Source organism: Bos indicus x Bos taurus, chromosome 18, assembly GCF_003369695.1.
Source record: "Bos indicus x Bos taurus breed Angus x Brahman F1 hybrid chromosome 18, Bos_hybrid_MaternalHap_v2.0, whole genome shotgun sequence".
Taxonomy (NCBI): Eukaryota; Metazoa; Chordata; class Mammalia; order Artiodactyla; family Bovidae; genus Bos; species Bos indicus x Bos taurus.
In genome coordinates, this window is record NC_040093.1 from 8,482,272 (window position 1) to 8,554,360 (window position 72,089).

General features: G+C 43.4%; 1 protein-coding gene and 1 pseudogene across 2 annotated transcripts; one reads left to right on the forward strand and one right to left on the reverse strand.

The window, feature by feature from the left end:
* Window positions 1-12,173: 12,173 nt before the first annotated feature.
* Window positions 12,174-55,906, reverse strand: LOC113876121 (zinc finger protein 91-like). Its single transcript, XM_027514979.1, is given in 4 exon segments — window positions 12,174-13,024; window positions 13,274-14,184; window positions 54,896-55,374; window positions 55,377-55,906. Coding segments are annotated over 4 exon segments (1,902 nt in total). The 5' UTR covers window positions 55,858-55,906; the 3' UTR covers window positions 12,174-12,993.
* Window positions 26,579-27,672, forward strand: LOC113876122 (annotated as a pseudogene). Its single transcript, XR_003506424.1, has one exon. The product of XR_003506424.1 is annotated as a low molecular weight phosphotyrosine protein phosphatase pseudogene (transcript).
* Window positions 55,907-72,089: the final 16,183 nt, after the last annotated feature.

The following is a 72,089-nucleotide window of genomic DNA, read 5'->3' on the forward strand; positions in this document are numbered from 1 at the left end:
TGACAAAGGTCTGTATAGTCAAAGCTATGGTTTTTCCAGTATTCATATACAGATGTGAGAGTTAGACCATAAAGAAGGCTGAGCGCCAAGGAACTGATGCATTCAAACTGTGGTGCTAGAGAAGACTCTTGAGAGTCTCTGGACTGCAAGGAGATCAATCGGTCCTAAAGGAATCAACCCTGAATATTCATTGAAGAACTGATGTTGAAGCTGAAGCTCCAATATTTGGCTACTTGATGCAAAGAGCCGACTCATTGGAAAAGACCCTGATGCTGGGAAAGATTGAAGTCAGGAGGAGAAGGGATGACAGAGGATGAGATGGTTGGATGGCATCACTGATTCAATGGGCATGAGTTTGAGCAAACTCTGAGAGATAGTGAAAGACAAGGAAGGCTGGTGTGCTGCAGTCCATGGGGTTGCAAAGTGTCGGACATGACTGAGAGACTAAACAAGAAAGCACCTGTTTAAAACTTACTATTGGGAATACTTTTAGGGGGAGAAATTTATAATTTCCATCTTTCTGTGGACATTTTTCTATTTAGGCTTTCTGTAACTACCTGGGAATGGGTCCATATTGGTAAAACATATTTTTAGTGGAAAACATCTTTATCACCACCTAGACTTCCAAATTAGTTGGCACTGAGTTGGACAAATATATACAATAATTTTTAATATAAAAATTGCTATCATCATGGTCTTCCTTTTAGTTATAGGGCTTAGAAATCCTCAGGCAGTTTGGTTCTATTTCTCTGATCATACTTAAGTGATGCTGAAGCTCAGGGGTCAGGAAAGAACTCACTGTTGGGTAGAAAAATTTCTCAGAGGAACAGAGAAGTCAGCACAATACAAGAGTTTCATTGCCAGGCTCTCAGCTGTCAACTCAGCATTTCCTGCTCATTCCATATGAGAATCTATCTGCCTCCCCAGATTGTATAAAAGAAAAAGCCTCTCAGAGCACTGCAGTGGTCTCTTTGGGAATGACAAGTTGATTGTAGTTTTTTGGGGGGAGGGTAATTAACAGTTTTTAGAAAGTTAATTAAAAGTTTTACACAAGTATCCCCTTGTTCCATGAGCCTACCTTCTCATTGCAGCTAAAAGTGAAAAGATAATCGCAATTCTGAGGGAAAGGAGGTCGTGGAATCACAAATCCATATCTAGGGGTGTGACAGCCTCCATCTAACACAGGTGCTGATTTTCAAACAGCACACCTCCTCCCACAGTGTCCTGGCAACAGAAAGGAGTCAGATACCCATTTTCTATTTCAATCTGAGAAGAAGAGTCTGCAGACAAGGAGTATCAGGAACTGGGATAAGTGGTTATTTCAGATTAAAAAGAAATTTTTCTGGGTTCAAATCTAGTCCAGTGCCAAAGCCACACAGAAAGGATTCTGACTCTTGAGCTGGACCAGTAAAGAGAGGCCAGGACTAGAGATCCAACAGCAATCCACGACGGCTCTGAATTTATAGTGTATAATTTAGTGTAATCCACAATGACCTTGATTCCTGGCATTGAGTGTGAGTGACAATGCAGCTTGACTTTTAATTTTCTTAAGAACTGTAGGGTTTTTTTCTTTTGTTTATTTTTGGCTGCACTGAGTCTCCACTGGTGCATGGGCTTTCTCTAGTCGGGGTGAGCAGGGCCACTCCTTGTGGTGCCCAGGCTTCTCACTGCAGTGGCTCCTCCTGCTGCAGAGCACAGATTCTAGGCGCTCAGTCTTCAGTATTGAAGCATGTGGGCTCAGGAGTTGCAGTGTGCCGCTCTAGAGAGCAGGCTCTAAAGTGCCGGAGCACAGGCTTAGTTGCTCGAGGACATGTGGAATCTTCCTGGACGGACCAAGGATTGAACCTGTGTCCCCTGCACTGGGAGGTGGATTCTTATCCACTGTGCCACCAGGGGAGTCCGTAAGAACTGTAGTTTTGAACTCAGTCTGAAGTTCAGCCTCGTTTACTGAAATCAGAGATTAAATTTTCGGGGTTATTGCAGGTGTGCGTGACTATGACCTTCTGCATCTACTAACGAGTAAGATGAATCTACAGGTCACTTAGTCCTGTGCAGAAACGGTGAACCCAAATGTCAGTTCCTGGTATGAAACTGTTTGCTTTATCTCTGAGTATATGAAGTGCTTAATGGAGACAGTAATTGTTACCTCCTGAAAATGTCTTATGTCTGTTAAATTGATGAGACTGTTTTCCCTATTGAAGAAAAGGAATCAGCACATAAGAAAAATGTACATTTATAGTAATGAGTTTCAGATAGGCCCAGTCAGGCTCAAACATACCATGATACTTTCACTCATCTAAAAATATTCTACTATCAATTGTTGCTGTTGTTTAGTTGTAAGTTGTGTCTGACTCTTTGTGACCCCATGGACTATAGCCCACCAGCTTCCTCTGTCATTGGGATTTCCCAGGCAAGAGTACAGGGGTGGGTTGCCGTTTCTTTCTCCAGGGGATCTTCCTGACCTAGGGATTGAACCCATATCTCCTGCATTGGCAGGCAGTTTCTTTACCACTGAGCCACCAGGGAAGCCTGAAATATAATGACACATTACCAAAAGAGCTCAATATCTATTTAAACTTGGGAGAACAGAGCTACCTGGATTTGTCAGACATCACAGTGATTAAATGTGCTAGATTTGTTACGAGCCAAGTCAGGTTTCAGTCCTTTCTTGCCCATGCTGGTTTAGTTGCTAAGTCATGCCAGGCTTCCCTGTCCTTTACCATCTCCCTGAGTTTGCTCAGACTCATGTTCATTGAGTCAGTGATGCCATCCAACCATCTCATCCTCTGTCACCTCCTTCTCCTCCTGCCCTCAATCTTTCCCAACATCAGGTTCTTTTCCAGTTAGTTAGCTCATCACCTCAGGTGGCCAAAGTATTGGAGCTTCAGCTTCAGCATCAGTCCTTCCAATGAATATTCAGGGTTGATTTCCTTTAGGATTGACTGATTTGATCTCCTTGCTGCCCAAGGGACTCTTATGAGTCTTCTCCAGCACCACAGTTTGAAGGCATCGATTCTTTGACACTCAGCCTTTTTTATGGTCCAACTCTCACATCCATACATGATTACTGGAAAAACCATAGCTTTGACTATACAAACCTTTGTCAGTGCTATCTAGACCTTCATAGCAGTGATTCACTCATTTATAAGAGCTCTTTTTTCCAGATTTTTTCTGCTTTTATTTCACTATAGGGTGACTACCAGGATGGGCATTTTTGCCTAATTTGGGGTTAGGAAGTCTATTGTGATGATGGCAAGAGGTGGGGCCAGAGCTTTTGGCAGTGGTCACAAAGGGGTTTTCCAATACTCACATATGGATGTGAGGGTTAGACCGTAAAGAAGGCCGATTGCCAAAGAATTGATGCCTTCGACCTGTGGTGATAGACAAGACTCTTGAGAGTCCCTTTACAGCAAAGAAATCAAATCAGTCAAGCCTAAAGGAAGTCAACCCTGAATATTCATTGGAAAGACTGATGCTGAAGCTGAAGCTCCAATACTTTGGCCACCTGATGTGAATAGCCAGTTCACTGGAAAAGACCCTGATGCTGGAAAAGATTGAGGGCAGGAGCAGAAGGGGGCGACAGTGAATGAGATGGTTGGATGGTATCACCAACTCACTGGATATGAGTGGAGCAAAGTCTGGGAGATACTGAAGGACAGGGAAACCTGGCGTGCTGCAGTCCATGGAGTTGCAAAGAGCCAGACACACCTGAGTGACTGAACAACAACAAGGGGGCTCAGACAGTTCCGGAGATGACCTTGTTTCTGGGCTCCATGACTGTGGCCTTGGGGCAAGACTCCACAGAGCATGGTTGATTTATAATGTTGCAGTAGTTTCTGCAGTACAGCAAAGTGAATCAGTATACATATACATATGTTTAGTCTCTTTTAGATTCTTTTGCAGCATAGATCATTACAGAGTACTGAGTAGAGTCTCCTGTGCTGTGCAGGAGGTCCGTATCACTTGTCTATTTTACATATAGTAGTGTGTATCCGGGGCTTTCCTGGTTGCTCAGACGGTAAAGAATGGGTCGGGAAGATCCCCTGGAGAAGGAAATGTCTACTCACTCCAGTATTCTTGCCTGGAGAGTGCACTGTAGCCTGGCGGGCTACAGTCCATGGGTCACAAAGAGTCAGACACGACTGACAAGTAACACTTTCACTACTTCAGCGTATGTATATCTATCCCAATTTTCCAATTTATCCCTTCCCCACTTCCCCTCAGTAACTGTGTTTGTTTTCTGCATCTGTGATTCAATTTTTATTTCATATATAGGTTCATTTGTACAATTTTGTTTAGATTCCACATATAAGTGATATCATATGATATATATCAGATCAGATCAGATCAGTTGCTCAGTCATGTCCGACTCTTTGCGACCCTATGAATCGCAGCACGCCAGGCTTCCCTGTCCATCACCAACTCCCGGAGTTCACCCAGACTCACGTCCATCGAGTCAGTGATGCCATCCAGCCATCTCATCCTCTGTCGTCCCCTTCTCCTCTTGCCCCCAATCCCTCCCAGCATCAGAGTCTTTTCCAATGAGTCAACTCTTCACATGAGGTGGCCAAAGGACTGGAGTTTCACCTTTAGCATCATTCCTTCCAAAGAAATCCCAGGGCTGATCTCCTTCAGAATGGACTGGTTGGATCTCCTTGCAGTCAAGAGTCTTCTCCAACACCACAGTTCAAAAGCATCAATTCTTCGGCCCTCAGCCTTCTTCACAGTCCAACTCTCACATCCATACATGACCACAGGAAAAACCATAGCCTGGACTAGATGAACCTTTGTTGGTAAAGTGATGTCTCTGCTATTGAATATGCTATCTAGGTTGGTCATAACTTTCCTTCCAAGGAGTAAGCGTCTTTTAATTCATGGCTGCCGTCACCATCTGCAGTGATTTTGGAGCCAAAAAAAAATAAAGTCTGACACTGTTTCCACTGTTTCCCCATCATGGAAACCTCTTAGTAAAATAAAAACAAGAAGGTAATATATCTCTGTGGAAATGAATAAGTGGACAAGATTAAATTTCACTTGGTGTAACACATGTGGCCCATGCCTCATTTTTTTGTGCAGGAAACTCTAGCTCAGAAGGCAAATATCCTTCATAGAGAACTGGAAGGATGGCCACCAGAGATTTTGTAATAGAATTGATCTTCCTATCCCAGAATATATTTGGAATCCTGGGAAATTTCTCTCTTCTTTACCATTATCTCTTCCTTCACTTCACCGGATGCAGGCTAAGATCCACAGATCTGATCGTTGAGTATCTGCTTATAGCCAACTCCTTGGTCATGTTCTCTACAGGAACCCCAAGGACAATGGAAGTGTTTGGGTGGAAATATTTTCTCAATGATACTGAATGCAAAATTGTTTACTATATCCAAAGAGTGGCCAGGGGAGTGTCCATTGGTAGCATCTGCCTCTTGAGGGTCTGCCAGGCCATCACCATCAGTCCCAGGAACTCCAGGTGGGGACAGCTTAAAATGAAAGCTCCCAAGTACATTGGATCCACTATTTTCCTCTGCTGGGTTGGGCGCATGCTGATAAATATTCGATTTCCTAGGTATGTGAAAGATCAATGGAGTAACAGAAACATCACAAAGAAGAAAGATTTAGGATTGTGTTATGGTTTGATTCATAATAGAATCAAAGTCTTACTGAATGTAGGATGGTTTTTACTTCCTGCTGTTTCATGTCTGGTGTTCATGATCTGGTCCAGTGTCTCCATGGTTTTCATCTTGGACAGCCACAAGCAAAGTGTGCAATACATTCATAGGATCGGCATCTCTTCAAGATTCTCCCTCGAACCTAGAGCCACCCAGAGCATCCTTGTCCTGGTGAGCTCCTTTGTGTCTTTGTACAGTGTCTCCTCCATCTTTCACATTTGTTTGGCTCTTTTTAACAATCCCAGCTGGTGGCTGGTGACTCTGCTGCACCCATTACTGCATGCTTCCCAACTGTAAGCCCCTACATTCTCATGAGTCATGGTTGCAGAGTACCCAGGCTCTCCTTTTCTTGGATAAAGATGAAATAATCACCTAATCTTATGTTGTTCGGCCACTAAGTTGTGTCCGACACTTTGTGATCCCATGGACTGCAGCACACCAGGCTCCCCTGTCCTTTACTATCCCCATGAGTTTGCTCAAATTCATGTCTATTGAATTGGTGATGATATCTAACCATGTCATCCTCTGCCACCCCCTTCTCCTTTTGCATTCAGTCAATATGCATATCAAGTGGCCAAAGTATTGGAGCTTCAGCATCAGTCCTTCCAAAGAATATTCAGGGTTGATTTCCTTCATGGGACTGTTAAGAGTCCTCTCTAGCACCACAATTTGAAATCATCAGTTCTTTAGTGCTCAGCCTTCTTTATGGTCCAACTCTCACATCCATACCTGACTACTGGAAAAGCCATAGCTTTGACTAGATGGACCTTTGTTGGCAAAGTAATGTCTCTGCTTTTTAATATGCTGTCTAGGTTGGCCATAGCTTTTCTTCGAAAGAGGAAGTGTCTTTTAATTTTGTGGCTGCAGTTGCCATCCACAGTGGTTTTGGAGCCCAGGAAAGTAAAGTCTGTCTCTTGTTAGGGTTCACAAGGGGCTCAGAGTGTATAGTTTAAAAATGGCCCATTGTGGTGACCTGACAAACAGGGGATGAAGTCACAGTGACCAAATTGCCCTGGTGGCATCCTGTTTTTTCCTTAAGGTGATATCCTGTTTCCCCCTGCTGGTGCCAGTTTCTCAAGACTATGTGACCCCCCCAACTATGAGACCCCTTCAACTCCCTGATAACAAGACCCCAGCTGTGGGCTAAAGATACACTAAGGGCCCCTCCCTTTGGGGTGCAATTTCCCATCAATAAGATATAAGAAGGGTTGGCTGTAAAGAGAGAGCACTGGCTTCTCTCTAAGGCCAGCCACTTTCTCTCTTCCTATAATAAATCTTTCTCTGCCTGACTGCCCAGCTTGCTCTCTTTGTCTCTACGCTTGTCTTACATCACTGTTTCCTCTTTTCCCCCATCTATTTGCTGTGAAGTGATAGGAGTGTGTGTCATGATCTTAGTTTTTTGAATGTTGAGCTTTAAGTAAAAAAAAAAGAAACATATCATATATCAACACATACATATGGAATCTAGAAAAAGGGTATAGATTGATTCTATTTCAAACAGAAGCAGAGACAAAGACATAGAGAAGAAATGTATGGACACCAAGGGGGGAAAGGGGGTGAGGGAGATGAATCGGGAGATTGGGATTGACACGCATACACTATTGATGCTATGTATAAAATAGATAACTGATGAGAATGTACTCTATAGCACAAGGAAGTCTACTCAATGCTCTGTGGTGACCTTGGTCAGAAAGAAGCCCCAAAGGGAGCGGGTATATGTATATGTGTGACTGGTTCATTTGCTGTGCAGTAGAAACGAACCCAACTTTGGTAAAGCAAGTGTACTCTAGTAGGAATTAATTTTAAAATTTCAGTGTTATTCAAGGATTGGCAGAGGTGGGGCTATGAATATTCTGTGTCTAGAGGATTTTCTGGACAATGAAAACTATTTTGTGGGAACCTTTTATTTTTTTTACTGGTCAATTTTTAATTCAAAGAATTTGAATTCTTAAAGAATAGTCAATAACATGGGTACCAGATGTCTCAAGAAATATTTCAGTCCCTTGAACTCCATGTACCATTGAACTTGGAAGTATTGAAAAGTACATTGAGAAGGGTCTTTGGTTTTCATATTATTAAGTCTGACTACCATAAACCTCTTAGCGAAAAACATAGGCAGAACACTATTTGACATAAATCTCAACATATCTTTTTTGATCCATCTACTATAGTAATGGAAATAAAAGCAAAAGCAAACAAATTAGACCTGAATTTAACTCAAAAGCTTTTGCATAGCAAAGGAAACCACAAATAAAACAAAAAGCCTACAGAATGGGGAGAAAATATTTGTGAAGGATGTGACTGACAAGGAATTAGTCCTCCAAAATTTACAAATAGTTCATGTAACTGAGTATCCCAAAAACAAACAATCCAATCAAAAAATGGGCAGAAGACCCTAAACAGACATTTCTTCAAAGAAGACATACAGATGGCCAAGAGGCACATGAAAAGATGCTCAGCATCACTAATCATTAGAGAAATGCAAATCAAAACTGCAATGAAATATCACCTTACAACAGAATGCCCGTCATCAAAAAATCTACAAATAATAAGTGCTAAAGAGGGTCTGGAGAAAAGAGAAGCCTCCTTGGTGGGAACATCACTGTTAGAAAGAATGTAAACTGGTACAGCCAATGTGGAGAACAGTATGAAGTTTCCTTTAAAAAAAAAAAAACTAAACAAAAATAAATGGAAACCTTTATAATGGACACATGTCATTATATGTTTCTCCAATGTCACAAACTGTACAACCCTGAAAGTGAGCTATAAGGTAAAGTAATGGACCTAAATACTGATGTCACTATAGATTCATCAGTGGTAACAGAAGTACCCCTATGGTGGAAGATGATGATAAAGAAGGAGGTTACACATATGTGGGAATAAGAAGCATATGAAAATTTCTGCACCTTTCTCTGAATTTTTACTGTGAAACTAAACCTTCTCTAAAAAAATCTTTAAACTTAAAAAAATACATTGTTATTGGCGTATTCACACTTCATGGTTAAAAAGATTTAATGCTGTCAAATAATATTTAGAAAATGGGTATGTTTCCCTTGTTTTATTTTTACCTCAATTAATGCACTTTATAGATGTGATAAAATATCAGGTAAAGAGTAAAGAGAGAACAAACCATAGCCACATAATCCTTTTCTTTTTTAAAAAAAAAATCTATTTATTTGACTGAATCAGGTTCTAGTTGTGGGAGCATGGGCTTAGTTGCCCTGTGGCATGTGGGAGCCTAGTTCCCTGACCAGGGATCAAACCTGCATCCTCTGCATTGCAAGGCACATTCTGAACCATTGGCCCACCAGGGAAATCCCTCAAACGATTCTTAAAATGTAGAAACACACATACAATAGGGCAGCAACACCAAAAAAAAATTCTCATCTGCTAATTCAGTTACAGTGTACTTTTTACTTAATATTAATCACTACTTCCTTTGTGTATCATCAAATACACATTTATGGCATCATTTCCAAAGGCTTTCGTCCCTTCCCACAAACATTTTAATCCTCCATGACTGCCTTTGGTTCATTTTCAAAGAAAGCTGTGATGTAAATACCTTCGTGCCCCTGGTCTCTGAAGATGGAGGCCCCTCACCTGCGGGTAGATGGTCACAAGGCTAATCATTTTGTGAATGAATGTGGGCCCAGGGGGTCTCCCCAGGTGGCTCAGTGGTAAAGAACCCACCGGCGGATGTAGAAGATCCAGGAGACTGGGTTCCATCCCTGGGTCAGGAAAATGCCCTGGAGAAGGGAATGGCAACCCACTCCAGTATTCGTGCCTGGGAAATCCCAAGGGCAGAGGAGCCTGGAAGGCTATAGTCCACAGGGTTGCCAAAGACTGGGACACGGCTGAGCTACTGAGAAGGAAAATACGTGGCCCCAGGGAGGGGAGGGGGAGACAGGACCCAAGGACTCAGGGTAACTTTGGGAAGATCTCGGAGAGCAAGCCTCACCACACCGCCCCCCGACACACACCCCCCGCAAGGGCATCATGTGACTTTGTGCACCACTCGCCTCCCACCTCCCTTCCCCAAGCGCAGCTCGAGGCCACGGAGGGCCGCCCCCAGGAGGAGCCCCTCCCCGGGGCATCAGGCGGAGGGAGCCGGTGTTTTCAGAGGTTCCAGCCCCGCGCCCTCACCGGCTCAGGGCTCCCAGGTGTGCTGTGTGGGATGGCTCCAGCTCAGTGCCACGGAAGACAGGTGTTAAAGGAGCAGCGACAGCACCCACAGGGGGCTTGTTCAACGTGTCATTTCACGGGTTCCCCTCAAACTGGCTAATTCATAGCTTCTTAGACTGGGGAGGGTTTGTATCCACTTTAAAGCTAGAGAAAATCTTTAGGCAAGTGGTTTTCATCTGGGGTCCCAGGAGGATCCTCTTCGCAAACTCCGGCCCCTGGTCCTGGAGGAGCATCAGCGCTGCTTGTCTTCCTGCTCCAGGCGAGGCCCGGGCTGAACACGGGGCTTCGGGCGCGTCTGTGAGAGCTCAGAGCCAGCTTCAGGCCGGGGCGGGCGGCGGGGTCAGGAGGGGACGTCAGTGCCGCTCACCTCTCCCGTGTTGGCAGAATCCGGGGAGAGAACACGTGTGGACAGCAAAGGAAAACTTGACGTGCGTCTCCGGGAGGAGCTGATCGTCCTGAGTCTCTCCTGAGACGAAGGACAGCAGAGGTGGGCCCTCTCAGCTTTTCAAGCTCCTTCTGCCTGTGGGCGTGTTGCGAGCAGGCGAAGACGCTGTGCTGACGCCTTGGAAGGTGTTATCTCATGATGCTGAGGTGATCCTTCCCCATGACCTTGAGGAGAAAACGACCCAGGGCAGGAGGAAAAGAGGAGGAAATGGCAGCTTCTCGGGTAAATGTCTGTCCTGGGTCAGAGGCTATGTCTGCTTTTCCTCCTGAAATGCCCTGGATTAACAGTTTACAAACCTTTCATTCTTTACTTCTGATGTTGCCTATTGACATGGTTTTCAACTGCTAATTTTTTCCCCTTTTATTCTGATGATGTTTAAGATCAGAGCTTTAGAATGTTTCTCCCTCACGTCCCAGAGCCTTTTCTCAGGTGTCTGTCGGCATCAAGGCTGCCTGGAGAACTTGAAGCATTCTCACCAAAAAGTAATGACTTTCCTTGTGGCTAAGAATCCTCCTGCCAATGCAGGGGACACGGGTTCCATGCCCGGCCCGGGAAGATCCCACGGGCCACAAAGCAACTAAGCCCGTGCCCACAAGTACTGAGCCTGCGGTCTGGAGCCCGGGAGTCGCAACTACGGAAGTGTGTGCCCTGGAGCCCGCGTGGCACAACGAAAGAAGCCCCCGCAGTGAAAAGCCCATGCACCACAACTGGAGAAAAGCCCGCACAGCAACCAAGACCCAGCACAGCCAGAAATAAATGAGTGAGTAAAACAGAAGGGCCTGGGATTTAGGAAGACTGCTGGTGACCAGGGCTGCTGGGGAAGACCTATGAGGAATTTACATTTGCTTATGAACTTGCAGGCTGTTACCTAGCACGTGTGCTTATGAGAATAACTGGTGTCAAAGCAAGGCACCCATGGGCTTCTGGTCCATACACATGATGCCAAGGCAGCAATATCATGGAGCACTGTAGATAACTCTCAGCAATACTCCTAGGCAATCCATATTGTAACCATCATAATGTCCCAGTAGTTAAAAATGAGGAAAATGACACACTGTACCATTTATGGAAAATATGATCTCAAGTTATTTGAGGGTTATTGCCAGTAGAAAAAGGGAATTATTATGAGATGTCATTCTCTGTGCATCTTAAGTCACTTCAGACGTGTCTGACCCTTTGTGACCACATGGACTGTAGCCTGCCAGACTTCTCTGTCCATGGGATTCTCCAGGGAAGAATATTGGAATGGGTTGCCCTGCCCTCCTCCAGGGGATCTTCTGGACCCAGGGATCGAACCAGCGTCTCTTATGTCTCTTGCATTGGCAGACAAATTCTTTACCACTAGCACTACCTGGGAAGCCCCATGAGATGTCATCCTACTGTGTTACAGATACTCTCTAGTCACCATCAGTTAATGATGACTTAAAAAACCCCAGGGGGATGATAATGCTTGTGTTAATGTTAACACTGGTGGTGGAATACGTATGTGCATGCTCAGTTGTGTCTGACTCTTTGCAACCCCATGACTGGAGCCCACCAGCCTCCTCTGTCAATGGGATTTCCCATGGCAAAAATACTGGAGTGGGTTGCCATTTCCTTCTCCAGGGTATCTTCCCGACCCAGGGATCAAACCTACATCTCCTGTGTCTCCTGCATTGGCAGGCAGGTTCTTTACCACTGAACCACCTGGAAGCTTGTTACTGATGAGAACACTTCTTCAAATATACATCAAGTTTAATATATGAAAAGCCGTTCACTTTTATTGATTAACATATAGTAAATTCACACATAATCTAAATAAAACTTTCCAAAGTTTACTCTATAATCTTTGATCAAAATACAGATTACAAGCATTTGGAAACATTCTTGTTCTTGTGATACAGTGGTCAGAGAAATGTGATATTTATGGTTTACAAAACAGAGAGAGCAGTTATTTAGTAAACAAGGATGTACATTCATTACATCACCTTTCAGGAAAAGGTTACATGTATTTTTCTTGGGTATCTGTGAAGATTTCCTGATTGTTACCATGTCAACTAAAATTCATGACTTCTAGTTATTGCTGTTATAAAAATACATCAGGATTTCAGTGAGCTGCCATCTTTATATCCATAAAAAACCATTGGCACAACTATTTAAAATTTCGACTCTCTGTCTTACTTTAATACAAAGAATTATTCTCTGAACACTTACCTAGCGGTGACGTAGAGGGATGTTTTAAACAATGACAATCATCACCTCCATTTAGACTTCCACTGTACATTTCACATTAGAGGATCCTTAATAGTACATAAAAAAGTAGATAAAAATTATTTCCACCTATTATAGAAGGGTTTTAACTTTGAGGCAGCAAAGATCAAGAATATTAGTTTTAAAAAAGCATATTCACATACACACTAAAGGTATAGCACATAGTAATTTGAAAGTTGAGTTATATTAAATTTCACTTTCACATACTGTCAATATGAATAAGGATACAATGATAATAATTATGTTGTCCAACATCTCTTGCCTTGATCCTATGGTCCAAGTAACAAATAATTTTTCTAAGTGTTTTCACTTTGGATTATTTTCTATAATATCCTGATTTAAAGTAATACCAGAAAAGGGTTATTGAATGAATGCTATCTTTGATGAATTCTCTGATATTTATTTAGACCTGAGTTTTTAAATTCATTTTGTACATTTTTTACAGCATTAAGCATTCTTCCCAGTATGAACTCTCTGGCATTTTCTGATGTGTGTGCTTAGGACAAACCTCTTTCATCACTTACTACGTTTGTAGGGTCTCTCTCCAGCACACGCTCTCTGATGCTGAGTGAGGTGACGGCTCACTTCAAGGCTTTGTCCTATTATTTATATTTGTAAGACTACTTGGCAGTATGAATTATTTTATGGCAAGTAAGATTTGAGTGGCAATTAAAAGCTTTGCCTCATTCTTTACATTTGTATGGTTTCTCCCCAGTATGAATTCACCTGTCGACTAAGGTTTGAACTCTGATTAAAGGCTTTGCCACATTCTGTACATTTATAAGGCTTCTCTCCAGTATGAGTTCGCTGATGTTGAATAAGTGTTGAGTTTTGATTAAAGGCTTTGCCACATTCTGTACATTTATAAGGCTTCTCTCCAGTATGAATTCGCTGATGTTGAGTAAGTGTTGAGTTTCGATTAAAGGCTTTGCCACATTCTGTACATTTATAAGGCTTCTCTCCAGTATGAATTCGCTGATGTTGAGTAAGTGTTGAGTTTCGATTAAAGGCTTTGCCACATTCTGTACATTTATAAGGCTTCTCTCCTGTATGAATTCGCTGGTGTTGAGTAAGGGTTGAGTTTTGATTAAAGGCTTTGCCACATTCTGTACATTTGTATAGTTTCTTCCCAGCATGAATTCTCTGGTGACGGGTAAGGTTTGAGTGATGATTAAAGGCTTTGTTACATTCTGTACATTTATAAGGCTTCTCCCCAGTATGAATTCGCTGATGCACAGTGAGATGTGAGCAACTATTAAAGGCTTTCCCACATTCTCTGCATGTGTGAGGCTTCTCCCCAGTATGAATTCTCTGATGTTGATTAAGCTTTGAGCAACTGATAAAAGCTTTGCCACATTCTTTACACTTGTATGGTTTCTCCCCAGTATGGATTTGCTGATGTTGAATAAGTGTTATACTTTGGTTAAAGGCTTTCCCACAATTCTGACATTTATATGGTTTCTCCCTAGTATGGATTCGCCTATGTCGATTAAGGTTTGAGCTCTGATTAAAGGCTTTGCCACATTCTGGACATTTGTAAGTCTTCTCTGCAGTATGAACAGTGAGATGTTGAGTAAGGCTTGAGGGCTTGCTGAAGGTTTTGCCACATTCTGCACATTGGTTACGTTTCCCTCCGGTGTGGATTTTCCTGTGTCTATTTAGATTTGATAATTGAGGAAAGACTTTCCCACATTTATTCCACTTGCTGTGTTTCTCCTTAGCATGAATACTCAGATGTTGAGTAAGTTCTGATGACTGGTTAGAAACTTGACCACATTCACTAAATTTGTAATTATTCTCTTCAATATGTATATTCCCATCTGTAATAAGATTTGAGCTTTGATAAAAGACATTTCTACATTCATCACTATGGTTCTCTGAATATAGAGTTCTCTGATGATTCATGAGACCTGAGTCTTGGTCAAAGTGATTCCCAGGTTCAAGGCATGGGTAGATTCTGGCTCCATCATAAATACTGTTGTAATTATTGAAGGTGGAGCTCTGGCTTAAGGCCTCACTCATGGGATTACACATGGAAGGTTGTTCCGCATTATCTGTACTATGATACCCATTGAATGACGGCAGCTGGATAAAGACTGTCTCATTATTATTGACATTACAGATATTGGAATAGGGAGAAAATGTTTCTTGGTGGAAAAATAATGAGCCTTCACTAAAGGATCTCTCAAACTGATCATAGTGAGATTTTCTTCCTTCATTTTCAAATCTCTGGCTCTCAGACATGTATGACTGGCTGTTTAATTCAAACCTATATTCATACTGGTTTGAGTGATTATTTGTAGCATAGACTAGATGACTTTCCATGTTTTCAAAATTTCACACCAGAGAATATGTTTGTTTTTTTTTTTTTAAATCATGTGGGTTCTTGCTTACAAAAACATATTTTTCTGCAGAACTTATTGACTTCAAATGGAATTTTTCCCAATTTGATGCATATCCTCAATTTCTTTTGGCAATCATGTTTTCATCATGAATAATTGTCCCGATTTGGTTACATCTAAAACAACATCCTTTTGGCCCTTCACAGCCCCCCTTACTTTCCCAGTCTTTCATTAAGTACACATTTCCAAGCTGAGAGCTCTCAGAATTTCTGAGCACATTACACATGAATCTCCTATGCACGGCTTCTTTAGGAACAAACCCTGGGTGTCATGAGAAGACATCGCTGAAAGATAACAAATAACCAAGATCCCACTTAGTACCTTGAGTGAATATGCTTTACAGTTGTACACAATATTGACAAACCCTTAGCTATATTAATAAGAGATGGTATGCAAAGAAGATCAGAAGTAAAAATAATGGCACTGTACATGTTACATAGAACAAAAAGTAATTCTATCAGGTTATGATGACTGATACTATACCAAAAACTTGAATACCTCCAAGGAAGATTCAATTTTTAGAATCAGAGAACACCTTAGATGTTAGCATGAGTGAATTAAAAAATTATAACACATCTACAACTATTAATAGGAGTAAAAAAGTAATTTAAAAAAATCCCTGGAGTAGATGAGTTAACTGGAAAATTCCAACATTTCAAGAAAAATAAATATCAATTCTCCATAAGGGATCACCATGTACACACTGCTATATTTAAAATGGAGAGCCAACAAGGTCCTACTGTCCTGCACAGGGAGCTCTGCTCAACGTTACGTGGCTGCCTGGATGGGAGGGGAGTTTGGGGGAGAATGGATACATGTGTATGGACGGCTGAGGCCCTCTGCTACCCACCTGAAACTATCACAACATTGTTAACCGGTTATACCTCAATACAAAATAAAAGAACAGTAAAAAATATTTCTGTGAGTTAATAGATATATTAAATGGTTTTAGCACTGATGAGTTGGGGTAAATGCACTTAAAAATGTCTAAAATTTGTTTATAGAAGAAAAAATTGGGAGGTAGAAATTGGGGATTACCTTTTATGATTTCAGGGACTGAGAATGAACTTCAGAGAGCCATGTTTGAAGTTTCCATTGGAAATTAGAAAGCAGGAAGCATATATCTGTTCCCAGTATTTCTGGAATTTTGTCAACTAATCCCAGAGCTCCACAACTCTTTTCTGACTTGAGGCAGAGACGGAAATTTGGAAAGGCCTTAAGGCAGAGTTTGTCAGAACTGTTAGCAGCTTTTCCTAGGTCCCCCAAAGCAGCGAGAGTATGCAGGTCCTCATAGACCAGGAGGAAGGTTTTGGCTCTCAGTGAAACTGAGGGAAAACCCACTGGAGCTGAAGAAGATGGAGATGAAACAGCAGAAGAACGGGGCCGGTCATGTCCCTCTTTGGCAGACATAAACCCAGGCTTCTCATTCTAGTGAAGCAGGCCTCCCCAAACCATCTGCACACGTCTGGCTTCCTCTGTGGTCTTTGGACCTCTCACCTGTGTCATCCGCTTCATTCATTCACACCTAGCACCGGGATTCTTCCTTTCCTCCAAAGGGGACCTGCTCATTAGAAAAATGAACATAATTAGGACTTTGGGTTTAACATATACACTCTAGTATACACAAAATAACCAACAAGGATCTGCTGCATAGCACAGGGAACTATTCTCAATATTCCTAATAACCTATAAGCGAAAAGGGTCTGACTTGACTGATGGAAACCTCTCCTTACAAAACTCAGTATCTCTCCTGAACACTGTTGCGTGTTCATATTTCAAAGCCAACTAGCAGCAAAGAGACACTAGGAGGAAATGGAGTTTCCGCCTTAGCTGTGTTGGATTGTGCACCTCCCTCACCACATCTTGCCAGGATTTTCTTAAAGATAAAGAGACAAAAATGGAACTTGATGGTGTGGGAATCTAGCAGAAAACACCCGAATTGGTGACCATCAGGTGTTATGGGATAAACTGGTGTCACGTGCGAGAAACACTCAAGAAGACACGTGGTCACTGCTCAGGTACTTTCGGCAAAAATAAGGAAATGTCAATGTATCTTGAAAAAATTTCACTTTTCTGCATTTTTACTCCAAAAATACCTCCCCAGTTCTGCATCCCTAATAGCGCATTTAAATAATAGACCTTTCTTACCAATGTAGAGAATAGTCAGATTTTTGTCAAAAGTCTCTAAGGAACTCTAGACCATTAAGGTCATCCTGTTTCAGTTCAGTGCAGTCCCTCTGTCCTGTCTGACTCATTGCGACCCCACCCCATCCCAACAGAAATTCTGCACATCAATACCTTCCCTTGTCGGTCTTTCGAAAAGGGAATATTTTGAAAAACTGAAAGTTGTTCATTCACACTGGGAATGCTTCATGCCCTGTAGGGAGCCTGGAGGCAGACAAGGAGAAGAGGCTCGTGGAGAGAGAAGAGCCTGATTGTGACCCATAAAAATAAAAGAAAAAACAGTATTTAATAGTCAAAAACCACCTCACCAGGCAAGAATATCAGAAAAAGAGAATTAAAGAGTTGTATGTTTTCAATCCAGGGCATTTAAGGAGGAAAAAGCAGACACAGCCTCTAACCTGGATCAGGACATTCACCTGAGAAGCTGCCATTTCCTCCTCTTCTTCCTGCTGCCCTGGGTCGTTTTCGCATCAAGACTGTGGAGGAATCACCTCAGCGTCATGAGATTACACCTTCAGAGGTACCAGCACAGCTCCTTCGCCTGCTCCCAACACCCTCACAGGCAGAAGGACCTTGAAAAGCGGGAAACGCCAACCTCTCCTGTCCTTTGTCTCAGGAGAGATTCAGGACAATCAGCTCCTCCGTGGAGACCAATCTATCAATTTGTTGTTGTTGTCTACTCTTCTTTCTTCATATAAAGTCCCCCAAATTCTGCTAACATGGGGTGTGTGGGCTGCACTGACTTGCCCCTTTAAAGCTCATGCAGAGCAGAACTTGTTGCCTCTGCTTGGACTGAAGCCAGGCCTCAGCTCTCACAAATGGACCAGGAGCCACGTCCTTAACCCAGGCCTCCCCTTAGAATCCCCTGGAGCACTTCCTACACGCCACACTGATGCTCCCACAGGACGGAGAGAGAACTCTGTGGGAAGGGCACCGGGGAAGTTATCGCTCACCACTGGTCACGTGACCCTGATGGGAAACAGGTGGAAAACCACTTGGCCAAAGATTCTTTCTGAACCAGTTCAGTGTATACAATCCCATGAGGTCAGAGCCCCACTCTGAGAGGTTATGAATCTGCAGGTCTGAGGTGGGGCCATGAAATGAGTCTTCAGCAAGCTCCCTGTTTGTTCTGATGCTTCTTCCCCAAGACCTACACTCAGGAGCCCTGAGCTTCAGCCCTCACACTCAGCACAGCTGAGACCTCTCAGGAGGGAAGGGTTTAGGTCAGGAATTTCTTGGAGAGGTCAGGCTAGAACCAAGCAGAGAAAGCTCCAGTACTTGGGGTTCAGGCCTTTCTAAGGGACCCTGGGTGAAGTGCTGGGGGCTCCCCAGGCTGAGCGTGGATGGGTCCATTCAAACCAAGAGGAGCAGGATTCTGGTGAGCTCTGAGGGTGTCATTGAAGGGGGGCCTGTGCAGTAGACCCTGGGGTTCAGCAAGACTGCTGGTCTCAAGGAAGGGGGTCACCTAGTGGACGTGCTCACAGGACTGGCTGGTGTGAGTTCAAGGACCTGCAGGCTGCCTGGTCCCCAGGCAGACGCTGAGGCAGCAACAGCACGGAGCAGTCAGGGAGGCTCTCAACAGTACTCTGTATGGTCCTTCTTATTAGAACCGTCACAGGGTCCCTGCAGTTACAGAGAGGGGGCGGGGGAAGGTACATTGTAGAAATTTTGGAAAATATGTGACATTATTTGAGGATTAAGGCCAGTAAGGAAACTAACTGTTACAGATGCCATCCCTCTGTGCTACCTAATGGTTTATTGTCACAATCGCTCCCCCGTAGCCTTAAAGAAGGTGGGAGAGGTTAATGTTGGTGGTGCATTAACCATTCATTACACATCAACTTTATCACCAGAAACCATTCAATTTTATTAATTAACATATATGAATATCACACATAGAATAAAACCTGTTACAATCCACTGTGTGACCTTAATTAAAATACAGATTTACAAGCATAGACAACAATATTCATTTGTCTGCTACAATGATCCGAGAATTGTGACTTCTATGGTTACAAAATGGAGGCTAATCATTTAATAAACAAGATGTAACAAGCTACATGACTTTTCTGGGAAGGCTTTCGCATACTATGGTATCAGAGATGTCGTTATCCCAAGCATGTCAACTAATATTCATGACTTCAGTTGATACGATAAAGATACATTAAGATTCCAGTGAACTCTCATTATCTTATCCTTAATAAGCAAATGACATAACTATTGAAAATTTAGAATTTTGTCTTACTTTGATACATAGAATTAGTTCCTGAACACTTACATCATGGTGACCTATAGGGATGTTTCACATGAATGACAAACACCGCCATTTAGATGTTCAGTGTACACATTACATTGCAGTTAATCTTCTAATGGAGAATAAATATAAATGACTTCTCCCTAGGATAGAAGGGGTCCTTTTATCTTTGAGGCAGCAACCTTCACATACATTAGAAACAAAGCATAATTTGACAGTTGCATTACATTCATTTTGGTTTTCAAATAATCTCAAATCATGTTGATAGAACCAGAATACATTGCTAATAATTATACCTTTCTAAACACCAACCGTCTAGTCAAGGCTATGGTTTTTCCAGTGGTCATGCATGGATTGAGAGTTGTACTATAAAGAAAGCTGAGCGTAGAAGAATCAATGCTTTTGAACTGTGGTGTTGGAGAAGACTCTTTGAGAGTCCTTTGGACTGCAAGGAGATCCAACCAGTCCATCCTAAAGGAGATCAGTCTTGGGTGTTCATTGGAAGGACTGATGTTGAAGCTGAAACTCCAATACTTTGGCCACCTGATGCGGAGAGCTGACTTATTTGAAAAGACCCTGATGCTGGGAAAGATTGAGGGCAGGAGGAGAAGGGGACAACAGAGGATGAGATGGTTGGAAGGCATCACCAGCTCAATGGACATGGGTTTGGGTGGACTCGGGAGTTGGTTATGGACAGGGAGGCCTGGCGTGCTGCGGTTCATGGGGTTGGAAAGAGTTGGACATGACTGAGCGACTGAACTGAACTGAACTGAAACACCAACCTTTTGTCTGGTGATGCAGAGTAACATATCAATTTTCTATCTGTCTTAACTATGGATTACTATCTATAGTAATTCTCCTCCAGGAACTTCAGAAAAGAGGTATTGATGAAATGCTTTCTTATACATTCTTTGATATTTATTTAGATTTGATTAAATACTTCGTTACTTTTTGTTTTAACATCATTCACTTATCTTTCTTGTATAAACCCTTTCCTGTTTTCTAAACTAAATTTGGGATGAACCTCTTTCATCACTTATTACATTACTAGAGTTTCTCTCCAGTATGTACTCCGCATATACATTAAATAATCAGGGGGATGGTATACAGCCTTGACATACTCCTTTCCCAATTTGGAACCAGTCTGTTGTTCCATGTCCGGTTCTAACTGTTGCTTCTTGATCTGCATACAGGTTTCTCAGGGGGCAGCTAAGGTGGTCTGGTATTCTCATCTGTTTAAGAATTTTCCACAGTTTGTTGTGATCCACACAGTCAAAGGCTTTAGTGTACTCAATAAAGCAGAAGTGGATGTTTTTCTGGAATTCCCTTTTTCTATGATCCAATGAATGTTGGCAATTTAATCTCTGATTCCTCTGCATTTTCTACATCCAGCTTGTACATCTGGAAGTTCATGGTTCACGTACAGTTGAAGGCTGGCTTGAAGGATTTTGAGCATTACCTTGCTAGCATGTGAAATGAGCGCTGTTGTGCAGTAGTTTGAGCATTCTTTGGCATTGCCCTTCTTTGGGACTGGAATGAACACTGCCCTTTTCCAGTCCTGTGGCCACTGCTGAGTTTTCCAAATTTGCTGGCATATTGAGTGCAGCACTTTCACAGCAGTGTCTTTCAGGATTGAAAAATAGCTCAGCTGGAATTCCATCACCTCCACGAGCTTTGTTGGTAGTAATTCTTCCTAAGGCCCACTTGACTTCACACACCAGGATGTCTGGCTCTAGGTGAGTGACAACACCATTGTGGTCATCCAGGTCATTAAGACCTTTTTTGTACAGTTCTTCTGTGTATTCTGGCCATCTCTTCTTAATCTCTTCTGCTTCTGTTAGGTCCATGCCATTTCTGTCCTTTATTGAGCCCATCTTTGCATGAAATGTTCCCTTGGTATCTCTAAGTTTCTTGAAGAGATGTCTAGTCTTTCCCATTCTATTGTTTTCTTCTATTTCTTTGCATTGTTCACTTAAGAAGGCTCTCTTATCTCTGCTTGCTAGCTTTGGAACTCTGCATTCAGATGGGTATATCTCTCCTTTTCTCCTTTGCCTTTCGCCTCTCTTCTTTTCTCAGCTATTTGTAAGGCTTCCTCAGACAACCATTTTGCCTTTTTGCATTTCTTTTTCTTGGGGCTGGTTTTGGTCACTGCCTCCTGTACAATGTTGTAAACCTCTGTCCATAGTTCTTCAGGCACTCTGTCTATCAGATCTAGTCCCTTGAACCTACTTGTCACTTCCACTGTATAATCATGTTGTTGTTCAGTCGCTCAGCCGTGTCTGACTTTGCAACCCCATGGATTGTACCACTCCAGGCTTCCCTGTCCATCACCAACTCTGGAGCTTGCTCAAACATGTCCACTGACTTGGTGATGCTATCCACTATCTTATTCTCTTTTGTCTCCTTCTCCTCCTACCTTCAATCTTTCCCAGCATCAGGGTCTTTTCCAATGAGTCAGCTCTCCACATCAGGTGGCCAAAGTATTGGAGTTTCAGCTTCAGCATTAGTCTCTCCAGTGAATATTTGGGGCTGATTTCCTTCAGGAAGGACTGGTTGGATCTCCTTGCAGTCCAAGGGACTCTCAAGAGTCTTCTCCAACACCACAGTTCAAAAGCATCAATTCTTCGGTGCTCAGCTTTCGTTATAGTCCAACTCTCACATCCATACATGACTACTGGAAAAACCAAAGCTTTGGCTAGACAGACCTTTGTTGGCAAAGTAATGTCTCTGCTTTTTAATATGTTGTCTAGGATGGTCATAACTTTTCGTCCAAGGAGCAAGTGTCTTTTAATTTCATGGCTGCAGTCACCATCTGCAGTGATTCTGGAGCCCCAAAAATTAGTTTTGTTTTTATTTCGTTACTCTAAAAGGTGGATCCAAACAGAGTTGCTGTTTATATCAAAGCGTGTTTGGTCTGTCTGTCTGTCCTACCTATATTTCCCTCAAGAGGTTGAGATTATCAGCCCTGTTTTGAGCTCTTTCATCAATTTGGAGTTTCTCTTTCTGTCTGGGTTCAGGGAGTGTGGTAATTTCATTCTCTTTTCACTTGAGAGACCTCCGCACTGTCCTACAGTCTGGCTGTTAACAATTGACATTGCCAGTATCCAACATGTAGGAGGGATCCCTTCTCTCTACAACCCTCTCCAGCGTTTATTGGTTTTAGACTCTTGCCAATGTCCATTCTGACCTGTGTGAGTTGTGATTGGCATTTCTCTTCAGATTTTGCCATGTTGAAATATTTTCATATGATTTTTAAAAAAACAGTGTGAGTAAAACTGACCTCTCGAGGTTGTCCACTTGACCGACTGCCCTGTTTCAAATTCTTTTTTTAAGATCTCCCCAAGGACATTTGTTGAGAACAGATGTTTCTTCCTTACAGCCCCATGAAAGTGAAGTCGTTCAGTCGTGTCCAGCTATTCTATTTGGGACCCCATGGTCTGTAGCCTACTAGGCTCCTCTGTCCATGGGACTTTGCAGGCAGGAATACTGGAGTGGGTTGCCAACTCCTTCTCCAAGGGATCTTCCTGACCCAAGGATCAAACCCGGGTCTCTCGCATTGCAGGCAGACGCTTTACCGTCTGAGCTACAGAGCTCTAAGCCCCGCAAACATGGTGAATGTGAAGTGCCCATGAGCACAGGTTTTTCAGTCGTTACCAGAAGTGTCCACAAGGTGGCAGCATTTCTTCCTGCTCCACTGTTGAGTTTTTTGTTGTTTGTTTTTAGTGTCTATTTTCTGTTCGAGTAGAGTTGATTTCCGATGTGTTGTTTTAAGTCTACAGGAACTTGGTTTAGTTATGCATGAACGTATGTCTATTCTCTTTCGGGTTCTTTTCCTATATTGGTTCTCTCGGTGTGTTCAGTAGACTTCCCTGTGCTATTCCGTTATTTTGGATTATCTATCTGATAATAAGCAGTGAGTATGTTAATCCCAACCTCTTAATGTCTTCCTTCCCCTACCTTTAAAAAAAAATCATAAGTGAGTTTTCTGTGAGCCTGTTTCTGTTTATAAATTAGTTCATTTAATGAATTTATAGATTCCCCCTGTAAGTGATGTATCTCTCTCCTTCTCTAACTGACGTCACTCAGTATAATAAATCTCTCGGTCCATCCATGCTGCTGCCTGTGGCAGTTTTTCGTTCTGCTGATGGCTGAGAGTATTCGGTGTACAAATGAACCGTTTTCTCTTCATTTCTCTATTGATGGACATTTTGGTTGATGCTCTGTCTTGGGTATTGTCAGTAGTGCTGCCCTGAAGAGAGGGGTGCATGTATCATTTTAAATTAATGTTCTTTCCGGATCTAACCAAGGAGTGGGCTTGCCGGATCGTGTACTAAGTCTATGGTTAGTGTTTTAAGGAATGCCCATACTGTTGTCCTTCGTGGCCGCACCCGCCCATTTCCACTCCTGCCCACAGTGTAGGAGGATTCCCTGTTCCCCTCGCCCTCGGCAGCATTTAATCCTTGTAGATCTTTGGGGGGATGGCTGTTCTGAGGGGTGTGAGGTGATGCCGTGGCCCAGTTTTGATTTGCATTTCTCCAATCGTTAGTGATGCTGAGCATCTTTTCAGGTGCTTTATATGGCCACCTGGATGTCTTCTTTGGACAAATGCTCATTTAGATCTTTGGTCCATTTTTGCTAATGGGATGATTTTTTAAATATATATATATTGAGCTGCATGAGCTGTTTTCATATTTTGGAGATAAATTCCTTGTTTCTAAATTCAGTTCCAAACTTTTTTCCCCCATTCCAAGGGTTTCTTTTTTTAGTTTGGTTTTACAGTTTCCCTTCCAGTGCAAAAGTTTTTGAGGTTCGAGAAACTCAACTCAACAAAACCTCAAAAGCTTTTGAGGTTAGAGAAAATCAACTCTTTGGTTGAGTTTTAATTTTTCATTATTCTAAAAGTGGATCCAAAAGGGTTTGCTATGGTTTATGTCAAAGCTTGTTCTTCCTGTAATTTCCTCAAGAGGTTTAGAGTAATTGTCCCTGCATTAAGCTCTTTAATTGGTTTGAAGTTACTTTCTCTGTATGAGGATAGGGAATGTCACAATTTCATTCGCTGTTATCTTGTTGTTATCTTGTTACCCTCTCCTCTGTATGGACTCCTAACAATTTAACTTGGTAGCATCCGTGCAGCAGAAGTAATTCCCTTTTCTCCAAAACCTTCCAGCATTTATTGTTTGTAGACTTTTTGACAAAGGTCATTTTTGACCAGTGTGAGGCAATACCTCATAGTTTTGATTTGCATTTTGGTAAGATTGCAGGGTGTGGAGGCTTTTCATGGGATTAAAAAAAAAAAAAAAAAAACAGTGTGAGTAAAACTAATATATCGAGATTGGCCTCTTGACAGTCTGCCCTCTCTTTTGAATTCTTTTTCCAGGACCCACCCGAGGACATTTATTGAGGACAGGTGTTTTTTTCATTAAATCCCTGCTGCTGCTGCTGCTGCTGCTGCTGCTAAGTCGCTTCAGTCGTGTCCGACTCTGTGCGACCCCAGAGACGGCAGCCCACCAGGCTCCCCCGTCCCTGGGATTCTCCAGGCAAGAACACTGGAGTGGGTTGCTATTTCCTTCTCCAATGCATGAAAGTGAAAAGTGAAAGTGAAGTCGCTCAGTCGTGTCCGACTCTTCGCGACCCCGTGGACTGCAGCCTACCAGGCTCCTCCGTCCATGGGATTTTCCAGGCAAGAGTACTGGAGTCGGGTGCCATCGCCTTCTCCGTAAATCCCTGCAAGCCTGGTAAATAACCAAGTGCCCATCCGCCCAGGTTTTTCAGTTGCTGTTACCAGACGTGGCCACAAGGCGGCAGCATTTCTTCATGCTCCGCTTTTGGTTCGACTTTAGTGTTTATTTTCTGTTGGAATACAGTTGATACCTGTTGGGCTTGTTTTAGGTTTACAAGAACTTGATTCAGTTATACATAAATGTATGTCTATTCTCTTATTTGTAGGGGTCTTTTCCCATATAGGTTCTTTCAGTGTTTTCAGTACACTTTCCTGTGCTATTCAGTAGGTTTTTTTGGATTATCTGATAGTAAGCAGTATGTATGTTGATTCCAACTTCTTTTTTTTTTTTTTTTTTTTTATTCTTATTTTTTTTTTTTTCTTTTTTTGAAGAAAGGGAGAGCGCAAGGGCCACGCCGACGCCCGCGTGCCCTCCTCCTTCCCCCCACCGCCCGGGGCAGAGGGAAGGGGGACACGCGCGCGGACGCGTGCGGCAGCGGCGACAGGCGCGCGCCACCGGCCCCCCGGCCCCGCGCGTCCCCCCCGGGAAAGGGGGACGGCGTGGCCGCCCTGCGACGCCCCCGGACCCTCGCCCGCGCCACGCCTCTCCCCCGCCCCCCGTCCCGGCCCGCGGGCGAGGGCCCGCGGCGGGGAAGCGGAGGAGGGCGCGGCGCCCCGAGGCCGGGAGGCGCCGCCAGGGGCGCCCCCCCCTTCTCCCTCGCGAGCCTCCGCCCCGCCCCACGGAGGACGGCGGCGTCCCCTCGACCGCCCGAGGACCGGGGCCGGGGCCGAGGACACACCGCCGCCCGCCCACGTAGAGGCGGGGCCCGCGGAGGGAAAAGAGCCAGGGGGGCGGTGGCACGGACCACCACCGCCGCCGCCGCCCCGGGCCGGGCCCGTGCCGCCGGCCGGCCCGGAGCGACAAACCCTTGTGTCGAGGGCTGACTTTCAATAGATCGCAGCGAGGGAGCTGCTCTGCTACGTACGAAACCCCGACCCAGAAGCAGGTCGTCTACGAATGGTTTAGCACCAGGCGCCCCACGAACGTGCGGTGCGTGACGGGCGAGGGGGCGGCCGCCTTTCCGGTGATTCCAACTTCTTAATGTCTCCCTACCCTTCCCTTTTTTGAAATAATCATAGGTGAGTTTTATTAGTCTGAGTCTATTTCTGTTTATAAATCTGTTCACTTGAAAGAACTTACAGATTGCACCTGTAAGTGATGTAATATTTCTCTTTCCCTGACTTCTCTGAGTAGGATAAACCTCTTGGTCCATCTGTGCGGCAGTTAATGGCATTATTTTTGTTGTTGTTCTTTTTGATGGCTGAGTGTATTCCAGCGTCTAGATGGATCAGTTCCTGTTCATTTCTCTCTATTGATGGACACTTTGGTTGAAGCTCTGTCTTGGAACTTGTGACTAGTGCTGCCATGAAAACAGAGGAGCAGGTATCACTTTAAATTGTGATTTTAGGGGAAGATGGCTGAGCAGGTGACCAAGTCGGTGCTGTTCGTGTGTCTGGGTAACATCTGTCGATCGCCCATCGCAGAAGCAGTTTTCAGGAAACTTGTAACTGATCAAAACATTTCAGATAATGTTACCAAAGAAGACTTTGTCACTTTTGATTATATACTATGTATGGATGAGAGCAATCTGAGAGATTTGAATAGAAAAAGTAATCAAGTTAAAAACTGCAGAGCGAAAATCGAACTGCTCGGGAGCTATGATCCACAAAAACAACTTATCATTGAAGATCCCTATTATGGCAACGACGCCGACTTTGAGACCGTCTACCAGCAGTGCGTGCGGTGCTGCAGGGCCTTCCTGGAGAAGGTGCGCTGACCGGCCGTCCCGCTGTGGCCCAGGCTCGTCCCCCCAGGCCGTGTGTCCAGTGTCAACAGTGTCACCGTTCCGAGCCAAGGCCGCAGCCCTCTCTTCAGTTGACTCACTGTTTCCTACCTGAAAAAATAATTGTAGATGGAAATCAGTCTTTGTGTTTGGCGAAAGAGTAAATAAAAAATCTTTATGTGGGGTAAGAGTTCCTTAGACTAGCTAAACCTCCCACTATGCCCCAGTTACAAAAAGAGTGGAACCGTCGAAATAGTGGAGCAGCACAGTAGACCATCGTGAAGGGAAGTGAGACGCCCCCGGCCCCCCGCTGTGGACGGGCCCTGCCGCACCGCCTCTCCACTGGCCGGCGCCCAGCGGCGGTGAGCTGCCAGGCGCGCGCACTCAGGACAGGAAGGAGCGAGGGTCGTGGGACTCCTCCTCAGCACCTTCACTCCTTCTTAGTTTGTGTCTGTGTGGTTCGTTACATAAGGAAGTCACCTTATGTGTTCCCTTTGGAACCCCTTTGCCTCTGGAAATGTAGTTATGTCCCGGAGAAGGACGTGTGTGCTGGTTTGTATTATGGTCAGCTGGGGACTGTCTGCTTCTACATGCGTACAATTGCCTGAATGTCAATTACAGATCACCTTGTGTGGGAAAAGTATTAAGTTGGAAAAAGTCCTTTTATGTTGGAATGCTTAAATATCAATATATTAAGTATTGTTTTGTCAGTGCCTGGTTATAGGGAAATATACATAATTTGTGCACACTTTGAAATAACTAATCTAAAATTCATATGAATATATGTCAGAAAAAATTGTTCTCAAATAAACTGGGGAAATTACAAAAATACAAAAAAAAAAAAAAAAAAAAAAAAAAAAATAAATTGTGATTTTATCCAGATCTGAGGGAAGGAGTGGGCTTGCTTCATCAGGTGGTAACTATATTTAATGTTTTAAGGAATCTCCATACTGTGTTTCTTGTGGCTGCACCCACCCATTTCCATCCCCGCCCACAGTGTAGGAGGTTTCCCTGTTCCCCTCAGCCTCTGAACCATTGAATCTTTGTAGATCTTTTGGAGGGTGGTCATTCTGAGGGGGTGAACTGATACCTTGTTGCAGTTTGATTGGCATTTCTCTAACAGTGATGCTGAGCATCTTTTCATAGGCTTTGTGGCCATCTCGATGCCGCCTTTCAAGATACATCCATTTAGATCTTTGGCCAATTTTTTCTCTTAGGTTGATTGTATTTTGCTGTTGAGCTGCAGGAGCTGTTTGCATGTTTTGGAGATGAATACGTTGCTTTTAAATTCGGTTGCATTTTCCCCCTGATGTTCAGAGTTGTGTTTTTCTTTCGTTTTGAGTTTCCCTTGCTGTGCAAAAGCTTTTGAAGTTAATGAAGTCCCTTTTGTTGAGTCTTATTTTTCATTATCCTAAAAGTGGATCCAAAAACAATTTGCTGCGATTTGTGTCAAACCGTGTTCTGCCTGTATTTTCCTTAAGAGGGTTAGAGTAATCGTCCCTCAGTTTAGTTCTTTAATGGATTTGAAATGTCTTTTTCTGTAGTGGTTAGGGACTGTGAATTTCATCATTTTTCACTTATTTAAGGAACCTCCACCCTCTCCTCCACACTGGTTGTTAGCAATTTACTTTGCCAGCATCAGTGTAGAAAGGTTCCCTTTATTCCACAACCGCTCCAGCATTTACTGTTCGTAGACTTTTTGACAAAGGCCATTTAACCAATGTGAGCTGATACTTCCTTGTAGTTTTGATCTGGGTTTTTTATAAGATTTCATGATGTGAAGGCCGTTCATGTGATTTTTTAAAAAAACAGTGTGAGTAAAACTGACCTCTCAAGGTTGGCCTCTGGACCGTCTGCTCTGCTTTAAATTCTTTTTCCAGGACCTACTCGAGGGCATTAGTTGAGGACAGGTGTTTTTTTCCTAGGTCCGAGCAGGCCTGGTGAATATTAAGTGCCCATCAGCGCAGGTTTTTCAGTTGATGTTACCAAAAGCGGCCACAAGGTGGCAGCATTTCTTCATGCCCACCAGAGCCTTAGGGCAAGTCCTGTTCTGGGTTGTTAATAAGAATGGATACACCCAAGGCTGTGTCTCCTTCCTTCTTCTCTCTGAGCCTTTATCCCCCGACAGATCTCAACGATTGCCACACCACTCTGCAGAAGGAGCTGTCCTCTCAGTGGGGTGACCCTAAGGAAGGAGGCTGGAGGTGGGAACCCTGCCACCAGGAGACAGGGAGCCCACAGCACGTTGCAAAGCTCTTCCAGCCCAGAGACCCCACCATCCTTTGGGGGCGCTAGGGTTGGCTCTGCTGCAGGAGGGTCCCCTGGATCTGGAGATTGTAGGCTCATGCAGAGGGGAACAGGCAGTCCAAGTCCAAGGGGTGGGGGGGCAGTGGGGGGCTGTTTGCCTGGCAAACCCTCCCCAGCGCCCTCAGCCCCAGGACAGTCCCGCCTGGGGACTCAAGCCTGCTCAGACTCCAGGGATGTGACACCAGCCCAGGTCCCCAAGGCCAGAAGGGAACAGAGTCAGCAGTTCTTTTCTCTTTTTTAAAAAAATGTTTTTGAATTGTAGTTTACAGGTGACTTACATTGTGATGGCTTGTACAGAAACTTGATTCATTTATTCGTAGAAGTACATATATTCTTTATCGGTTTCTTTTCCCATAGAGGTTATTTCAGAGTTTTGAGAGGGTTTCTTGTGCTCTGTGGCGGGTCCTTGTGGATTATTCTAGAAGTATAAATAGTAGTGTGTTTATGTTATTCTCAACCTGCTAGTTTCTCTCCCCCCCCACACACACATTTCACTTTGGGGACTATAAATTTATTGTCTAAGTCTGTGAAGCTGTTTCTGTTTTGTAAAGAAGTTCACTTGTATCCATGTTTAGGTTCCACCTAGGAGTGGTATTATATGATATACGTTTTTTCCAAATGTAAACAAAGGCCCAGAAGGGCGTCCTGTGTGAGTAATGTAAGTCTCCTCTCACTGGGCTCTCACCCAGGACTCCGGCACTGCTTACCCCGTGTGTGGTACTTAGTCTCTGTCTTAAATAAATAAACTGCTTCTCTGTGTGCTTGCCCAGACATTCTGCCCTGTCCCTAATAGTGAACTTTGTATCTGTTTTTACAGGGTTTGCCTCTTTGAGATATTCTTGCTTTCAAGCAGAGGAAAGACCCAGGGTCACTTTGCTTCTGGCCTCTGGCCCCTGCTGGTCTGGCAGTGAGGACTCCTGGTTCTCATCCGGGCTCCCCACATTCAGTTCAGGACGGCTCACTGCTGCCTGCGAGACCACTTGGTGCTGAAACCAGAAATCCAGGAGTTCAAGGTTTGCATTAAAGCAACATTGGGATGGACATGATCGAAAGGAACATCGATGGACATGAGTTTGAGTAAACTCTGGGAGTTGGTGATGGACAGGGAGGCCGGGCGTGCTGCAGTCCATGGGGTCGCAAAGAGTCGGACATGACTGAGCGACTGAACTGAACTGAATATTGGGAAGATAATGTTATATGTGGCCAGGACTCTAAGACTACACTGAATTTGATTAGGTAAATAAATTTTGTGATTAATAGTAAGCTGTGACCAGAATGGGATTTGGTTTTCTCTCCCTATTAAGAGAATAAAGTTTTCTTAGAATGTGGCTTTTGATAACAGTCTATGTAAATTTCTTTGCCTTCAGATCAGATCAGATCAGTCACTTAGTCGTGTCTGACTCTTTGCGACCCCATGAATCGCAGCAAGCCAGGCCTCCCTGTCCATCACCAACTCCTGGAGTTCACTCAGACTCATGTACATCGAGTCAGTGATGCCATCCAGCCATTTTATCCTAAACAATTTTATTTTTCATGTCTCTCAGAGGGATTTGAGGTAGGAGATAGAAGGGCCCCCAGGCTGGAAAGCTGGAGTCTGTCAGGTGGAGTAAAGTTGAAGCTCTGTTCTCACCAGACACTCCAAGGACAAAGCTAGTGGCAGAAGCTGAGCCCTGCTGGGGTCAAGAGATAAAATGCCCATTCCTGAGGACAAGCAGAGCTTCCCTCTCTGCACACGCGCAGGAAGGCTGCTTGGCGCTGAGAAGACCATGTGGCCCCATCCCATAATAAGTGTGGACACGCACCGCAGGCCTCTGTGGTGGGATCAGTGTGAGGGAAAAGTTGCACATGCGTGCTGGAGGGTGGGACCCTGGGGAGGAGAGGGGAGGGGAGGGGAGGGGAGGGGCAGGGGCCCTGGGGAGGGGAGAGCGGGGTGGGACCCTGGGGAGGAAAGAGGTGGAGAAGCAGGGCGGGGTGGGCGGGGCCCTGCCAAGGTGGAGCCTCTGGGTAGGTGGTGCAAGGTGGGGCCTTAGTGATTTGGGTCTTAGGCTCTTTGTCCACTACCTTTCAGAGAACAGTTGTTGAGTGTAGGTTTTTGTTTGTTTGTTTGTTTAAAAGGTACCCAGGCTTGGTGAGGGCCTTCCCAGGTGGCTCAGCAGTAAAGAATCTGCCTGAGATGCAGAAAAGGCAGGAGACGTCACTGGTTGGACACCTGGCTCAGAAAGATACCTTGAGGAGGGCCTGGCAACCCATTCCAGAATTCCTACCTGGAGAATCCAATGGACAGAGGAGACTGGCGGGCCAATCCATCGGGTCGCAAAGAGTTGGACACGACTGAAGCGACTGAGCACACACGAGGGCTGGTGGGTATTAACTGCCCAGCAGATGTTTACAGTTGCTTTTACCAGGGTCAGGATTAAGTCAAAACCAGAGTCATACCAGAGTGAGGCCTAAGCACGTACCACGGTCAGGCCTGAGTGTGGACCAGAGTCAGGCCTAAGTCAGTACCAGAGTCAGGACTAACTCAGGACCAGGCGAGGCCATAGTGAGAACCAGATCCAGGCCTTAGTGTGGACCAAGTCAGGCCTAAGTACACACCACAGCCAGGCCTCAGTGAGTCCCAAGTCTGGCCTTACTGGTAGTAGAGTCAGTCCTAACGACGACCAGAGTTAGGCCTAAGTGAGTACGACAGCCAGCCATAGGAGTGGACCAGGGTCGGGCTGAAGTGAGTATCAGTCAGGTCTAAGTGAGCACCACAATCAGTCCCTAGTGTGGACAGGACTAAGCCTTTAGTGTGGTCCAGAGTCAGGCCTTCGTGTGGACCAGAGTCTGTCCTAAGTGAGTACGACAGACAGGCATAGGAGTGGACCAGGGTCAGGCCAAAATAAGGACCAGAGTCAGGGCTTAGCATGCACCAGAATCAGGTCTCAGGATGGACCTGAGTCAGGGTAAGTAAGTACCAGAGTCAGGCCTTATGTGGACCAGAGTTTGCCTGAGTGTGGACGAGAGTCAGGCCTGAGTTTGCACCAGAGTGAAGCCTTAGCCTGGTCCAAAGTCAGGGCTGAGTGTGCACCAGAGTCAGGCCTGAGTGTGACCAGAGTCAGGGCTGAGTGTGCACCAGAGTCAGGCCTGAGTGTGCACCAGAGTCACGGCTGAGTGTGCACCAGAGTCAGGCCTGAGTATTTCCAGAGTCAGGCCTGAGTGGGACCAGAGTGACACCTGAGTGTGCACCAGAGTCAGGCCTGAGTGTGACCAGAGTCAGGCCTGAGTGTGGAACCGAGTCTTCCTGATGCTTGACTATTCCTCACTTAGGCCTCACTCTGGTCTACACCAAGGCCTGACTCTTGTACCCACTCAGGCCAGACTCGGGTCCACACTCAGTACAGATTCTGCTCCACACTGAGGCATGGTTCTGGTCCACACTCAGGCCTGACTCTAAACCACTGAAGACCTGACTCTCGTCCACTTTCAGGGCTGACTGGTCCACGTTAAGCCTGACTCTGGCTCACACTGAGGCCTGACAGTGGCCACTCTCAGGCCTGACTGGGGTTCTCACTGAGGCCTCATACTGTCCCACCCTACAGCCTGACTCTAGTCCACACTTAGGCCTGAGTCTGGTCCTCAATTAGGCCTGACTCTGGTCAAGGCTAAGGCCTGGTTCCACACTAGGGCCTGAATCTGCTGCTCACTAAGGTCCGTACATCATAAATCAGTTCAACCCCAGATAACATATAATTAGAGCTGGCAAGACCTTAGTCAGAAACTAACAGAAAATTTCAGAGCTATTATCCAGCAATAAAAAATAAATTAAAAAAATCATATATGTGTATAAACTTTCAGTGATTGGGCTCCATGCCTGCAGAGAGAGCTGGATAAAAAATAATATTTTAGAAGACAGCCACACCCCAGCGATATCGGCAGCTCTAGGTTCAATAACCAAGAGAGCAAAGCAACCTACGCTTAGAAGGAGAGATGACAGATAGAAAAGATGCAGTACAGACACACAGGGCGATATTATCTACCACAATATGCAATGAAATTGCGTCTTTTCCAGCCATGGTGACAGAAAACATACGATCGTGATCTCGGGGAGACAGCAGTGAGCAGGCCTGGATAGATATCTTGGCTCCCTGCCCGGAGCTGAACCAGGGTGCCCTGGATGAAAAGCAGGACTGCCAGCCACGAGACTGCCGGTGGCCAGAGTGTAGAAGCAAAGTGACCCTCGGTCGTTCCCTGGTTTGAACCCAAGAATATTTTAAGGAGGCAAGAAGCATAAATACGTATAGAAGTCCATTATTATCGACACAGCATAGCATCTTGGAGAGCATAGAGAAACGCAGGGTGTTTAAGAGAGAAGCAGCTCAGAGATAAAGAACCGAGAGAAGTATGTGTGTCCTGCGGAGGAGCCCAGGAAGAGGTGATGTAAATCCCTCATTTAGGACCATCCTTCCGGGTCTTTGGTCACCTTTGAGCAATTACCTTGTCTCTTTTTTCACATCTGACTGGTCCCTGCACCCTCCCCAAGATGTGGGCATGACATTTGCTAAGATTGATCCCCCACAAGGCCTGTGGGTTCATGTCCACACTTATTATGGGATGGGGCCCCTCCCTTTTTGGCCATCAAGGAGGATTCCTGCCCTTGTACAGAGAAGTCTTCTTTGACCTCAGGAGTGGGCCCCGTATCTCTTTACTCCCACAGACTTCAGCTTCTGCCACTAGATTTGCCCTTGGAGTGTGTGAGTGAGAACAAAGCTTCAATTTCACTCCACACAAATACCAACTGTCCAGCCCAGAGGCCCCTCTATCTCCTACGTCAAATCCTGCTGAGAAACATGAACCCCAAAAATCTTTATTGGGAGGCTGAAGGGCGAAGGTCTGTCTTCTGTAGCTTCTTCAGGATGGCATGGGGCTCATAGACCTTACCTAGCTGGGGTCATGGAGCTCTCGTCCTGTCTCATTCAGGGGCCCCAGGGTGACCTCTGTTGCTATCCCCACAGGATCTGTTCCGAAGACTAGCTGGAACCATTGTCTTGATGTGAAACCATCGTAGTCTGAAAGAGACAAACATAACAAGTGGATTTAAAAGGTCAGGGGCCAAAGATCTGTGATTAATTATCACAAATTATTGTGAGCAGGAGCTATAGCAGGAGTGAGAATCAGGTTACGTTTTTCAGCAATTTTGAGCCTGGTCCAGACAGAGTCAGCACGGGTGGTGCCCTGTGCAAAGGAACGGAGCCTTTGGCGTGGTCTTACATACTTTCAATGTCTTGTATTAGCCCGGAGTGACTGATGACGGTGTGACAGGCTCAGTTTCCAGTAGTTGGAGGAGTGACAACCTGAACAGTAATGTGAAAAATCAATCACAATTTTTCCCAGGAGAATAAGCTGGATTCCCAGTCTAGACCTGGCAGGCACTTCAAGGAGACCGGTAGCCTGGTAGCCAGTTGTCTAGTTGTGTCTAAGTAGGTTCTAGCTGCTGACGTGGTATTCACATATTAATTCACATATTAGTCAGAGCAGTTGTCACTGTTACTGACTCTAGTGCTCCTCTAGGCATGAGAAGAGGCAAGAATCTGGGCTCGTGAGAACCTTTACTGAGAGCATCTGACTATCTGAAGGCCTGTTCTGCCAGCTTCCCCAGAGTGCAGATGCCCGGTTCCCGATCTCCCCCCTCAGTGCCCTTCAGGGCTGCTGAAGGGCAGCCGCTGCAGCGGGTCCTGATTGAGTCCTAGCAGAGGCAGACGGCAAGTGCTGGTTTTCAGTTGGCACGGCCCCTTCGTGGCAATTTGACCGTGGTTTTGGGGGCGTTTCATGTCCATTTCCTCCCATGGTGCTAGGAATGCTCATTCCTAAATCTGGCAAAGATTCTGCTGACAGGCCACTCAGTGCGGTGTTACGGGACTAACCCAAAAAACAGGAGCCAAGAGACGCTGGATCACCTGTCTCAGCAGCCTCTATGGTCCGTGAAAACATTCCCTCTTGTTGCTTCTTCCCATAGCTAGAGTTTCACCGTTACCCTCACTGATCGCATATCATCATTTTATCAGAGGCTCAGCCACACATTTCCTAATGCAAGAAACAATTGTACAAAGCAGACAGAAGAGGAAATAATGCAGCTAGCAGTATCAATAGGACCATAAGTAAGAATCTGAGACCCTGTTTTAAGTACAGTTAGTATGTCCCAGGTCCTCTGACTTAGTTTGTTAAATAACTGTAGCCTGGTGTTAATCTCCTGGCTGTAGACCATGGAGATTCTGACCCTTATCCAAAGACTGATAACTGACATAAGTTTTAGAAATAAACTTAGAGAGCCCCTTAATAATTCAGTTAACTCTCATCAGCATTATAACATAAACGCAAGGAACTATGTCATAAGAGTTTCTTAGTAAACATAGACCTTAATTAACAAAACTGGAATTTAATATTTAGTGAAACTTTTTTTTTTCTAAAATTGCCTCTATTTTCATTAAACTAGGCCAAGACTAATTTGTTTTAAAAATAAGTTTGGGTGCTGACCACATAGGCTTCTTCTACATGGACTCTGCTGTAATTCCTCAGGAGTCTTAGACTAAATTCCCCAAAGGCCTCTCAAGGCCAAGAATTTATTAACTTGTTCTACTTTCCCCCATTTATAAATGACTGACTAGAGAATAGAATTATCATTACTTTTTTACAACAAAAATGTTTCCAGTCTTTATATCTTCTCTCACTGACAACACATATCCGACTTGCCATACACACTGAAACATTTTCCTTGTCACTTTAGTAGATTTGAGTCCATAATTTTTAATCTTTAAAAAATGAACCCCTAGTGAAAATCAAGAAGAAAGCAATTGTGAACTCTCTGTTGCATTGGCAGTCTCTGATTAGCAAATTCAAGAACATATTTTAGAACCTCTAAAAACATGTATTTTTTCAAAGTAGTTTTTCTCAATGTAATACAAGGCATGTGTCTAATAGATACGTGTCTGTGTATAACTGAATGAAGTTCCTGAAAACCAAAAACAAACACAACATCGGAAACCACAGTCTACTCCAACAGAATATAAAAATTTACCAAAATAATAGTGGGGCATGAAGAAATGTTGCCACCTTGTGGCCACTTTGGGTAGCAACAATTTAAAACCTGTGAAGATGGGCGCGTAATATCCCCAGGCCTTCAGGGATGCGAGGAAAAAACACCTGTTGTCAACGAACGACCTTAGGTAGATCCTGGAAAAAGAATTCAAAACCTGGCAATTGGTCAAGAAGCCAACCTTACTCACACTCGTTCAAAATAATCACACGAAAAGATTTCAGTATCACTAAAACTTCCTGCTGCTGCTGCTGCCAAGTCGCTTCAGTCGCGTCCAACTCCGTGCAACCCCATAGACGGCAGCCCACCAGGCTCCCCCGTCCCTGGGATTCTGCAGGCAAGAATACTGGAGTGGGTTGCCATTGCCTTCTCGACACTAAAACTTCAGAAATTCGAATCAAAACTACAATGAAGGTATCACCTCACTCCGATCAGAATGGCCACTGGCAAAAAGTCTGCAAACAATAAATGCTGGAGAGGGTGTGGGGAAATGGGAACCCTCTTACACTGATGCTGGCAAGGTGAGCTGTTAACCGTCAGCATGGAGGAACAGGATGGAGGTTCCTCAAACAAGTGAAAAGACGATGAAATTATTACACTGCTCAACCGCATGCAGAAAAACATACGCCAAATCAATTAGAGATCTAAATGGAGGGATGGATACTATAAAGCTCTTGAGGAAAATATACAGAACATGCCTTGATATAAATCGCAGCCAGTTCTTTTTGGATTCATTCTTAGAATAATACAATAAAATAAACAAATGGGACCTCATTAACCTTAAAAGCATTTGAGCAGCAGGATAAAGCATAAATGAAAGAAAAAGACAACCCTCAGAATGGGTGGGGAAAAAAGTGTTTGCAAATGGAGATACAAGGAATTCATCTCCAAAACATGAAAACAGTCCATGCAACTCAATTAAAAAAAAACAATCGAAAAGTGGGCCAAAGATCGAAATGGGCATTTCTCCAAAGAAGGCATCCAGGTGGCCATAAAGTACGCAAAAGATGCTCAGCATCCCTAATCGTTCAGTTCAAGAGAAATGCAAATCAAAAGTTCAATGAGATATCACTTCACACCAGTCAGCATGGCCATCTCAAAAATTCGACAACAATAAATGCTGGAGGGGGTGTGGAGAGAAGGGAACCCTCCTACCCCGGGTGGGAATGTAAATCAGTGCATCCACTCTGGAGACCAGTATGGAGGGGCTTTCAGATACTCAGCAACAAAGTACCACGTACCCCAGCCATCCCATGCCTGGGCATGGATCCTGGGAAAACCAAAATTTCAAGATACTGCACGCCAACAATCATGGCAGCACTGGATACAATCGCCAAGATACAAAAAAACCTAAGTGTAGAAGGACAGGTGAACGGTTAAAGAAGCCGGGGTACAGACACACAAAGCGGCATTACCCAGACACGAAAGGATGACAGAAAGCCACTTCCAGTCACAGGGAAGAGCCAGAGAGGCCACACTAGGGGAAGTAAGTGAGACAAAGTATCACCTGTTATCGCTTCTAGGTGGAATCCAAACATGGAAACAAATGAACTTCTTTACAAAACAGTAACAGCTTCATACACTTAGTAAAGAAACGTGTTACCAAAAAGGAAAGGCCAGGTGCAGGGAGAAATATTTGTTGAGAATAACATATACACACTATTAGTTATAAAATGCGAAGAGAAGACTCTGATGCTGGGAGGGATTGGGGGCAGGATGAGAAGGGGACGACAGAGGATGAGATGGCTGGATGGCGTCCTGACTCGATGGAGGAGAGTCTGAGCGAACTCCGGGAGTTGGTGATGGACAGGGAGGCCTGGCGTGCTGCGATTCATGGGGTCGCAAAGAGTCGGACACGACTGAGCGACTGAACTGAACTGAATTGAACTGAATCCATAAGGACCCACTGTAGAGCACAAGGAACCCTACTTTGACTGTAAATAACGTATATGAGAAAAAGAACCCCAAAAGAACATATATACATCTATGTATAAATGAATAACGTTGCTTTACACATTAAAAAAAAAAACCCCACAACAGTGCAAATCACCTATATACTCGAATTTAAAATAAACATAACAGGAAAGAAAGAAAGCCAAAAGAACTGCTGACTCTGTTCCCCTCGGGCCTTGGGACCTGGGCTGGCGTCACACTCCTGGGGCCTGAGCAGGCTGGGTCCCCAGGCGGGGCTGTCCTGGGGCTGAGGGCGCTGGGGAGGATATGCCAGCCAATAAGCCCCCCACCCCGGTGGACACGGACTTCCTGTCCCCCTCTGCATGAGTCCACAGTCTCCAGATCCTGTGGGACCCTCCTGCAGCAGAACTAAATCTAGTGCCCCCAAAGGATGGTGGGGTCTCTGGGCTGGAAGAGCTTTGCAAAGTGCTCTGGGCTCCGTGTCTCCTGGTGGCAGGGTTCCCAGCTCCAGCCTCCTTCCTTAGGGTCACCCCACTGAGAGGACAGGTCCCTCTGCAGAGTGGTGTTGCAATCATTGGGATCGCCTGGGGGATGAAGGCTAAGGGGGAAGAAATAAGGAGACACAAGCCTTAGGGCTTCCCAGGTGGCGCTAGTGGTAAAGAATCCATCTGCCAATGCAGGAGACATAGGAGAAGCGGGTTCAATCCCTGGGTCGGGAAGATCCCCGGGATGGATTCTCATTGACAACCCAGAAACCGGATTTGCCCTAAGGCTCTGGTTGCCCAGGTAACCAGAGCGGGCATGAAGAAATGCTGCCACCTTGTGGTCATTCCCCGTAACAACCACTTGAAAACCGGGGCTGTTGGGCTCGGCTCTAAATGACACCAGCCCTAAAGAAATCTTCCGGGGTAAATCACATGAAGAGAACTCAAAACAGGGCTGACTGTCAAGAAGCCACTTTCCAGAGGTTAACTGTACTCGCCCGTAGAAGGTAAAAAGCCCATGGAAAGATACTCAACATCACTAAGTATTAAAGAAATGCAAATTAAAACTACCATGAGCCATCTTCTCACACGGCTCAGAACGGCCATCCTCAAAAGATCTTCGAAGCTTAAGTGCTGCCGAGGGCGAGGAGAACAGGGAACCCTCCTACACCGTGGGCAGGGTTGTAAATGGGTGGGTGCAGCCACGAAGGAAAATATCTGGAGGCTCCTTGAAACACGAAATAGAGAGTTACAACGTTTTCCAGCAATACCACTCCTTGCTTTGATCTGGAAAAAACTAATTCAAAGGAATATGTACATTTCTATTTTCAGGGCAGCACTACTCACAATAGCCAAGTCAGAGCATTAACCAAAATATCCAGCGACAGAAAAATGAAGACGAACTGGCCCATCTATACAGTGGAATACACTCAGGAAAAAAAAAACTACCATGAGCAGCAGCATGGTACATATGTACTGAGAGATTATCACACTGAGGTATGAGACCAAAGACAAACATCCTAAAATAGTACTTAAAGCTGGAAGCCAGAAATTCATGCAAATGAAACAATTTGCAAATAGAAACAGACTCAGAGTTAAAAAAAACAACTCATGATTATTTTTTTAAAACGTTGCAGGAGGGATACACTAAGAGGGATTAAAATGCTCACATTACTACGTATCAAACAGGTAATCTAAAAGGACCAGCTGAAGAGCTCAGCAAATTGAAGGAAACACACTGTGATAACCTTCCCGGGAAAAGATCCCCCAGAAGAACAGCGGTACATCTGTTTATGACTGAATCAAGTTCCTGAACACCTAAAACAAACACAGAGTCGGAAATCAACTCTATTAGAAAAAAATAAATTACCAAAAAAAGTGGAGGATGAAAAATGCTGCCCCCTTGTGGCTGCTTTTGGTAACAACAGCTGAAAAACCTGTGCTGACCAGTCCTTCAGGGATGTTAAGTAAATACACCTGTTCTCAACAAATGTCCTGGGGTAGGTCCTGGAAAAAGATTTCAAAACAGGGCAGGTGGTCAAGAGGCCAACGTAACTTGTTAATAGCCAGGACAGAGGACAGGGAGGAGGGTCCTTAAACAAGCAAAAAGAGAATCAAATTACAACTCTCCCTAACCATTTAAAGAAAAACTCCAAATTAGTTAAAGAACTAAATGGAGAGACAGTTACTCCCTACCATTAGAGGAAAGCATAGGAAAAACAGGCTTTGACATAAATCACAGCAAATTCCCTCTGGATCCACCTCTTAGAATAAGGAAAAAATAGAAATAAGAAAAACTCAGCAAGGGACCTCATTAACCTTAAAAGCACTTACACAGCAAGGGAAACCATAACGAACGAAAATGACAACCCTCAGAGTGGAAAAAAACTTTACAAGCAAATATATCAACAAGTAATTCATCTGCAAAACAAGCAAACAGCGCATGCAGCTCAATTAAAACACACACACACACACACACAACAGAAATGGGCCAAAGATCTAAACGGATATGTTTTCAAAGAATGTATCCAGATCGCTATAAGGCACATGAAAAGATGCTCAGCACCCCTAATGATTGGAGAAATGCAAATCAAAGTGACAACGAGGTATCAGCTAAAAATCACTGAGAGTGAGTATCCTCCAAAAGGTCTACAAAGATTAAACTCTGCCAGGAGCGTGGGGAAAAGGAATCCTTCTACCCTGGGGATGTAAACAGGTGGGTGTGGCCACGAAGTAAACCTGCAAGGAGATTCCTTAAAACACTAACAGGGAGTTACTAACGCCCTGGAAGCCAACTCCTTGCCTTAGATCCAGAAAAAATAAAAAATTTAAATGATATGTGCATGTACCCTTATTTTTGCTGCTGCTGCTGCTAAGTCACTTCAGTCGTGTCCGACTCAGTGTGACCCCATAGACGGCGGCCCACCAGGCTCCCCCGTCCCTGGGATTCTCCAGGCAAGAACACTGGAGTGGATTGCCATTTCCTTTTCCAATGCATGAAAGTGAAAAGTGAAAGTGAAGTCGCTCAGTCATGTCTGACTCTTAGCGACCCCGTGGACTGCAGCCTACCAGGCTCCTCCGTCCATGGGATTTTCCAGGCAAGAGTACTGCAGTGGGGTGCCATTGCCTTCTCCGACTTATTTTTAGGACAGCACTATTGACTATATTGAAGACAGTGTTAAACAAAATGTCCATCGATACAAAAATGAAGGTAACTGGTCCATCTAGACACCGGAATACATTCAACCAGCAACAGAAGGAGACAGTGGCCTGGATGGACGGAGGGGACGTAAGGAAAACACGCATCTCCTCAACTTGCGTCCTCAGGTGGGTCCGGGGAAAAGAATTCAAAACAGGGCAGACGGTCAAGAGGCCAATCTTGAGAGGCGGGTTTTAATCACAGTTTTGTTTGTTTGTTTTTTTAATCAAATGGAAACCTGTCGATACGAAGTAATTTTAGAGAAATTCAAATAAAAACTACAACTAGGAATGAGCTAGTCCCAGTCAGAATGGCTAGTGTCAAAAACTCTACAAACAGTAAATGCTGGAGGGGTTGTGGAGAAAAAGAAATTCTCCCACATTGATGCTAGTAATGTCAATTGTTAACAGCCAGAGCAGAGGATGGTGTGGGAGGCTCCTGAAACAAGTGAAAAGTGAATGAAATTGCATTTCTCCCTAACCTCATACAGAAAAGAAACTCCAAATCGATTAAAGAACTAAGTGGAGGGATGGATACTCTAAACTTCTTGAGGAAAATATGGGCAAGACAGGTTTTGGAATAAATCCCAGCAAGTTCTTGGTTTCCCTCTTAGGATAACAACAACAAAAAACCTCAACAAAAGTAACCTCATTGATCTCAAAAGCTTTAGCACAGCAAGGGCAGCCCTAAATGAAAGAAAAAGACAACTTAAATTGGGGAAAATGGTTACACTTGATTTGGAACACGTGTACACCCGTGGCGGATTCATTTTGATGTATGGCAAAACCAATACAATATTGTAATTATCCGCCAATTAAAATAAATAAATTTATATTAAAAATTAAAATAAAAACAATTTATTCATCTCCAAAAACATGCAAACAGTTCATTCAGCTCAACATCAAAAATCAATCAATAGAAAAATAGGCCAAAGATCTAAATACGCCTTTGTCTTCAGCTGCCATCCAGCTGGCCACAAAAAGCTCATGAAAAGATGATAAACACTACTGTTAAAAAAATGCCCATCAAAACTGCAACGTGGTATCAACGCACACCCCTCAGAATGGCCATCTTCCAAAAGCTCTCCGAAGATTAAAAGACGCGGAAGGCGAGGCAAACAGGAAGTCTTCCTACACTGTGGGCGGGGATGTAAATGAGTGGGGGCGGTAACGAAAGAAAGCAGTGTGAAGATTGCTGAAACACACTAAATATAGTTACTGCATGATCCGGCAAGCCCACCCACATTGCCTTAGATCCGGAGAAAACCATAATTGAAAATGATACTTGCAACCCTATTTTCAAGGCAGCGATATTGACAACATTTAATAGAGAGCTTCCCCAGTGGCTCAGCTGGTAAAGAATCCACCTGCAATGCGGGAGACCTGGGCTCGATCCCTAGGTTGGGAAGATCCGCTGGAGGAGAGCGTGGGAACCCACTGCAGTATTTTTGCCTGGAGAATCCCCAAGAACAGCAGAGCCTGGCAGGTTACAGTCCGTGGGGTCGCAGAGAGTCAGACACGACTGAACGACTAAGCCCAGCAGAATAAAGAGCATCAGTCGAAATGTCCGTCAATAGAGAAGTAAAGTCACTGACCCATCTACACACGGGAATCACTCAGCCGTCAGAAAGAGCGAAAAAATATCATTGTCAGCAGCATGGATGGACCGAGATTTATCATACTCAGTGAAGTCAGTCAGGAAGGGAAAGAAATATATCACTCACGGGTGGAATCTATAAATTCATACGAATCAAAGAATTTTTAAAGAGAAACAGACTCTCAGACTTAGAAAACCAATTTATGATGATTAAAAAAAAAAAAAAAAACAGGTACAGGGAGGGAGACAGTAAGAGGTTGGGATTAACATATACTTACAACGTATTATCAGATAGATAATCCAAAAGGACCTTCTGATTAACACAGAGAAGTCTACCGAACACCCTGAAAGAACCGACCTGGGACAAACCAGAAAAAGAACAGACACAGTTCTCTATGTAATTGAATCAAGTTCCTGTAAACCTGAAACAAGCACAACAGCGGAAATAAACTCTAGTCCAAAAGAAAATAAATATTAATTTAGCCAACAGAACAGCGGAGCGTGATGTGCTGCCGCCTTGTGGCCGCTTTTGGTAACAACAGTGGGAAAACTGCAGACGGGCACTTAACATGCACCAGGACCAAGGGGCTGTGGGATACACCCGTCCTCAACTCATGTCCTCGGTGGGTTGGGGGGAAGATTCAGAACAGGGCCAATGATCACACGGCCGATCTCAAAAGATCAGTTTTACTCACACTGTTTTTAAAAATATCACATGAAAAGCTTTCAACATCGTGAAATGTTCAGTTCAGTTCAGTTCAGTGGCTCAGTCGTGTCTGACTCTTTGCGACCCCATGAATCGCAGCACGCCAGGCCTCCCTGTCCATCACCAACTCCCGGAGTTCACCCAGACTCACGTCCATCGAGTCAGTGATGCCATCCAGCCATCTCATCCTCTGTCATCCCCTTCTCCTCCTGCCCCCAATCCCTCCCAGCATCAGAGTCTTTTCCAATGAGTCAACTCTTCGCATGAGGTGGCCAAAGTACTGGAGTTTCAGCTTTAGCATCATTCCTTCCAAAGAAATCCCAGGGCTGATCTCCTTCAGAATGGACTGGTTGGATCTCCTTGCAGTCCAAGGGACTCTCAAGAGTCTTCTCCAACACCACAGTTTAAAAGCATCAATTCTTCGGCACTCACCTTCTTCACAGTCCAACTCTCACATCCATACATGACCACAGGAAAAACCATAGCCTTGACTAGATGAACCTTTGTTGGCAAAGTAATGTCTCTGCTTTTGAATATGCTATCTAGGTTGGTCATAACTTTCCTTCCAAGGAGTAAGCGTCTTTTAATTTCATGGCTGCAGTCACCATCTGCAGTGATTTTGGAGCCCAAAAAAAGAAAGTCTGACACTGTTTCCCCATCTATTTCCCATGAAGTGATGGGACCGGATGCCATGATCTTCGTTTTCTGAATGTTGATCTTTAAGCCAACTTTTTCACTCTACATTTTCACTTTCATCAAGAGGCTCTTTAGTTCTTCTTCACTTTCTGCCATAAGGGTGGTGTCTTCTGCATATCTGAGGTTATTGAGATTTCTCCCGTCAATCTTGATTCCAGCTTGTGTTTCTTCCAGTCCAGCGTTTCTCATGATGTACTCTGCATATAAGTTAAATAAGCAGGGTGACAATGAAATGTTACAGAAATGTAAATCAAAAAAGTACAAGGAGGTATCAGCTCATAACGGTCAGAACGGCCTTTGTCTATAAGCCTTAAAAACGATAAAGGCTGGAGAGGTTGTGGAGAAAAGGAAGCCCTCCTACGCTGATGCTGGGACTGTAAGTTGCTAACAGCCACGATAGAGGACGGAGTGGAGGTTCCTTCAACTTGTGAACAGTGAAAGAATTTACTCCTCTCCTTAACCGCTTACAGATGAAGGAATTTAAAATCGATTGAAGAATTTTATGTAGGGACGATTCCTCTAAATCTCTTGAGGAAAATATATGCAGTATACACTTTAACGTAAATCACAGCAAGTTCTTTTTGGATCTATACTCAGAATTATTAAAAATAAAACTAAACTGAAAAAAAAGGCACCTCATTAACCTAAAAAGGTTTTGCACAGGAAGGGCAACCCTAAAGGAAAGAAAAAGACAACCCTCAGAATGGGAAAATCAATGTTTGCAACCGAAGTTAAAAATAAGGAATTCGTCTCCAAAGATGCAAACTGCTCACACAGCTCACGATAAAACAAAACTCTGAACGCAGCAGGAATACAGGCAAAGATCTAAACGGACATTTTCCAAAGGCATCCAGATGGCCATAGAGCGCGTGAAAAAATCCTCAGGACCACACTTCCAGAAATGTCAATTGAAACCGCAACCAGGTATCACTCACACCTCTCAGACAGCGCCCCCAAACCTACAAAGATTAAATGCTGCCCAGAGCGAGGGGAACAGGGACTCCTCCTACACTGTGGGCGGGGAAGGAAATGGGTGGGTGTGGCCACAGGGAAAACAGTAAGGACATTCCTTAAAACACTGCTGCTGCTGCTGCTACTGAGTCGGTCAGTCGTGTCCAGACTCTGTGCGACCCCAGAGACGGCAGCCCACCAGGCTCCCCCGTCCCTGGGATTCTCCAGGCAAGAACACTGGAGTGGGTTGCCATTTCCTTCTCCAATCTTAAGACACTAATCATAGACTTACTACCTGATCTGGCAAGGCCACCCCTTGCTTTACATCCAGAGAAAATCATCATTGAAAATGACAGTTGCACCCTTGTTTTCAGGGCAGCACTATTGATTCTCCACGACAGAACATCAGCCAAAGTGTCCATCAATAGAGACGTAAAGAGGAACCTGTCCATCTAAACACCGGAATACACTCAGCCATCGGAACAAATGAAAAAACGTCATTTTCAGGAGCATGGATGGACTGAGAGTTTATGATACTGAATGTAGCCAGTCTGAGAGGGAAAGCAAACTATCACACACGAGGGGAATCGATAAATTCCTCAAATGAACGAATTCATAAGCAGAAACAGACTCACAGACGTAGAAATACAAGTTTATGATTTTTTTTTTAAAGGTTGGGGAAGGGAGACAATAAAAGACTGGGATTAACAGATAACACACTACTTACTGTCAGATCATCCAAATGAACCTACTGAATAGCACAAGAAAGTACAAAACACACTGAAGGAACCTATATGAGAAAATACTCCGGAAAAGAACAGAATAGATGTACCTCTATGTATAACTGAATCAAGTTCCTGTCAACCTAAGGCAAACGGAGCAGAAATCAATTCTACTTCAATAGAAAATAAAAATTAACAGCAGTAAATAAATTAACGGAAATAAATAATTGTGAAGCACAAGGAAATCCTGCCGCCTTGTGGCCGCTTTTGGTACAACAACGGAAAATCCTGGGCTGAAGGCACTTCCTATTCCCCAGGACTGAGGAGCTCTACGGAGAAGGCAATGGCACCCCGCTCCAGTCCTCTTGCCTGGAAAACCCCATGGACGGAGGAGCCTGGTAGGCTGCAGTCCATGAGGTCGCTGAGAGTCGGACACGACTGAGCGACTTCACTTTGACTTTTCACTTTCATGCATTGAAGAAGGAAATGGCAACCCACTCCAGTGTTCTTGCCTGGAGAATCCCAGGGACGGGGGAGCCTGCTGGGCTGCCGTCTCTGGGGTCGCACAGAGTCGGACACGACTGAAACGACTTAGCAAGCAAGAGAGGCTCTAAGGAAGAAACACCTGCCTCAAGAAATGTCCTAGGTGCGTCCGGGAAATTTTTCAAAACAGGGCAAAAGATCAAGAGGCCGATCTCCGAAGCTCGTTTTACTCACACTGTTATTAAAAATATCTCATGAGAAGCTTTCAACATCGTGAAATGTTATAGAAATGTAAATCAAAACTACAATGAGGCATGGGCTCATACTGGTCAGAATGGACTCTGTCAAAAAGTCTTAGAATAAATAAAGGCTGGAGAGATTGTGGAGAAAAGAGAGCCTTCCTACGCTGATGCTGGGAATGTAAGTTGTGAACAACCAGGATACAGGACGGGGTGGAGGTTCCTTAAACAAGGGGAAAGTGAAAAAATTTACATCTCTGGCTAACCGCTTACAGACAAACTCCAAACCAATTAAAGAGTTAGCTGGAAGGACAATTACTCTAAACCTCTAGAGGAAAATATAGGCAGCGCACACTTTACATAAACCACAGCAAGATTTTATATATATATATATGCTCAGAATTATTCAAAATAAAACTTTTAAAAGGCACTTCATTAACCTGAAAAGATTTTGCACAGGAAGGGCAACCCTGAAGGAAAGAAAAAGACAACCCTCAGAATGGGAAAATAAATGTTTGCAACTGAAGTGAAAAACAAGGAATTCATCAACAAAGATGCAAAGTGCTCACACAGTGAAAGTGAAAGCTGCTCAGTTGTGTCCGACTCTCTGTGACCCATGGACTGTACAGCCCGTGGAATTCTCCAGGCCAGAATACTGGAGTGGGTAGCCTTTCCCTTCTCCAGGGGATCTTCCCAACCCAGGGATCGAACCCAGGTCTCCTGCATTGCAGGCAGATTCTTTACCAGCTGAGCCACAAGGGAAGCCCCCCACAGCTCATGATCAAAAAAACAATCAACCCAGTAGAAAAACTGGCAAAAATCTAAATGGACATTTCTCCAAAGAAGGCACCCAGATGTCCATAAAGCACATAAAAAGATGCTCAGGACCACTCTTACAGAAATGCCAATCAAACTGCAACCAGGTAGCACTGACACCCCTCAGAAGAGCCATCCTCCAAAAGATCTACAAGGATGAAATGCTACAGAGGGCAAGGAGAACAGGGAATCCTCCTACACTGTGGGCGCGGATGGAAATGGGTGGGTGCAGCCACAGAAGAAAACGGTATGGAGATTCCTTAGAACAGTAAACATAGACTGACCGCATGGTCCAGCAAGCCCACTCCTGGTCTTAGATCGGTAGAAAGTCAAAACTGAAAATCATGGTTGCACCCCTATTTTCAGGGCAGCATTATTGACAATATCCAAGACAGAGCATAAACCAAAGCGTCCATCAATAGAGAAATAACGAGGAAACTGTCCATCAAAACACGGCAGTACACTCAGCCATCGAAACGAATGAAAAAAAAGTCGTTTTTAGGAGCATGGATGGGCCGAGAGATTTATCATACTGAGTGAAGCCAGTCAGAGAGGGAAAGCAAAGGATGACATACAGGGAGAATCTATAAATCCCTCACGTGAACTAATTCATAAATTGAGACAGACTCACAGACGTAGAAACACGAGTTTACGATTTTTTTTTAAGTTTGGGGAAGGGAAACAATAAGAGATTGGGGCTTACAGATACACACTACTTACTGTCATATAGATAACTGAAATTGACCTACTGAATAGCACGGGGAAGTCTACTGAACACTCTCAAAGAACCTGTATGGGAAAAGACCCCGAGAAAGAGTAGAACAGATGTACCTGTGTGTATAACTGAACCAAGTTCCTGTCAACCTAAAATAAACACAACAGAAATCAACTCTACTTCAATAGAAAAGAAAAGTTAACCATAGTAAATAAATACATAATTGTGCAGCATAAGGACTGCAAGGAGATCCAACCAGTCCATTCTGAAGGAGATCAGCCCTGGGATTTCCTTGGAAGGAATGATGCTAAAGCTGAAACTCCAGTACTTTGGCCACCTCATGCGAAGAGTTGACTCATTGGAAAAGACTCTGATGCTGGGAGGGATTGGGGGCAGGAGGAGAAGGGGACGACCGAGGATGAGATGGCTGGATGGCATCACCGACTCGATGGACGTGAGTTTGAGTGAACTCCGGGAGTTGGTGATGGACAGGGAGGCCTGGTGTGCTGCGATTCATGGGGTCGCAAAGAGTCGGACACGACTGAGCGACTGAAATGAACTGAAGGAATGCAGACACAAAAGTTTGTCCTTTCCTCCTCCTTGAGAATTCCAGACCCCTCTCTCCTTGGGGACCCCCGGACTTCTTATCAACCTGCCTAGGAACTGACTGTCTCACTCTTGAGTGAAGTCTATGGCCACATCCTGGAATGTCAGCCGTCCCTGAAATACAAAGGACATATGCCATGTGACTGTGGGAAGACTTCCTAATGTGATCCAGGATGAAAACAGCATGTACAGAGAACTAGTTTTTCAATGAGAAGAGTGTCTGATGTTATACAATAATATACTTTTTTACATAGTAATATGCTCTACCACATTTCTAACCTGAAGAAAACAGGATGACAGATGATCCACAAAGCCACTTGTGCTTCCCTGGTGGCTCAGATGGTAAAGAACATGTCTGCAATGCGGGTGACCTGGATTCAATCCCTAGGTTGGGAAGATCCCCTGGAGAAGAGAATGGCAACCCACTCCGGTATTCTTGCCTGGGGAATCTTATGGAGACAGCAACCTGGCAGGCTATAGTCCACAGGGTCAGAAAGAGTGGGACGTGACTGAACGACTATGATTCATTCATTCATGCATCTGGGAGAAAAATTATTAATGTGATCAACAGAGGCATATTTACTTTTAAGGGTTTTCCTTGTGTTCCTCAGGATAAATATCAATCAAAGCAGGGATATTTTTAAAAAGCACATTGTGATTCAAGAGTTCTAGGGTGGGGCCACAGTTTTCCATCTTGAACAAGCTTAGTTTTCACTAAATGTCTGGTTGATAAATGGCCATTGTGAATAGCACAGAGGTAAAAGAGCCATGGCAAATAGCCATGGCATCCAGTCCCATCACTTCATGGCAAATAGATGGGGGAACAGTGGAAACAGTGAGAGACTTTATTGTTTTGGGCTCCAAAATCACTGCAGATGGTGACTGCAGCCATGAAATTAAAAGACGCTTGGTCCTTGAAAGAAAAACTATGACCAACCTAGACAGCGTATTAAAAAGCAGAGACATTACTTTGCTGACAGAAATTCCATCTACTCAAAGCTATGGTTTTTCCACTAGTCATGTATGGATGTGAGAACTGGACTATAAAGAAAGCTGAGCACCAAAGAATTGATGCTTTTTAACTGTGGTGTTGGAGAAGACTCTTGAGCGTCTCTTGAACTGCAAGAAGATCGAACCAGTCCATCCTAAAGGAAATCAGTCCTGAATATCCATTGGAAGGACTGATGCTGAAGCCGAAACTCCAATACTTTGGCCACCTGATGCAAAGAACTGACTCACTGGAAAAGACCCTGATGCTGGGAAAGATTGAGGGCGGGAGAAGGGGACGACAAAGGTTGAGATGGTTGGATAGTGTCACGGACTCAGTGGATACGAGGCTGAGTAAGCTCTGGGAGTTGGTGATTGTCAGATGTCCTGCAGTCCATGGGGTCGCAAAGAGTCGGACACAACTGAGCAACTGAACTGAACTGAAAAGAGCCAGGTACAAATTCATAGTTATTACTGAACTTTATGCACTTTACAGAATTTACAGGTTTACTAGATTAGTAAGCAGAGAAAACAATCCTTTTGACTATTTCTGAACTATGTAACTTTCTAACAGTTTTTTAACTTTTAAACTTGAATGAGCCACATAAATAATTTTAGACAAAAAATATTGCTGTTCAAAATTGTTTGGAACATTTGATCAAATATTCAGAAAATGGTAGAGCTTGGGATTGACTTCAATGGGTCTGAGCTCGATTTTATGTAAGAAGAATTAAGTCAACACAGAGACCTGACTGAGCGACTGAACTGAACTGAACGCAGAGACCACTCTAATGGATATTTTACCAGTTGAGGTAACTGACAAAAATATAAAAAACAGAAAAAATGTCATATACTGTTAACATTTTCACGCACACAAACATACACCAGTTGGGAGACAAATTATTCATGTTTATAAAATCAGGAATAGATTTCGGTGCTTAAATCTTATAATTTATTTGTGGCAATATTCTGTATTTTTTAAATACATTAGGGTGCAAAAACACATAATGACATAAATTAGAACTCTTGGTTCTGAATCTTTTATTCCTTTGAAAATCTCTATCATTTTTGTTGAATTTTTAGATTTAACAGTTAAACATACATAAATAATAACATTTTTGTACATATTGTAGGAAATAGAAAGAAGTGATAAGAATTCTGTCTGGAAAATGAGTGCAGAGTATATTACTAATGGAAACGATCAGACCTGGGCTTGAGTGATGAAAACCTCCATTCCCAAAATTGCAAGAACCTTACTAACACAGGTGAGTGTTCATTTTCTAAAGCAAATGGAACTAAGAAGGCACACTTTGCTACATTAATTTTGGTAGTTTATACACGTCACCAAGTCTTTCAAAAATCCTTATCAAAGTAAAAAAGCAGGAACATCACACTTGCAGTATCACAGAAGCACCTGAACCAGGGAACGTGAGGTGTAGTGGGATAAATGTTAGCAGTGATCTGAATCCTGAAAAATATCAGTTTTATACAAAATTCACTTCTTATATAACTTCCATGTTCTGTATCCTAAGACTACACTTAAGAGTGAGTCCTTCCTACCAATATAGAGAAGGGTCTCTCATACTTTTCTCCTTCTTTTCCCCAAACTTCCTGTGTAATTCTGGACCACTAAGGTAATTCTATTCATAAGGGCAATTTCTTAATGCTGTTCTAAATGTCTGAAGTTGCATATATATGTAAATTCATCATTAATTTCCCCTACTTCTCTAAGATCCCAAGACTGAAGCACATGCTAATGGGAATCTCAGAACCTAGGCCTCCCCTTGTTGATCTCTCACAAAGGGAATATTTCAGCAGTTGAAAGGCACTCATTCAGGTTGAGAATTTTTCATGCTTTATCGGAGAAGGCAATGGCACCCCACTCCAGTACTCCTGCCTGGACAATCCCGTGGATGGAGGAGCCTGGGAGGCTGTGGTCCATGGGGCCGCTGAGGGTCGGACACGACTGAGCGACTTTACTTTCACTTTTCACTTTCATGCATTGGAGAAGGAAATGGCAACCCACTCCAGTGTTCTTGCCTGGAGAATCCCAGGGACGGGGGAGCCTGGTGGGCTGCCGTCTATGGGGTCACATAGAGTTGGACACGACTGAAGTGACTTAGCAGCAGCAGCATAGAAAGCCAGGATACAGACAAGGGAGACAAGGTTCTGGGACACAAGGTAGAAGTGACCTAAAGAGCCGGTCCTCACTCTAAGAAAAGGAAAAAATAAGAAGTTGATAACAAACACCCCAGGCAGAAAATTAGAGGCAGAGAACTAAAGGTTTGCAGGTTCCCTCAGTTCAAGCATTTTAGGGGGAAAAGCAGACACAGCCCCAGACCCAGGACAAAACATGTACCTGAGAAGCTGCCCTTTGGTCCTCTTCTTCCTCCTGCTGTGTCTTCTCTGAGGATGTTATGTAGCAAACACACCTCTGCATCTTGGAAAAATACCTTCAAAGGCACAGGTCTTTAACCTGCAACCACCACAACTACAGAGGACCTTGAAAAGCTGAAAAAGACCCACTTCTCCTGTGCTGTCTCAGGAGAGATTCAGGAACAATCTCTTCCTACTTGGAGACCAGACTGTGAACTTATTTCTTGATTGTTCTCAGAGAGAACTCCTAACCCTCTGCTCACACAGACCATGTGAGCTGACTTCCCTGGTCCAAATCCAGCTAGACCAACGCTGCTGCCTCTCCTCAGACTGAAGCTAGGCCTCAGCTCTCACAGATGGACGAGCAGCCACGTCCTTAATCCGTGCCTCCCCTTAGAAGCCCCTGGAGCACTTCCTACACACCACACTGATGCTCCCACAGGACCAAGAGGGAACTCTGTGGGGAAGTTATCGCTTAACACTGGTCATGTGATCTAGATAGGAAACCAGGTTGAAACCACTTAAAGATTCTTTCTGAACCATTTCAGTGAATATGAATCCCTCGAGGTCAGGTCCCCACTCTTAAGAAGTTATAAATCTGGAGGTCTGAAGAGGGGCCATGAATGAGTCTTCAGCAAGTTCCCTGTTTATTTTGATGCTTCTCCCCCAAGACCCACACTCAGGAGCCCTGAGTTTCAGCCCTCACACTCAGCACACCTGAGACCTCTCAGGAGAGGTTCTAGGGCAGGAATTTCTTAGGTCAAGGTTAGGACCAAGCAGAAAAAGCTCCAGTATTTGAGGTTCAGGCCTTTATAAGAGACTTTGGGTGAAGTGCTGTGGGCTCCCCAGGCTGAGCGTGGATGGGTCCATTCAAACCAAGAGCAGCAGGAATCTGGTGAGCTCTGAGGGTGTCACTGAAGGGGGGGCCTGTGCAGTAGACCCTGGGGTTCAGCAAGGCTGCTGATCTCTAGGTGGGTGGTCATCTAGTGCAGGTGCTCACAGGACTGGCTGGTGTGAGCTCAAGGACCTGCAGGCTGCCTGCTCCCCAGACAGACGCTGAGGCAGCAACAGCACGGAGCAGTCAGGGAGGCTCTCAACAATATTCTGTATAATCCTTATTAGAATCATCACAATGTCCCAGAAGTTACAGAGAGGGGGGAAAAGTACAATGGAGAAATGATGGGAAATATCCAAATATTTGAGGCTTAAAGGCAGTATGGAAACTAATTGTTACAGATATCATCCCTCTGTGCTAACAAAGAGTTTATTGTTAGGTATTCTTCCCTTCAGCCTTAAATCGGTAGGTTGACACTTCATTCCACACCAACTTCCTCACAAGAAACCATCCAGTTTTATTCACATGTAATATCACACAGTCAGAATCAAACCTTTTCCAACCCACTGTGTAACTGAATAAAATACAGATTACAAGCATAAACAACAATATTTATTCCTCTGATACAATGATCTGAGAACGGTGATTTCTACGGTTACAAAATGGAGGCTAATCATTTATGAAACAAGACATACACTAATTACATGACTTTTCTGGGAGGGGTCTCCATACTTTTCTAGGGTATCAGAGATGTCTTTATTTGAAACATGTCAACTAATATTCATGACTTCTGTTGATATTATAAAGATACATCAAGATTTCAGTGAACTGTCATTGTATTTTCCTTAAAAACAAGTGACATAACTATTGAAAATGTACATCGTACTTTAATATGTGGAATTACTCCCTGAACACTTACCTCATGGTGACCTATAGGGATATTTGACATGAATGACTAACACCTCCATTTAGATGTACATGTTACGTTAGTGTGTCCTTAATCTTCTAATGGAGAATAAATATAAATGATTTCTCACTAGGATAGAAGGCCTTGTCTTATCTTTGAGGTAGCAACCATCAAAACCATAACTTTGCATACACACTAGAAATGAAGCATAGCAGCATGGAGTAATTTGAGAGTTGAAAAGCATTTATTTTGGTTTTCAAATAATCACAAACCGTGTCAATATAAACAAAGATATATTGCTAATAATTGTACATTTATAAATACCAACCCTTCCTTGTGATCCAAAATAACATTTCAGTTTTCTATCTGTTTTAACTATGGATTATTGCCTACAATACTTCTCCTGAAGAGGAACTTCAAAAAACAGGATTGATGAAATGCTTTTTATTGTGCAGGCTTCCCTAATCGCTCAGTTGGTAAAGATCCGCCTCCCACTCCAGTATTCTGGCCTGGAGAACTCCATGCACAGTCCATGGGGTTGCAAAAAGTTGGACACGACTGAAGAGACTTTCACTTTTTCTAGTGTGCAATTTCTGGTATTTATGTAATTTAATTTTCATTAAATACTTTTCTACATTTTTTCATGCCATTCCTTATCTTTCTTAACTCAATGGTCTTGTATTTTCTCAAGTGTATGTTTAGGACAAACCTCTTCCATCACTTACTTTATTACTAGGGTTTCTCTCCAGTCCATGCTGTCTGATGTCTAATATGGTGAGAGCTCTGATTAAAGCCGTTGCCACTCTCCTTACATTCATAAGGTTTTTCCTCCAATATGAATTCTCTGATGTTGAGTAAGATGTGAGTGCTTGATAAAGGCTTTTCCACATTCTTTACATTTGTAAGGTTTCTCTCCAGTATGAATTCTCTGGTGTTGAATAAGACTTGAGTGGTGACAGAAGGCTTTTCCGCATTCTGTACATTTATAAGGTTTCTCTCCAGTATGAATTCTCTGATGGTAAGTAAGACCTGAGTGCTTGCTAAAGTCTTTGCCACAATCTTTACATTTATAAGGCCTCTCCCCAGTATGAATTCGCTGGTGTTGAGTAAGAGTTGAGTTCTGACTAAAGGATTTCCCGCATTCTGTACATTTATAAGGTTTCTCTCCAGTATGAATTCTCTGATGGTAAGTAAGACCTGAGCACTGGTTAAATTCTTTGCCACAATCCTTACATTTATAAGCCTTCTCTCCAGTATGAATTCGTTGATGTTTAGCAAGAGTTGAGTAGTGACTGAAGGCTTTTCCGCATTCTTACATTTATAAGATTTCTCTCCAGTATGGAATACTTGATGTTTAGTAAGATATGAGCGTTGTCTAAATGCTTTGCCACAATCCTTACATTTATAAGGCTTCTCTCCAGTATGAATTCTCTGGTGTTGAGTAAGATTTGACTTCTGATTAAAGGCTTTGCCACACTTTGTACATTTGTATGATTTCTGCTGCATATGAGTTATCTGATGTTGAGTAAGACGTAAGCTACAAGGAAACACCTTGCCACATTCTTTACATGTGTTTGGTTTCTCCCCTGCATGAACTCGCTGATGTAGACTGAAATGTGAACACCTAAAAATGGCTTTGCCACCTTCCTTACCTTTGTAAGGTTTCTGCTCTGTATGGATTTGCTGATGTTGAGTAAGATTTGAGTTCTGATTAAAGGCTTTGCCACACTTTGTACATTTATAAGGCTTCTCCCCAGTGTGAATTCGCTGATGTCGACTAAGATGTGAGCAAGACATAAATGCTTTTCCACATTCCTTACATTCATAAGGTTTCTTGCCAGTGTGGATTTGCCGATCTTGACCAAGCTTTGAATTCTGATTAGAGGTGTTGCCACACTCTGTACATTTGAAAGGTTTCCATCCTGAATGAATTTTCCTTTGTCTACTTAGACTGGATGAGTTAGTAAAGGCTTTCTCACATTTCTTACACTTGTAACTTTTCTGCGGATTCTGAATACTCTGCTGTTGAGTGAGATTTGAAGACTGATTAGAAACATCACCATATTCACAATTATAAGTCTTCTCTCCAGTATGTGTACTCTCATTTAGTGGAAGACCTGATATTTGATGAAAAGATATTCCTACATGTACTATTTTTAGAATCTTTGTCTGAAGATTGAGGTCCCTGATGTTTCATAGGGTTAGAGTCTTGTTCAGTTTTATACCCAGTTTCATTGCATGAGTGGTTTCTCACTCCATCGTAATATGCTTGTAATTATTGGGGGTAGAGCTCTTACTTAAGGCGTGACTCGTGTTATTACACGTGAGAAGTTGTTCCGTATTAACCATATCATGATGTGTATTGAACAATGATGGTGGGATTAACTCTCTTCCATTATTATCAACATGACACATTTTGGAACAGAGAGAAACTGTCTGTTGGTGGAAGAATAATGACCCCTTGCTCACAGATCCCTCAAACTGATTATATTGTGAGTTTTCCCCATCATTTTTAAATTTCTGGTTTTCAGACGTGCTTGAATGTATGTGTAATCGAAGCCTGTGTTCAGAGTAGTTTGAATGAGTATTTGCAGTAGAGACTGGATGACTTTCCAGATTTTCCACATTTCCCTTCAGAGAACGTGTACGTTTCAAAAATGATTTAAGCCTTTGCTTGAAGAGATACACTTCTCTGCAGATCTTGATAATGGAAACGGGTGTTTTCCACAATTTGACTCCCATTGCTCATTTCTTTTTGGCAGTAATGTCCGCATTGTGTGAAACTATCTCAGTTTCTTTATGTCCATATAAACATCTTCTAGATCTTTCACATATCCCCGTATATTCCTGGTCTTTCATTAAATGTTCGTTTCCAAGGTGAGCTCTTTCATATATTCCTAGGCTTGCTTTTTGGATTAAATTTTCTAACCTTGGATTCTTGGACATCAAACCACAGGTGTTGTGAGAAGACACAGCTGAAAGATACCAAATAAAGCTTTCTTATCTACTATTCTTATGTACTTGGGCTGGTGCGAGCTCAGTTGGGACAGAAGGCGAGCCTTCTCTGTGGGAAGAGAACATGGCAACAGTCTGTGGCAGCAGGACAGTGAGACCTGTACACAGGGTACTGACCCCAGCCCTGCCCACCCAGCCTGAGAGGGTGTCCACCAGTGCAGGACAAGGGCTGGGTGCTGGAATGTGGGGTCTGGAGAGCAGACCCAGGCAGAGGACTGCTGTGGGCGGTGAGGAAACGTCCGGAGGGGATGGGACAGAGGGAGGAGTTCTATAAACAGGAATGCTTGTGGAGGAAGCCTGAACCACCATGGCACAGAGCGCCATTGTTGAGTGATGCCCAAAGGGAAGACCCACCATTGCAGCCCCTCTCCCCTGTGCTGGCCCCTCCTCCCCCAGCACTAGGAAGGGCCACCACCCAGTGGGCTCTATTGAGCTCCAGCCACAGCCTCCCCCCATGCACCTCCTCCACCATCAGCAGACTCCTGTGCTCTGGGGCAGCCTCTGGAGCAGACACCTGTGGGTGGGCCACACACACAGAAGGAGCTGAAAGCTCAGCTGAGCCCCAGGGTTAAGGAAGAAAAACTGAAGTCTCTCCTCACGGTTACACAAACCATGCTTTTATACCTGCAATTGGCTTTGTCAACTCAGCCCCTACAGAGCATCTGAACGGACACCAGGGCTCCCCCAGTCACGGGAGTGCAGCTTTAGCAGCTGTAGACTTTGTGGGGATGTCTACTAGGGGGTGGGGCCAGGCCAGAGTCTGAGCTGCCCCCATAGCACCACAGTGGGTCCAGCTCCATGAGTGCAATTCTGGGACCTGAGTTCACTGGATCTATGCTGGTGTTCCAGTGAAAACAACATCTGAGAGACACCAGAGCAATGTGCCAGCATGCCCAGGGTTGAGGGGGAGCCAAGAGCATGCCAACATGGGGTCACAGGAGACTCACAGCACGTGAGCACACCCCAAGGTGAACATCCCCAGAGAAGCAATCCTTGGTGGCTTCTCTCCCAGTGGGGTGTGCTCCAATCTTAGCTGCCTTGACCACAGATCAGAATCAACAGCAAAGAAACAGATCTGGGGGCTCGACTCCACCAACCAGGGAGCAGATCCCACCACAGACAGGGCAGTGACAGCCACAGAGACAAGGGGAAGCTCCCCTCAATATCCAGGGGAGGCTCGGGTCACAATAACAGCAATCAAAGCCCAGATCAAGGGGTTAAGGGTCCAAGCCTGTGGACCAACCTCACCCGCCAGGGGGAAGACACAGAGCAAGAGGAGCTAGGATCCGGCAGCCTGCAGAACAGACCACAAGCCCAGAAAATGTGACAAAATGAGAGGACAAAGAAGTATGGTGTACAGGAAGGAGCAAGACAAAAAGCTACAAGAACCACTAAATGAAGAAGAGACAGGCGGTCTAATGATTACTTTTTGACTTACGTCATCTTGAATGCAGATGCCCCTAGGTGCCCTCTAATTCTTTAGCCCACTTCTTACTTTAGCATGTTCTAGTAGATGTTTCCATCTAAAAATCATAAACCATACTGACGTAGGTCTAATCAGAAAGCGAGGACATATAGGACAAAGTCTGGGGAAGCTGATAACAAGATTAATTAAATAAAGTAGTTGTTCTTGAGAAATTAAGAAATGAGACTTTAAAAATATGGTGGGAACACAGGGAATGCTATCAATGCTCTGTGGAGATCTAATTGGGAAGGAAATCTAAAAAAGAGTAGATATCTATACGTAAAATGGATTCTCTTTGCTGTACAACATTGTAAACCTGTTAGACTCCAATAAGAACATTTAAAAAACAGTATATTATCTAAAAATTGTAATAGTTTGAAACCATTAAAAATATGGTGGAAAATGTTTTAAGCTCTTATGCCAATTTATTTGAAAATTCTTTGAGTTAATTGAATATATTTAAGTCTTTTAGCATTGAGGAATTGGGGCAAATACACTTACTATTTCATATGAGTTCATATGAAGAAACAGAAACTTTGAAGTAATCCTGAGATATGCATTCTTTCTCTTTAGGGAGGTTTGGTTTATACAGTGAAGAAATTACTTGAATTTAAAAGTTATAAGATCATATTTGTAGCTTACAGTGTTTTAGAAATTATAAGTCAGAAAAAAACAAAAACAAAAGCAACCCACTGTCCCCAGTATTCCTAGAACTTTGGCAGTATGTCTACAATTCCACTCACATACTGCCACCTAGAGGTAGAAACAAACTTTAATAGGAGTGTCTGAGAGTTTTTCAGAAAAGTGCCGTTTTCCTAGGACCCCCAAGAAATGGAATAGTAACAGATTCATTCAGGTTGTCACAGGCCAAGAGCATTTCAGTTCTCACTGCGATTGAGAAAAGTAATCACTGGACATGAATTCAGGAATGATTTAAGAGACAGAATGGGGCAGGTGATATCTGCCTATGACAGCAACAGAGCAACAGAAAGAAACCCAGACTTCTCTAAAATCATTTCCACTGAAGCAGATCTTCCCAAACCACATGACAAAAGATGAATTCCTCATTGATCCTTGGACCTGTCGTTGAGTCATCGGCTCCATCCATTCACACCTACCTGTGTATATGGCTGGTGACTCCAGGCTCCTCACATCCCAGGGATTCTTCATTTGCTCCAGAAAGGTGACCAGGTCCAGCTTAGAGACCACAAGACCTGCTATCAGGAAAAGGAGTATTTGTTTTGCTAGAGATTCATCAGTTTCCAATCTAATATGTATTCAAGTGAGAAGAGAAGGCACATGTGCTAAGTCGCTCCAGTCATGTCTGACTCTTTGCCACCCTATGGACTGTAGCCTGCCAGGCTCCTCTGTCCATGGGATTCTCCAGACAAAAATACCAGAATGGGTTGCCATGTCCTCCTCCAGGAGTTCTTCCCAACCCAGGAATCGAACCCACTTCTTTTACGTCTCCTGCATTGGCAGGCGGGTTCTTAACCACTAGTGCCATCTGGGAAGCCCAGAGAAGGCGTGGTAGAATGTCAATACAGCCTAGAATAAAGTATTTGGGGACATCATTTCCTAGGCTGTATTAACATGCCCTGGTGGCTCAGCGGTAAAGAAGCCACCTGCAATGTGGGAGACCTGAGTTTGATGCCTGGGTTGGGAAGATCCTCTGGAGAAGGGAACGGCTACCCATCCCAGTATTCTGGCCTGGAAAATTTCCATAGACTATTCCGTGAGGGTCGCAAAGAGTCGCACACGACTCTAATCTTGCTCATTACGTTATTATATTATTAACATTCTAGAGAAGGCATGGTTTGAATGTTAATATAGCCTAGAAAATTACGTCCCCAAATACTTTATCGAAAGGACTTTATAACTGACAATACATTAAGAAAGATCTTGAGATTCTAGTCAAGTACTACTAAGGCCAAAGTAAGTAATAGTAGAAATCTGATTTATACAGGAGAATGGCACCCTTTTATACCACAGAACCTACAGAATTACCACTAACCTAGAAGAAGGAGACAGATTACATCAAGGAAAAGTTAGAATCATAATCAATCATCATGAAGTCTTCTTTCTCAACTCATAAATAATCCATTTTTCCCATAGAAAGCAAAGATCTGAAACTATTATAAGAAGCAGAACATTCTAGGAGACATTCTAGAAATGCAGGAATCAAAACCATGTGGGTAGATAAGGGATTCTGGAAGGCAGTTATCCTCACCCAAGGAGGCCAGGTTCCTGTAGTTCTCTAACATCACGTCCCTGTACAATTCCTGCTGATCGAGGTCCAGGCATTCCCACTCCTCTTGGTGAAGTCTATGGCCACATCCTGGAATGTCAGCCGTCCCTGAAATACAAAGGACAGGTGCCTTGTGGCCATGGGAAGACTTCCTAATGTGACCCAAGATGAAACCAACAAGAGAAATGGTTTGGATTTAGGAGAATGTCTGGTGTTACAGCAGCAGCAGCTGGTGTTACACAAGATATAATTTGTACACAGTAAATATTTTCTACCACATTTTTAACCCAAGAAAAGAGGATGAGATACGATCCATCACCACTACAGAAATTATTCTGATTTGGAACAGAAATTATACACTAATCAGATCAACATTGGCATATTTATTTTTGAGTGCTGTACTCAGTTGACAGAGGATAACGGTCTAGCAAAAGAAACAGGGAAATATTTTTTAAAAGCACTTCCTGATCCAAGTGTTCTGGAGTGGACTCAGTGTGCCACATTTTTAACAAGCTTATTTGAACTAGTAATGTTGAAAATTCTGCTCCATGAGTGACAATGTTTGAACAGTAACGAAGTAGAATAGTAAGGAAAGAATTCATATTTAACTTTGAACTTTAAGTGCTTTACAAATTTTAACAGGTCTGACCTCGAGACAACAATCATTTTAACAATCTGGTATATACTATATATCTTTCTGACAGTTTTTCAGAATCTTGATGTATAACAGAAATAATTTAAAATCAATAATGTTGCTGTATCATCTTTTGGCAGATATTTAACAAACATTCTTTAAACGACAGCTTAAGTGATGGGGGAGCCTGGTGGGCTGCCGTCTATGGGGTCGCACAGAGTTGGACACGACTGGAGTGACTTAACAGCAGCAGCAGCAACATTTACTTCAGTTTATGACTCTAGACTTTAATAAAACAGACAAAATGCACGAGCTAACTCTATGAAAGTTCATAGAAATTTCTGTATTTGTAATAATACTAAAAACAAGAAAACTGTTAGTCACTCAGTCGTGTCCTACTCTTTTGCAACCCCAGGGACTGTAGCCTGCCAGGCTCCTCTGTCTATGGGATTCTCAAGGCATGAATACTGGAGTGGGTAGCTATTCCCTGCTTCAGGGAATCTTCAAAAAGAAAAAGAAAAAAATCAATCCAATGATGTTAACATGTTCATGCATACAGACATACACTAAAATGGGACTATATACTTATTAATTAGTAAAAAGAAAAATTGTCATGTCATAAAATCAGGATAATTTTTAACTGATTGAAAATGTACATAAATATTTGAGGATGATATTATTTTAATTTTTTAAAATAGACTAGGGTACAGACATACACAATGATAAAAAAATAGACAGCTCTAGTTGTGAATTTTTTAATTTCCTGAAAAATCTACCATTTGCATGGACTATATTTTAAAATTTAACACAGTTGAACATAGAATAGCACTAATATGATTCTTGTAAACATTTTGGAAAATACAGAATGTGATGAGACTTATCTGTGATGTGAGTATGGAGTGTACTGGAAATGATCAGACCTGGGCTTGAATGATGAAAATCCACACTCCCAAATCCCAGCATCTCTACTAAACACACATGAGTGTTGTCAACTACAATATCGGCACTTGCCAAGAGCATTGCCCGGGACTCAACAAGGGCGTTCGCCATCTGCCTCTGGGGAGAATGAACCCTATGGTGCTGCAAACTGTTGACTTCAATCCCCTCGAGGGAGTTCAGGGTGGACTGAGGCACCCTGCTCCAGGAAAATCTGGTGGGACAGGTCTTAGAGAGTTAGGTATTTTCAGGAACTGCTTTCATGATCCCAATCCTTGTATCCTTCATATCTAGAAAAGCACTAACCAACTAAATGATGACTTCAGTTCCTCACGACCCGCAGAAAACGTTTTGTAAAGTAAGTGCTTGATTGCATTGAACTCCCCCTTCACCTAAATCACAGACTGACCTTCCCCCACTGTCTCTTTGGAGCAGTTTCTGAGTTATCTGAGGTGCTGTCTCCTGGGCTGCTGTCCTCATTTTGCCCCAAATAAAACTTAATTCACATCTCTCAAATTGTGCATCTGTTTTAGCTGACAGTGTTCATTTTTCAAAGCAAGAGCAACTAAGAAGATACGGCATTTCCTCTTTAAACTGTGATAGGCATATCCATCACTTTTTTTTTCCAAGAGCCTTGATCAAGACACACAAAAAATGAATTTCATAGTGTGGAATCTCACAGAAGCACCTGAACCAGTGAACATCGGAGGTCACGGGTAAGAGTACATGGAAAAATGCATTCTCACTGCCCGGTATTTGGGCATATTGGAAAACCATGATCTCATCTATCATGAAAAATGTCAGTTTTCTGCAAATTCCACCTCCTATATACCTCCCATGATCTGTAGCTTAATAGTCCATTTAATTAGTATATTTTTCTTATCGGTATAGAGGATTGTCTCTCGACTACTTCTGAAAAAATTCTGGAATGCTGAGTTCATTCTATTAACAAGGGCATTTTCTTACTCCTGTTCTAGAGAGCTGAATGCATCACACATGAAAATTCATGACGGCATTTCCCCGACTTCCCTAAGATACCAACACCGAACCACATCCCAATGGGAACTCTTGGTACCGGTGCCTCCCCATGTTGATCGCTCACAAAGGGAATGTATTCAACATTGAAGTCACTATTCATGTTGAACTTCATCATGCCTCTATAGAAAGCCAGGATACAAACAATGGAGAAAGGCTCTGGAACACGAGGGAGAACGAAACCTGAAGAGCTGGTTTTCACTATTAAAAAAAGGGGGGGGGAGTAAGATGATAACAAGCACTCCAGGCAGAAAAATTAGAAGGCAGAGAACTAAAGAGTTGCAGATTCTCAGTTCAGGCATTTCAGGAGGAAAAGCAGACACAGCCCCAGACCGGGACACGACAATTACCTGAGAAGCTGCCATTTCCTCCTCTTCTTCCTCCTGCTCTTCGTCTTCTGTGGGGGATGTTTACTTCTCAAACTCACATCTACATGTTGAGAAAATACCTTCAAAGCATCCATATAGCCGTTTAAGCTGCAACTGCTGCAGTGAAAAAGAAGAAAAAGTTTTCTTGTTTCTCTCACCCTTTTCGGAGCTCTTTCTGACTTTCTGTGTTCCTGAGCTGTAGTGGGTAATCAAGACTAACCTGAATATGCTATCACATCCGGTGCTCCACTCTATTTGCAGATCTTCCCAGCTAGTTCCTCTCCTTCCTTTTTGCATTACAGAGAGCAGGCCGCAGAACAATTCCCGAGAGACAATGGACCCTACTTCTGGGCTACCTGACCCAGCCTATGAGGGTTTTGAAGAAATTCGAGAGGAAGACCCGCATTCAGGAGCCCTGAGGGAAACCTCACATTTGGACCAACGGAGACCTCAGGAAGGGAGGATTTAGGGCGGGAACTTCCAGAAGCAAAGGTCAACCTGATTCCCTGGGGAGGGGCTCTTTCTAGGCTGGGTGTGGTGGTCCAATGATCTGTGCCCTTAGGGGAGGGGAGGGGAGCGGTGAGTGTTTGGTGGGAATCACCTGGGGGTCTTGGGTTCCTGCCAGGCTTTACTTGCAGAATTCTTCCCACAGATCTCCCTTAGTTTTTTTAACCCCCTCTGCAGCCTGGGGACACAGGTTTTCACAAAATGATTTGCATTGTGACCACCTCTCTGCAGGTGTGGCACCTCCAACTTCAGAGACCAGGAGCCTAGAGGTGTTTCCATCAAGGCTTTCTTTGAAAATAAACCAGAGGCAGCCGGAGGCCTGGCGAGCTGCAGTCCATGGGGTCGCAAAAGGTGGGACAGGACTGAGCAGCTGAACTGAACTGAACTGAGCAGGACACGCTAGGTTAACAGTGTGTATGGGCAGAGACAAATGCCTTTGAAAATGATGCCCTAAATGTTATCTGATGACCAACCAAGGAAATAATGATCGGTGTTGTCATAAGTTACATTACACATGAATTTCGACGTGAGAACGTTGTTGTTCTACTTCCTGTGTGTGTTTTTTCTAGGTTTTATGAATCAATTGCTACAGTTTGTTGTTGCTGCCCATTTAGAGAACTCTATTTTCTCACATCTTTAAAGTATAATGACTAAGGAAAAATTAAAGCTAGAAGCATGTCCATCTTTCTAATATTATATATTCTAAAAAATATTCAGTGTGCATGCACCAGTACCAACTTGGTAGAAGATTTAGTTTCACAGCAGAATTGAGAATAAGGTATAGACGTTTCCCATATACCTCTTGTCCCAACACGTGGACAATTTCCCTACTTACCTTTCCCCACCAGAGTGAGCATTTGTTACCACTGATGAATCTACATGGACGTAAATAGATAAACTCTTTAGTTTACCCTTATGTTTCTCTTTTAGGGATGTGCACTCCATACCTCTGGTTAAATGTATAATAATATGTGTCCATCACAACAGTTTAACACAAATTATTTCAAGGTCCTGAAAGTTCTCTAGACTTAGGATATTCATAGTCCCTCCTTTGAAACCCATGGCAACCACAGACCTTTTTAATCTCTTCTATATTTCCTACTAGATTCCTAGGTGATTGAGTGGGAAGAAATCTGCCTGCTGATGCAGGACATCCAGGTGATACTTGGGTCAGGAAGACCCCCTGGAGGAAGAAATGGAAACCCATTCCAGTAACCTTTCCTGGGAAATCTATGGAGAGAGGAGCCTGCCAGGCTACAGCCCCTGGGGTCACAAAGACTCAGACGCAACTGAGCACATATGGACATTTACCTATGCCAAAATGTCATCTTGTAAACTTCCTACTTTTTGTAGCATTTTTGAATGGGCTTCTTTCACTTAGTAAAATGCATGGAATGATTGTCCATGTATTTTATGCCTTGAAAGCTTAACATCCAAAAGCTTAAGAACTACCTCTGCGCCTATATTCCTGCTCAGTAAATAAGTTCATCAACACCATTTTTTTCATTTTTTAGATTCCATAAATATCTGTGAAGACAATATTTGCACAAATATAGAGAACAGGTGTGTGGACATGGCAGGAGAAGAAGGGGACAAACTGAAAGAGCCCCACTGACACACATACACCACCATGGCTGAAATGCTGGAGAAGACTCTTGCGAGGCCCTTGGACTGCACGGAGATCCAGCCGGTCCATCCTAAGGGAGATCAGTCCTAGGTGTTCATTGGAAGGACTGATGCTGAAGCTGAAACTCCAGTACTTTGGCGACCTGATGTGAAGAGCTGACTCATTTGAAAAGCCCCTGATGCTGGGAATGATTGAAGTGGGGAGAAGGGGACGACAGAGGATGAGATGGTTGGATGGCATCACCGACTCAATGGACATGAGTTTGACAAACTCTGCAAGTTGATGATGGACAGGGAGGCCTAGTGTGCTGCAGTCCATGGGGTCGCAAAGGCTTGGACATGACTGAGCAAGTGAACTGAACTGAACTGATGGTTAAAACAGGTTAGCTAGTGGGAAGCTGCTGTATAGCACAGGGAGCTCAGCTTGGTGCTCTGTGCTGACCAGAAGGGTGAAATGGAGACCACAGGAGGGACGTTCAAGAGGGAGCAGATTTATGTGTACTTCCAGCTGCTTGATGATGTCCTACAGCAGACACTAACACAACATTGTAAAGCAATTATATGCCAATGAAAAATATATATGCATCTCAAAAGGAGAAAAGGCTAAACAGACTGGCCACCCAGTGGTGGAGAGTCCATCTGACAGTGCAGGGGCCATGGGCTGGATCCCTGGTCCAGGAATACTCCACATGCTTTGGGGCAACTAAGCCTGTGCGCCACAACTGGGTGGGGCAGCTTACTCTTTTAGAGGGCAAGAGGCAAATGAAAGATGCTCACCAGCGTGAAACAATAGGAAATGCAAACAAAGCTACAATGGTGCATCACCTCATGCCAGTCAGAATAACAATTAGCAAAGAGCCCACTAATAGTATCATAAATGCTGAGAGGCCTGGAGATCAGGGAACCTCCTACATGGCTGGAGGGAATGTAAACTGGTGCGGTCACGCGGGAGGACAGTGTGAAGTTCCTTAAAAACGGAACCTCCTCCATCAGCAGATGAATGGAGAAGAAAGCTGTGGACATATACACAATGGAGTATTACTCAGCCATTAAAAAGAATACATTTGAATCAGTTCTAATGAGGTGGATGAAACTGGAGCCTATTATACAGAGTGAAGTAAGCCAGAACAAAACCATAAATACAGTATACTAACGCATATATATGGAATTTAGAAAGATGGTAACAATAACCGGTGTACGAGACAGCAAAGAGACACTGATGTATAGAACAGTCTTATGGACTCTGTGGGAGAGGGAGAGGGTGGGAAGATTTGGGAGAATGGCATTGAAACATGTAAATATCATGTAAGAACGTGTTGCCAGTCCAGGTTCGATGCACGATACTGGATGCTTGGGGCTAGTACACTGGACGACCCAGAGGGATGGTATGGGGAGGGAGGAGGGAGGAGGGTTCAGGATGGGAACACAGGTATACCTGTGGCGGATTCATTTTGATGTTTGGCAAAACTAATACAATTATGTAAAGTTTAAAAATAAAATAAAATTAGAAAAAAATAAAATAAAAAAATAAACATTTTAAAAATTTAAAAAAAATTTTATAAAAAAAAAAACAAAACACACGGAACCTCCTGACATTCAAGGAAATGAATTCCATGAACAGTAGACAAAACAGATTAATTGACAAACTGACAAGTTTTTGCAGTTTTTAGTAAATCCTCTGCAATTCTAAAACGACCAGTTTGGATCTAGCATTTCTAAATTCTCGAAGTTAAATGTGTACAAATACACATACACTTACATATTCCTTCTTGGTTTTCTCACTGCTAACGCGTATACCTTTAGATATTTATATATTGTAATTAAATGTGCGTTATACAAATTATATTCTGTATATATCTTCAGATATTTATATATTGCATTCAAAGTATGCCAAGGCCATGAGAAAACAGTTCCTTTAAGCCTAGACAAGAAACATGTGCTAAGAACTATACAGGGTAAGATTTTATAAATCTTGGTTCAGAACTTTACTATCATGGCTTTTAATTATTCTTTTTGTGACTTTGTTAAATTTACATTTGCTTAAATGAGCCCTTGAAAAGCTTTAGCTAACAGAAGAACAAAGGACAATTGAAGCAGGTGAGTTTCTGACTCTAGGTCCTGAGAGAATTCACAGGAAGCCTTGAGGGCCCCTGAGGAAGGTCAAGGCTAGAACCAGGCAGAGAAAGCTCCAGTACTTGGGGTTCAGGCCTTTATAAAGGACCCTGGGTGAAGTGGTGTGGGCTCCCCAGGCTGAGCGTGGATGGGTCCATTCAAACCAAGAGGAGCAGGATTCTGGTGAGCTCTGAGGGTGTCATTGAAGGGGGGCTGTGCAGTAGACCCTGGGGTTCCCCAAGACTGCTGATCTCAAGGAAGGGGGTCACCTAGTGGAGGTGCTCACAGGACTGGCTGGTGTGAGTTCAAGGACCTGCAGGCTGCCTGCTCCCCAGACAGACGCTGAGGCAGCAACAGCACGGACCAGTCAGGGAGGCTCTCAACAGTACTCTGTATGGTCCTTCTTATTAGAACCATCACAATGTCCGAGTAGTTTCAAAATGGGAGAGGAGATACAACATAGAAATGGTGGGAAATATATGAACTTATGAGAGTTTCACGCCAGTAAGGGACTAATTTCTACAGATGCCATGCCCCTGTGCTACAGATAGTTTATTGTAACGTTATCTTTCCTGCAACCTTAAATAGGTGGGAGAGGTTAATGCTGGTGGTGCGTTCACCCTTCACTCATTCCACGTCAACTGTAACACTAAAAAACCATTCACTTTTATTAATTAACATACATTAATTTTACACAGATGGAATAAAACCTTTTACAACTGTTGTTTGATCCTTGATTAAAAGACAGATTACAAGCTTCTAAAAACTTCCCTGTTTCTCTGATGAAATGATCTGTGAATGTGATTTATATCGCTTACAAAATGGAGGCTAATTTAGTAAATATGGATGGACATTTATTATACTAATATGACTTTTCCAGAAAGAGTTTTCTATACTTACATCAGGTAGCAGAGAAGGTGTCCTTGCTTCAAGCCTGCCAGGTAATATGCATGATTTCTCTATGTTGATGTTATGAAAATACCTTAGATTTTAATGAACAACCCTTGTTTTATGCTTAAAAAGCAAGTGACATAATTACTGAAAACTTAGAGCAAACTTCCATCTTACTTTGAATTATTCCCTGAACACTTACATCATGGTGACAACACAGATGTTTGACATCAGTGACAAATACCTCCATTTAGAGGTTTGGTGTGCATATAATATTACTGTGTTCTTAATCTTATAAACTGGAGAATAAATATAAATGATTCCCACCTAATATAGAAGGGCTTCTCTTACAATTGAGGCAACAACCATCAGAAACAGAAGTTCATATATACAGTAGAAACAAATCACAGCATAGTAACTTGAGAGTTGAATTACATTCGTTTTGGTTCCTTAATGATCTCAAATAACATTAATATAAACAAGGATACATGAATAATAATTATACCTCTGCAAATATCCACCCCTTCATCTTGTGATCCATACTAACATATCAATTTTGTACGTGTTTTAATTATGGCATACTGCTACAGTGTTTCTGTTTAGAGTAATTCAACAAAAGTGGTACTAATGAAATGCTTTCTAGTATGAATTCTCTGGCATTGATTTCCTTTTGCTGTTTGATTAAACACTTGTCTACATTTTTGTATTTCATTCATGTATCTTTCCAAAGTAAACACTCGTTTTTTCAAAATTGTATACTTAGGACCAACCTTTTTTTATCACTGATTCATTTCTAGGTTTCTCTGCAGTATGTATTCTCTGATGGTGAGTGAGGTGATGGCTGTGATGAAATCCTTTGCCACTTTCCTTACATTTCTGAGATTTCCCTGCAGTATGAATTCTCTGATGTTGAGAAAGACCTGAACTCCGGGAAAAGGCTTTGCCACAGTCTGTACATTTATAAGGTCTCTCCCCAGTATGGATTCGTTGATGTTGAGTAAGATGTGAACAATGGATAAAGGCTTTGCCACATTCTTTACATTTGTATGGTTTCTCCCCAGTATGAGTTCGCTGATGTACAGTAAGACTCAGACGCCAGTTAAAGGCTTTGCCACATTCTGTACTTTATAAAGGTCTCTCCCCAGTATGGATTCGTTGATGCTGAGTAAGAGGTGAATAACGGGTAAAGGCTTTGCCACAGTGTGTACATTTATAAGGTCTCTCCCCAGTATGGATTCGTTGATGTCGAGTAAGATGTGAACAAGGATAAAGGCTTTGCCACATTCTTTACATTTGTATGGTTTCTCCCCAGTATGAGTTCGCTGATGTACAGTAAGACTCAGATGCCAGTTAAAGGCTTTGCCACATTCTGTACATTTATAAGGTCTCTCCCCAGTATGAATTCGCTGATGTTGAGTAACAACGTGAACAATAGATAAAGGTTTTGGCCACATTCTGTACATTTGTATGGTTTCTCCCCAGCATGGATTCGCTGATGTTCAGTTAAATATGAACTCCCCTGATTAAAGGCTTTGCCGCTGCTGTACATTTGAAACATTTCCTTCCTGTATGAATTTTTCCTATGTCTACTTAGATTTGGTGAGTTACTAAAGACTTTCCCACATGTATTACACTTGTAATGTGTTTCTGCTTAGTCTGAATATTCTGCTGTTGAATAACTTTTGAAGACTGGTTAAAAGCTTTAGCATAATCATAACAATTATAAGTCTTCTCTCCAATATCAATACTCTTATAAGTATTAATAGTAAGATTTGAGCTTTGATAAAATATATTCTTACACTTATTATGTTTAGAATTGTCTGAAAATTGATGTCCCTGTTGTTTCATGAAATATGAGTCTTGGTCAACATTATGCCCAGTTTCACTGCATGAAGAGCTTCTCATTCCATCATGTATACTCTTGTAATTATTGGGGGTAGAGCTCCTGCTAAGGCATTGCTCATTTTGTTACGCTTGTAAAGTTGTTCCACACTAATTATACCTCCATATGTATTGAACAATGATGGTTGAATAAGGTCTCTCCCATTATTATCCACATTACAGATTTTGGAACAAGGAGAAAATAGTTGTTGGTTGAAGAACAATAAACCCTTGTTAAAGGATCCCTCAAAATGATTATATTGGGAATTTCCCCCCTCATTTTCAAGTTTCTGGTTTCCAGATATGTTTGAATGTATATTTAATAGACACCTATGCTCAGAGTTGTTTGAATGAGTATTTGCAGTAGAGACTAGATGACTTTCCAGATTTTCCACATTTTGCTTCAGAGAACGTGTATGTTTCAAGAGTTGATGTGGGTCTTTGCTGACAAATATACACTTATCTGCGGATGGTGATGACTGAAATTGGTCATCTGAGATTGGTTTTTCCCTATTTGATTCACGTCCTTGATTTCTTTTGGGAGGTAATGTTTACGTTATGGGAATCTGTACCAATTGGTTTTGTCCATCATAACATGCTCTCTGTTCTTTATATGCCCTCATATATTCCCAGCCTTTGGTTAAATGTAAATTTCCAAGGTGAAATCTTTCATATATTCCTAGCTTTGCTGTTGGGAATAAATCTTCTAAGCCTGGCTTTTGGGTCCTCAAACCTGGGTGTCGTGAGAAGACACAGCTGAAAGATACCAAATAATAAGTTATTCTACTTACTATTCTTGGGGAATATGGTTTACAATTTACATAAAACTGCATACAGTGGCTAGATTAAGCCTAAAACTGAGATGGAAGAAGTCAAGATGGCAGAGGATTCAGAAGATGTGGAGTTCGTCTCTCTCCACAAAAGCATCAAGAATACATCTTGAAGGGGAAAAATTCTCACAGAGCCCTGCAGAACACGGGCAGAGTAACTTGGACACCTGAAAGGACAAGAAAGATTCCTGCTGAGCCAAGTAGGACAAAAGAATGAGGGAGGAAAAGAAGAGGAAAAGAAGCAGGATGGGACCCAAAACCCTGGAGGGACTGAAGAGAGGAGAGGTCTCCACATCCAGGGAAGCCCTCACTGGGGGGAGCCCAGTTGGGACAGAAGGAGAGACTCATTTCTCTGTGGGAAGAGAACACTGCAACCAGTGTGCAGGACAGAGTGAGACCTGTACACAGCTGCTGAGCCCAGCCCTGCCCACGCAGCCTGAGAGGGTGTCCACCGCTGCACACAAGGGCTGGGTGCTGGAAT